Below are 71,695 nucleotides of genomic sequence, written 5' to 3' on the forward strand. Positions count from 1 at the left end.
GATTTGCATGTTCTCCCTGTGTCGTCGTGGGGTTTCCTCCGGATGCTGCGCTTTCCCCCCATGGTCCAAAGACATGCTGACATTAACTGGAGTTGTTAAATTGCCCCTAGGTGAGAATGTGTGTGTGCCCTGCGATGGGTTGGTGGCTCATTTTTGGTCATTAGGCTCCGAACCCCCATGACCCTGAATGGGAGAAGTGGGCACAGTAAACAGATGGATGGATGGATGGATGATTGGGAGCCAACGGGCTGAACAAATAGTCGGATGCAGTTCTTGTCGTGGTAGGTGACCCCGCCGATAACCAAACAGATTAAGTGCCACGTTAATTTTTAATATTTCTCTTTCATTAAATCCTTCCAGCACATAATCTGCAGAGGTTGATTTTTATAGTCAGAAACTGGGTTACGTTTTAAAACAAGCGATCTGTTCACCCAATACTAAGACATGAACGCACTTAAATCTACTTATTGGACACAGGCAAACACTGTCACTCACACACAGATGTTAGCTAGGACTCCTGACTTTGGTTATATCAGACTGTTGTCACTACAGCTCCAGACTAATGAGCAAAGGAGCCAGAGGTCATGGAAATTAAACATATAATTTCTGAAGGTTATGTAACAGAGAGGGGATTACACAACTTCCTGTCGTCTCTGCAATATGATAGAGAGCGAAAGAGGAAAACAGAGAGGATGAAAGGTGATAGAATAAGACAGATAGGGTATTAGTAGAAGTAGACAGGAAGGTTGAACAGTTATTAATATACACTTATTACTTTGTGGTCTCATGGTGACACCAAATAGTTTAACAGACACACAGGCTGATAAAGCAGAGAAAAACACAGAAAGATGGACAGGCAGAGAATCTGACACTGCTCTGTCGTGTACCCATTCAGCTCTCTGAGGCTCGACCGACAGCCACCTCCCTGCTTCTCTCTCGCTCTCCTTCTCTCTCTCCGGACCTGCAGCATTCACTCTTTATCTGCATGGCTTTACTGTAAACATGGTAATGAATTTAGAACTGTGGAAGAAATCAGGGGTATGAGGAAGACAAAGAAAGGGAGAGTGGAAAATTCTGTTCAGAAAACAACTGGAAAAAATGACTGAAATCTGTTCCCACGTCATTGGGAGAGGAAGAGAGACGAAGCAAGCGAAGGAGGATGAAGTGGACATTTCTCTCTGTTACCACGTTAACAGTCACATTCCTGGTGCCTGTCAGTGAGTGGTCAAAGGGTCATGACCTTGGGGAGGTAATGGTGGTAGGACATCGCTTGTTCCTTATGTGAGCAATTCCACACCAAATAAAGTTTCATTGACTGTTTCGCTGTGAAATTAGAAGCTGATTTAAATTCAATTCATGTTACCCTTGGAGTTGAAATGATTGACAGCTCTAACCTTTCTGACCTTTCTAACATGTGAACTCAACAAAGCACACAACATGACAACACCACACCCTGGAAGTCTGAAAGTGAACTAGATACGCAAAAAGAGGTAACCTGCAGATAAGGCAGCAGGGGCTGTTGGACATGGGCTTTTAACCTGGTAACTAACTGAGTAAAAGAGGTGGGATGTGCTGTAATTCCCCCAAAGGAAAAGGAATCTTTTACCACAAAAGCGCAAAGAGTTCTCCAATATCCTGCAGGTGAAATGTTATGAGTGATGGATATTAACGTCTATTTACATCTGTGTTAATATGTGGGTGTGTTTGTTGATTTATCCTTCCCCAGTTTTGTGAGGACACATGAGAAATTCAGACGCCCTCACAAAACGGCTTTCTTAACTGGAAGTGCCAGTTGTCATCTGTTTTTGAGGGTTTTATTTTTTAAAAATTGACTTATACACACACACACACATGCACACACACACACACACGCACATGTAGGGTAAACATACCCTTATGGGGACTGCTCATTTATTTCAATGGGAAAAATGCTAACGCTAACTATGACAACCTTAACCCCTACCCTGCCCTAACCATAACCATAAGTAACCAAACAAAATACAAGAGTTTTTGCATTTTTAGTTTTTATAGCAGTCAACGATTAATATAAAATAGAGTTTTCCCTTATGGGGACTGGTCCTGGAAAAAAACGGATATTTATCACGTTATGGGGACATTGTGTCCCCATAAGGATAGGTATACCTGCTCGCACACACACACACGCACGCGCACACATACACGTACACACACACACACAAACATATATATAAACACGAGATTTAGTTGGAAGTCCCATGCTGACAGAAATGTACAGGTGTGTGTGGGTGTGTTTGTGTCTGAACAGGAGAGCATTTGTGACAGATTGTTTGTGCATTTTTGCCAGGTTTTCGGAGGTACTGATAGCTGAGAGCATCCTGAGGCAATGGGCACATAAACAGCAAGATGAGGGAGAAAAATGAGGGGTGGGACTGATGGAAGAGAGGGGGAAGGATGGATTTGGAGTAGGAGGGAGAGAGGGGAATGGATTTTGAGTGACACAGAGTGTGACAGAGAGGGAGAGAGAGAAAGAAGGGGGGGACTTACAGGCAGTGAGAGAGGGATGGAGAAGGAGAGAGAGAGAGAGAGCATGCTGCCGGTGTGGACTCTGCGATTCGTTATCGGCGGCTGCATGGATGATGATGGAGCCACGCGCTCGCTCAAACACACGCGCGCACACACGCGCACACACGCGCACACACGCGCGCACACGCATGCGGACTGCACTCTGCTTCTGCTGAAGGGGACTGCTGGCGCGCCGTAGCAGTGTGCGTTTGCGTGTGTGTGAGCTTACAGCCCGTGACCTGCTGCACTCCACCGTCCATTCATCCCCTCTGTCTCTCCCCCCCCTCCCTCCCTCCCTCTCTCTCTCTCTCTCTCTCCCTCTCTCTCTCACTCTGCTGCCCCGCGTCTGAAGGACAAGCACATAAAGGCTGGGATGCCGCGCTGCCCTGTGGAGCTGGAGCCCCTGTTCCTTGAAGCCCCCACTCCGAGGCACTGAGGACTGAATCAGGGTAGACAGCCACCCCCTCCCCTCCAGGGAGTCTGAATGTCACCTTCTGTCTCTGGCCACCGCTGGGACTTTCCACAAGCACCCAATCCAGCCATCCTGCCTTCTCTCTCTCCTTTTTTTCTTCTTGTTCCTTTTTCTTCTTCCTTTTACGAGGGAAGTTGGAGATCGGGGGCAAGGCGCCGTGTCCGTCCGCCGCTGGCGTCTTGTCACCCTGGGCAGTTACTCCTTTAAGCGGCAGTGGGGTTTGGAGATGAAAAGAGGGACCTGCTTCATCTGAGGAGCTGCATCCTGGGCCATTTCTCCAGCATTGGACCAAACTTGTTGGAGTAGCGACGTACCTGGGGAGCAGCGGGGGAGCAGCGGGGGCCCACATGCCTCGCTCCTCTTTCTCTCCTCACTTTTCTCTGACTATGTAACCTGTTGGCTTTGGAGCTTTTGCTCAGTTTCCCTCGCAAACTTCTCCGGACCCCCGGCGCTGCCCGTCTCACGGAGGGGCGGCTCTCCTCTCGGCTCTCCCTCTCCGCTCCTCTGGGGGGCCGGGCCAAGGAGGGTAGCCGAGTCTCCGGGGGGAGGCCCCCGCCGGTAAGGGGAAGATGGCGGCGCTCGCTAGCTCCCTGATCCGACAGAAGCGCGCGGTGAAGGATGAGCAAGCGAACCGGCCCGTCAGCAGCAAACGCCGGCCCTGCCCCAAGAGCAACAAGTCGCTGTGCCAGAAGCAGATCCTGGTGCTCATCTCCAAGGTGCGGCTGTGCAGCGGCCACAGGGGGCGCACCCAGAAACGGCCCGGTGAGTCTCCTCATCTGCTAAACACCCGGGTGTGACTGATGGCTCTATGGTGGCTGGATTTACAGCCTGTTTCATGGCTGCAGATCAAAACCCCAAGAGAGTTGTTATAAAATATTACAAAAAAAAAAAACTCATGAAAAATGTCAATTAAATTAACTTAATGTCTGATGGGTCCATTGTAGGAGTGTACAAAATCAATAGCATAGCACTGAAAGTTGCTGTACATAGTGAATAATTATGTCCACGCCATATCATCCATCAACTTGCTATATGCAATTGGCATACTGTAAAAATGAATAATGGTAGTGACATTGTCGACAGTGAGACACAAAAGTCTTAGACAACAGTTCACTGTATTACAGGGCTAAAGCAATGTGTTAATCGTCTAAATCATCACTAAAGCTGTTTGGGGTGGACCCTTATATATTTCGTGGGGGTGCGGTATGGTTTTGCATGGTGCATTTGGTGTTGTTCAACCTCCCCCAGGGGTACTTTTGTTTACTTAACCAAGCCGGATATTGGTGCACTGGAAAAGAGTATTTATAAATATGTATTTATAAGTACAAAGGACACAGTATTGTGAGTACATGCAAATCTAATCAGCATGTGACGCTGGTTATTGGATTAAATAAGCAGCACAGAGTGCTCAAAAATACAAGAGAAGAAGTGTGGAGAGTAACTACGACTTATAATTACACTGGAGTCAGCAGAGAAAAAGGAGTAAATGAATAACTATTAGCGTGAGCACAGAAAATTTGGGAAAATACTATTGGAATTATGTTGCAGCTGAAAAAAAACATCAGTCACTTTGAATCACACAGCATTTCCAATGTTTTGTGCATGAAAATGCATGTGAGAGAGTTGCTGTCAGCCTTGATAACAAACTGCAAATCAGCGAGGAGCAGCTGAAAATCCCTAGCAGCTACACGGAGCAGATAAACATGACAAACATCCCGACAAATGAAAGTCCTGCTTTCAGGATTTTCATCTGCAAACCTAGTTCTTTAGTTCCTATCTTCATTTCCCGCAGAGATTTGGTGGCCGATCGATGGCCTCTCCTGGCATTATGCTTTCCTGCTTTTGTTTTGCTTATTGACAGCGAAGTAAGTCACAGAAACACAGTGAGTGAGTAGTGAGTGAGTAGTCCTATTCAGAGAAGTCCTTAACCTGGCCATGTTGGCGGCAGGCCATCGTTACTCTCCAATGCTGGGGTTGTTTCTAAAAGTGAAGGTATATTTGGCAACACAAATATGCTGTAAGGTGGTGACAAAAAGAGAGACACACAACTGGGGTCACACACCCACAAACGAGCAAAAGCCCACAGAGAATCACACGCACTTACACAAACACACACAATCAGACACATTCACCCAAACCATAGGCTAAGTGAAAAGCATGTCATTAGTGAGCAGGCAGATCAAGGTGCAGGGATGGGTCACACGACATCCCATGCCTCACCTGAACAGGTGACCACGCCTCCCTTATGTTCCAGTGCTCCAAGGACTTGATCATCCTCTGGAGTCCTGCAGCTATGATGATCCACCTCTTGTCAAGGTTGTTCTGTCCACCGGGGAATAAAGAGAAGCAAGAGATGGAAACCTCATTTTCTGTCACACATTGAAAGGAGCTGCTAGTTTAGCAGAATCCAGGTCGCCGAGGGGGTGGGGCGGCTGGTGGTGGTGGGGGGGGGGGGGTCATACTTTAAACTTCATTTTGCGTAGTGTTCCTCACAGCAAGACTGGCATGAGCGAGCTTCCAGTCTGTGCCACCCGTTAATGTGTGGGATATGAGGCCTGTTTTGGGCTAGCCAAATCGCAAACACGCTATCAGAACCAAACCAAAACGCTGACACAGCCATTGTTATGCCGACTGTGTTACAATAACAAGATACTGACCAAAATGGTGCAGTCTTGCTGTAGCCACCAAACCAATATACTGACCTAATGAGAGCATGACTTTGTTACTATCCCACCAAAAACACCCCCAGACAGTCCATGTTTCTGCTCCATACCAGCTCCCAATAGCAAAAATGAGGACTATCTGGCTGGGAGCTGGGTGGGAGTGAAAACACAGACCGTCTGGAGGTCCCTGAGGGTCGAGGTGAAAGACACTGCCAAAGAGTGCAGATAAAGTTAAATCAGCTGATGTTGGATAAATGATAGTTGGTCCATGTCAAGTGCACTGTGGTGTCCTTTTTGGGCCTGGTTTAATCCTGCACTGGGGTTAGACATTCTCTGAGGGGTCTCTGAGGGGTCACCAAATGGCCAAGTCTGCCAACAAGTTCTCTGCAGAACCGTCAGAGTAGTCAGTAAGTGACTACTTTGGCCAGACATCATCCCATTATAGAAAGATCTTAAAAATCCTACAAGGCTTACATAGTGTCTAGGAGTCTGTAAAGAGATTCAAATGCCTGCAGAGTGCTTTGTATTTCCACTATCATTATTGTGCAGTATTTCAGTCTTATATCTCGTCGCAGATTGTTTTGTTGATCAACAGGCAATCAGGGTGAGAGTGCTACAGATCTTATATTGCGAGGCAACACAGTGACAGGCCCAAGCAGATTAGAAAGGGCATCTGATGCTGGGGTAGAGACTGTAAAGGATGGGATGTCAAGAACTAGTGATGTTACCACCATGTATGATCTGTCATTGTATGTATTCAGCTATTTTGTGTTTGGTCCTTGGGGCCTGGAGAAGAAATATGACGACGAAAGGCGACAGAAATCCTTTTTACATTCATAGTATTCACCCAACCCCGGGGAGGTACTTAGCCATCCCTGAGGTCCTGGCTGTTTTCTTCGTCTTAATAAATAAATCCTTCACACTCCCTGCCTGGTACCGCCACCGTTTACCCCCCCACCCCCCTTGCTCAGGGACACCTGAAGTGTACTGTGAGGGAGTAACTGCCGTAGGTGGAAGGTTCGGGTTCAGAAAGTACAAATCCAGACCAAGATTTTGTTTCAAACAGCCAGTTGAGTACTCTGTCAGTGTGACTCTTTATATTCAACTGGTTGGTTGAAACGAAACCTTGGTCTGGATTTGTACTTTCTGAACCTGAATTTTCCACCTCTGGTAATTGCTTCTGAAACCATATATGGCTCTGACAGATGCTCTAAATTGTCCTATAGCCTCTCTCCTTTGACTTACCATGTCTTCATTCCATGTGTTCAAAACTCCACCTTTGTCATAAGTATGGAAAGCTAAAGGCCGGATGCTAGATTTCTGATATGGATATGTATGCTCTGAATTTGCACGTACTCAAGGTGCATTTTGGATCCCCAGTCCACAATATGCAAAATTTAAGTAGACAAAATATTACGTCTACTTGACCTGAAGCAAGCAAACTGCTGCTTTAACTCTCAACCTAAATTATTTCAGTAAAAACAACCAGATGAATGAGCCAAGCAGTGCAAAAAGCTATTTCCAGCAGGTGGAACAAATGAATAATGCAAATATCTTCTCCTTCATTAGTCTTCCTTGAACTGGTGAACCATACCAACCATTTTCACTGTCTTATCTGAATGGAGAAATGGCTCAGAATGAACATTAACTTTTAGGCGATCAGGAGGTCAATGATTGCCGTCTTTTGAAACAGCAAGGCTTTCAAGGGTTAACATTTGCTCACAGCTGATTGGCTCTGGGAAAGGGTCATAACGCCCCTGCCTTCAGTTTCTGATTTGTCTTGCTCAGCCTTTGCAATTGACACTTGTCACTGCAGTAAATATCTAAAGCACATACACAGCCCATTGTATAGCTGTGGCAGGAGAGATGTGTGCGTGGAGTATTAATATGGGGACATTTGTTAGGTTAAGAAGCAGAGGCAGAAAGGAGGGAAGGGGCCCTCACATGCTCTAGTAACACCTCAGCACTCATCTGTCGGCTGTATTGACTGAGTGACAGAAAGTGCTGTGTGCCGTGAATCTTAAATGGACTGCAGGTATGTGAGGAGGTCATCGGGAGACGCTGCGGAAGGGTGACTGTCAGGTCCACACCTCCGCTTGCTGACTCCATAACATCTGATCAGACGCGTGGTGTAGTGTGGCTCCTGCAGGGAAGGCGGGGCCCCAGCCTGACTCCTCCAGCTGGGTGAGAGCCCATCAGGGGCACCCAGCGCCACCTCCCAGACTGTAGCTGAGGACTGAAGGGAGGATGCTGCAGAAAAGGACGGCTAGCTGTACTACTGGAGAGCTTGCGCAACACAGGCCATGACAGCTAGCATTAGATAGCTAGCCCTGTAAGAGGAGAGCTAGCCCTGCTACTGCATAGCTTGCCCTGCCACTGCACAGCTTGCCCTACCACTGGATAGTAAGCCCTATCACTGGAGAGTTAGCCTAGTTAAGGCCATGAAAGCTAGGCCTACCACTGGACATCTAGCCCTATCACAGGAGAGCTAGCCCTGCCACTGGACAGCTAGCCCTATCATTGGAGAGTTAGCCTAGTTCAGGCCATGAAAGACAGGCCTACCACTTGATATCTAGCCCTATCACTGGAGAGCCAGCCCTGCAACTGGACAGCTAGCCCTGCCACTGAAGAGCTAGCCCAGCTCAGGCTGTAACAACTAGCCCTATCACTGGAGAGCTAGCCCAGCTCAGTACATGACAGCTAGCCAGCTAGCTTTATTACTGGAGAGTCGGCCTAACCTGTGGCCAGAAAAGCTAAAGCTAGCCCTATCATTGGAGAGTTAGCCAGCTTGGAAAATCAAAACTACTGGGACGGCTGAATAGAAATGAAGAACGAAATCCTGCACACTTAGCTTTCTTAATGGCTTTCCGTCCACTGATAGTGTAAGAAAATACGTTTATGTGAGTGAGCTAAAGCAAAGCTATGATTTCACATTTTTATGTGAAAAACTCAGCATGTTTCCTAAGTACAGTAATTGTGTTTCCTCCTTTAATTACACTAACAGCACAATAAAGCGAATAGCTTGTTATGTTGACCTAGCTTCCGCAATGCCAAGGCTGGACTTACACATGCCGTAAGGGGGCTGTAGGGGGGGCCCAAAACGTTTTTCTCTGGTTGTTACAGAAGTGTTTCATTCTGTAGGTAGGACCCAACAATGAGTTTAGCCCAGGGGCCCCCACCCCCCTAAATTTGGCCCTGCCCATCATATTCACACACAGCCACGGCCCAGGTTATGCCATGCAAGACTGCAGCCTCTGTGCTCTTGATATTTCTTGGTCAGTAGAGAGGAAATTCAAACATGAGACAACAAACTCAAAACAGTAAAAATTATGATGACGAAGCAAAGGCTTGTTTTGCAACTTCAAAGTACTTGGCCAAGCAAATTCTTGTCCTCACGTGTTGTTCTTACTCAGTGTACTTGTACAACAATATCACGTAGTTTCTAACACAGTATGGTGACTTTGTATCTAATAGAGTATTGTCATGCAGTATCTCACATAGTATCTGACTCGCATGAGAATCTGATGCAGTATTTTCACCAAATATACTCATGCAGTATTTTTAACACAGTATTCTTGACACACTATTCTTGACACAGTATTCTTGACACAGTATTTTTAACACAGTATTCTTGACACACTATTCTTGACACAGTATTCTTGACACAGTATTTTTAACACACTATTCTTGACACAGTATTTTTAACACACTTCTTGACACAGTATTTTTGACACGCTATTCTTGACATAGTATTCTTGACACAGTAATCTTGACACAGTATTCTTGACACAGTATTCTCAAACCATGTTCTCCAATTAGACTTTAACCAAAAAGTCAGGTCACCTTGGAGACTTTATCTCCGTCTGTCGAGGACATCGATGTGATGGACGCTGGAATACATGTGTCCCCGTTTTCAATTAAATCTTCGGTGCAGGTTCTGCTTGATAATGCTCCCTGATAGGAGCATGGCTTAGATGCAGCTTATGCCATTATGTAATGAAAAAAAAGAGATTGGACTCACTTTGTAATCTCTTAAGAATTACCTCCGAAAAAAACAAACAATTAGAGAGAGGACATTGGTGTGCGGCGGCGTTTCTCATTCCGAGGGCTGGATAGGAAGAAGGCTGACATAAACCTCAGGACACGCTTTCAAAGAAAAAAGAACAAATTTCAGATGACATATAATTACCCCTAAACTAAAATCAGAGGCGACATGACCTTTGGCAGACATGCGGTGGCCTCATTGCTGTATAGAGCTGCAACTAGATGTCTCAATTATTTCACAGGCCAACACAGCAGAGCTTTGGGCTGGTCCATTCCACAGCAGACCACACATCCTTACAGTATGTTGCTGCAACTGGGCTCCTTATCATGACCTTGGTCATATTAATACTTAGAGCAGAGGCACTGTGTTAATGTGACATGCACACCTGCGTTTGGCCCTCTGTGACACAGTGCTCTGCATGTAGATGACTGTTTAAACTAACTTCTCATGGTCCACAGCTGAAATGGAATTAGTGCGTATTTTGATTAGACCCGGCAAGGACACATTTGGCACAACCTCTACGGGGCAGGAAATAAACCAGGGAGAGGGAACAGGGGAGGAAATGGGATCCCATTGTATGAATTATACGAGACAAATAAGCATACGGTTATGAAGATAGTCTTAGCTGGAAAAGATTATGTTCATTGTGTGCGAATCTAAATCTGAGTGTTTGCGTGCTGTGTGTGTGAGAGTGTGTGAGAGCTTGCAGTGTAAGTTTGGTGAGCTCCATTCTGGGTAACTTATCAGTTAACCCATATTGGGCAGGAAGAGAGTGAACACACAGTTCATCCTCTCAGCGCTGTGATTCAGACACTGTGCAGAAGATGCTGTTAGAAAGACGCTGAAGTCAGCAGTCTGAGATAGACGCCGTGGAGGAGATGCTGTTATGAAGGTACTGGATTCAGAACTGTGAAGATGACGCTGTGGAGGAGGATTCCATGATGAAGACCCTGGATGGGCTGCTCGCACTGTTAGCACTGTGAGGAAGACTCCAGACAAGCCGTTTGTCCCGCTAACACTGTGAAGAAGAGTCAGGGTGGAGTAGTGCTGAGTGGGGGAATCGGAGCACTGGATCCTCACTGCAGCACGCAGCTCAGGTGCCGTTTGTTCTCTTTGTGTTTGGCCTCTGTGGTGGCACTGGGGGAGGGGGGCACCGCTGCCCTGCTTTGTCAGCAGAACCATCCACATTTCAGTGGGAAACAAACCCTCGCTACTGTCCACCTGAAGCCTGAACCAAACAAATCGGTCCTATGTTAGCCGCTGCGCTAACCCCAGCATTCGCCAGTTTGTCTCTCAGACCTCGGACACGTGTTACATCATTTACCCAGAAGTCTCTGGTTAACTCTGTTATTGCAAATAAAAGGCACCCCTGTGCTAACTGGGCATTCCTGGTACATAAAGTATATCACCTGACTCAGCATCCCACAGTTTAAATGGGGGTTAAGAGGAAAACTAACAAACATACCTGTACCCTAAAAGTCACAAAAACCACTTAGCTTTCACTTTAACTTTTTTGGCCCGTGTGAGAAGTCCTTAATCAGCAGCATCTTTAATGACTCCACACCTGAGAAACAAACCCAGACACAAGGTTATTGTGTGCAAGAAAACCCACCCATCTAATCCCATCCATCCAAAGCCATAGTCAAGCAAGTTGCTGCTCATTGGCTCAGCCTTTTGCACTTCCTGTTGTTCATCTCAGCTTCCTGATGCTCATAGGTTTAGCAACTACTGCTGATTGTTCATTGGAGTACCTACAAGGGCACCATTCTTTTGTACAGCAAAGATTTCTCCTGTCATAATTAGACTTCCCATTGGCAGGGCAGGTTGTGGCGTTATGGATGGTGGAAGTCAGTCAGAAAAGTGGAAGACTGTGGGATCGGGAGAGATCCAGGGCTTCACCATCTAGCCTCAATCACCACATTTACTCTAACTCAGTCTTACTCATTTCTTCTTCTGCTGATCCATCAGAGGGGTGGTGTGCAGCTCCGTCACTTATGGGTGTGTGTCCGTATCTGCAAAGCTGTGAGTTCAAATGACATGGCCGGTAATGTCACCACTGGACCTTCAGTGAGGCCCTTAACATGAAGCCCTCCAGGAACACTGATAGATCCGGCTCTTTTATTCTCACTTGTATGTTACTTTGGATAAAAAACATCTACTGTACTACAGGGGTGTCAAACTGCAGCCCTGGGGGGGCCGCAGCCCTCTTTAGCATAGTTCTTTCCCTGTTCCACCACAAACGATTCAGCTCAACAGCTATGTGGTAATTAGCACATGAAGTTCAATCAAGTGTGTTAAACGAGGGGAAACCAAAAAATGTGCAGGGCTCCGGCCCCCCAGGACTGGAGTCTGAGACCTGTGATCTACTAGATCGGGTAGAAGAAACTGGCCTCTTTGCTCGTTATCAGCACCTGCATGCCTCAATCACTGCATCATTCCTGCGCAGTGACTCTCAACAGTGGGTGTAATTAGAGAAAGCGTAATGCTTAAAAAACACCTCCTCCTCAAGGCTAATTTATGGCTGAAAAAAACACAGGAAGAGCCACGAGCTAAAGAGACTAATTACAGGGTACCGATGTGTGAGATTACTGATGAGCAGAGTCCCCCTCCTTATGGCCAACAAAGGGTTAAGAGCCAGAATTTTGCAGGAGAATTGTTTCTGGCATACAGTAAATAATTAGGGATGTCTGGGTGTAACAGAATGTAACATGTAGCAAGTGCAATCGTTTGCAGATCATGCGCATTGAGGTGAGCAATACGTGATGACAAGCTTTGGATTAAACGCAATGTCACATTATCGGTAAACAGGCTCCCAACATCACACTAATAAACTCTATTTAGCTACAGTAACAGAGGAGCTCCTCCAATCAGAGAGGGGGAAACGATAAAAGGAGAGAAATAAAACAGCCTTATTTCTCCTTGGCTTTCCGTCAAATTTCTGTTGATTACATTTTTCTTTTCTTATAGGATGAGAGATCTTTCTGGAATGCTCTAATTATCATTAGGACCAATGTGTCACTGCTGAAGGAGAGTGAAGGAAAGGAGCAGAGAGACTGGGTAATAGAGAAGGAGAGAGAGAAAAACATAGAGGAGACAAATGAAAGTGAGAAGAAAGGGAACGAGAGAGAGAGAGAGAGAGAGGGCCAGCTCAGCACTTCAGTGCTGAGGCAGTGAGGGACACCCAGCAGCCCAGCGGCTCAGAGCCCCTCAGAAACGGCACATTTTTGTGCTTCACTGCTCGGCACCCCAGGTATAAAGCTGAACTCCCTGGGACTGCCTTAGAAGGACAGTGCTTACATACACAGGTCATATGCTTCCCGCCAGAATTATTGCCACCCTTGGCAAAAATGACAAAAAGAGGAAAATGTCTCTATTGTCCAATAGCCTGCTCTTGCACTCATATTATGAGAGAAATCTAACCTTTCACTGAGGTAAATGTAAATATAAGAAAACAAATCCTATTTTTTATTATCAAAACATATAATTGTAATGTCACAATTACTGGCACCTTGAAACATTCCCATGAACAAATTTTAATTAATAAAAATATATTATACTTTTTACAAGCACGTCTGTATTTTTATGAAATCTTAGGCGGTGATGTACGACTTCCTGTTCCCCTGGGGTATAAATATGAGGTGCAGGCCAGACCCCTTTAGTCATCTATCAACATGGGTAAGACTGCAGAATACATAAATGAAATTAGACCAAAGGTTGTTGACCTACATAAATCTGGCAAAGGCTATAAAAATAGCTGCACACTTCGAGAATCCTCATTTCCACTATTAAAGTAATAATTAACAGGTCTCGAACATCTGCAGCTGTGATTAATCTGCCTGGAAGTGAACACAAGCCTGTTTTGCCTTCATGCGCAGTGAGAAGGATGGTTCAAGAGGCAAAACTGTTTTCAAGGAACACAGCTGGACAATTGTAGCACTTGATTTCATTCTGAGGTTATCAAATCTCCAAAATATCAAACCACACAACTGGCTGGGGTTTGCCAAATTTTATTGAGTTTTGTGACGAGATGAAACAACACTAATTTTTTTTTTGCGACAGAGGTTCATTGAACACAGAATTAATGGCCATTCCAATCACCTGATCTAAATCCCATTGTAACTGTGAGGGGCGAGCTGAAGAGGAGAATTGACAAGTGAAGTCAAAGAACTCCAAAACATCTAGAGAGATTTTTATGAGGGCGTGGTTTCTGATCCATTCTGTTCTTCCATCTCATCCAGCAGACTGGAGCAGAGTGCTGTTATCGTGGCGAGTGGGTCCTACAAATTGCTACGTCCATCCATCCATCCATCCTTTGGTGGCAATAATTCTCTCTAATACAGTGTTTCTCAATCCAGTCCTCAGGGACCCACAGACAGTCTATATTTTTGCTCCCAACTGGGAGCTGGGAGGGAGCAAAAATGTGAACTGTCTGGCAGGAAGCTTGGAGGGGAGCAAAAACATGAACCGACTGTGGGTCCCTGAGGACTGGGTTGGGAAACACTGCTCTAATATGTTGAGATCAAGATTGACAGATACAAGAAGAGAGAGTTGGGTGAATACAGACAATAAGGTGCAGACATTACTCACACACACAAAGTGAGTTTACAGAAAAAAATCATTACAGAAACAGGAAGTGGGGAGCGGACACCGATTGTGTTAATGAATTTGGCAGAGAGGTATAAATTCATTGCATATTTGAGTAGCGGTTATCTTTTTATTTGATGTGTGGGGGTGTGAGAGAGAGAGGAAGCTCAGTGGAGCTCAGTTTCATCATCCCCTGGCCTTAGATGGGTGTAAATGAAGGGCAGGAGCAGTGCAAACTGATCTGCCCTCTGTGTGCAGCCCAGACGCCTTGCAGGGTTATGACTCCATGAGCAAATGAATTACGTTCTTCCCTTTATCCGCCCTCTCTTTTGCTCTGCTTTTTTCTCCCAACCTGTCCTCTTTACTTCCTTTTTCTGATCTACCCTCTGCGTTCAGACTTGATCCCTTGTGTAGATACGACAAAGAGAATGAATAAATCATGCTCTTTCCTTTATTGCCCTCTCCAGTTTTTTTCTCATCCCATCTTCTTTCATTCCTTTACATCCCATCCTGTCCTCCTTCATTACTTTTTATCCCGTACTGTCCTCTCTCATACTCCTTCTCATAGCTTGGATCGGAAGCATAAATACTCCCTTAGTTTGTCTCTCCATCTCTTTCTCAGCACAAATCTTACCAATTTTCCTCCGCTTTGATTTTTCTCTCTCCGCCTTTCCCACATTCCCAGTCTTCTTCTTAAACATGAATGAATGTTACGTTTATGTAAGACACCAAAAGCACTTTACAGGACCAATGAGGAGCCACTTCAACCACGACTGTGTAGCCCCCACCTGGATGATGTGGCAGCTGCCATTCGGCAGCAGTACGCTCACCACACAGCAGCCAAGATGGTGATGGGGCAGGAGAGAATACACCAGTTAGATATAGGACATGATTAGGAGGCTGGATTTGAAAGAGCCACCTCATTTCAACCAGGGCATCGGGGTACCACCTCTACTCCTTCAACAGATTTCCAGGGGTCTTTTATGACCTCAGAGAGTCCGGACCTTTACGTCTCATCCGAAGGACGGCACTATTTTTACAGCACAGTGTCCAGAGCACTGCACTGGGGCACTGAGACCTACACAGACGACAGGATGGTGCCCCCTGTTGGCCAAACCAGCACCTCTTCCAGCAGCTACCCAGTTCTGGCCTCCATTTCGATAGTATATACGTTTTTCAATATACTGCAAGCAAGAGCATGCGTGCGTGACTGTGGGGGAGTATATTCATATGTGCACTCACTAGCTAGGAGCTCTCAGGGTTCCTGTAATGAAATATTTGGAGCTCCGTTCACCCAGAATGCCCCTCTCCTTCAGGAATGTGCACATTTGAATGTGAGCTTAGAAAAATGATGCATGTTGGAGATTCGGCCGCCGAGATCAATTTGTTGATTTTCTGCTGCGTGTCTCAGTGCTGCCCGTGACAGGAGTTCAAGAACATTTAGTCAAGACTTTGAAAAAGGTGGTGATGGGCAGGAGGGAGGGGGGGGGGGTGGGGCGCATGTATCAAATGAGGCCTAAATAAGGCCAAGGTCGATACACATCTCTCACCTCCCAGGAAAACACCCAGAGTCACATCTAAGCAGCCTGGGGAGGAAGTACATACTCGTGTATGTCAAGTCAACACTGACTGCACATCCTTAAACTGATACTACAAACTGCACTGACAGATGATACTAGAAGCAGAAACTACTGACAGCAAGCACAAGCTACTCTTGACCATTGATGCTGGTACAGACAGAGTCTAAGCAGGGGTCTTACAGGAGTCAAAGGAGTATTTCTCTCTGTTGTACTTAGCAGACTCCTGAGCAGAATCCTGATGCTCGATCCCGATTCATCCTTAAACTTGATAGTGTCCCTACAGTGACAGCATCTCTGACAATCCTCCCAGTCTTTATCATGTTCCTCCTCCACGATAAGTGTCCTGTTCGTAGCTGGCCCTGGACGTGAGCTAGCCCTGTGGGTTTCTCCTGCCACCTTGAACAAAATTTATGTGTCCTTAGACCAGGGACACAAACTCCAGGGAACTCATATTAACAGCTTTTTGGCTGCTGAGTAAACAAAAGACATTCTCTAAATGAATGAAGCTGGCAAGCAGAACCCTATTCATAAAACATTCAAACTTCTTTTTGCTCCTCCTGCATACTGTGGGTAACCCTGGGAGGCTTTGCTCACCATATATCTGTCAAGATTACAGCCCTGTTGGCCGACAGAATTCCTGTCTTTCGATTTCTCTGGCTACAATGACATTGATGATAGCACCAATCAGTGGTGAGGAACTGCTGGAGGATTGCTTCACTTACAATGGGGCAACTATGAGCTGGGATATCTTCAGAAGCAACGTTTTTAACTGATGCCCTTCCTTCTCCAGAACCCCAGCTCAAAGGCATCGTGACTCGTCTCTACTGCCAGTATGGCTTTTACCTCCAGATGCTACCTGATGGCACGATGGATGGCACACGGGACGAGAGTAGCTGCTTCTGTAAGTCTGTTTCCCTGCTTGTCTGTGGGTGTTTTTCAATATGCATACTTGACTGTACTTGAATTCTCATGTACCCATTTTGCATCATATTCAATTGCTGAAGTACAATTCCAACACTCAAAAACAGAAGTACAGAGGACAATAAAAAATCCCCGAATATTGTTCTTACCCAGGCTCAAATATCAAGGATACATTGGTTGCATCCTAACCAAAAGAGACCAATCCCATGCTCCTCAAGTTTATTATATGGAGGCAAGTCAGCAAGACTGGTCTTGTCAAGATCAAAGTATGGTCTTTACATGCTTGGAAAGACCCAGTGTCTCAGGCTGTCAGTTTGTCCATATGTCTGCCTCTCTCAGGGTCAATACTCTTTAAAACAGATATACAGGCACTAAATGGGCACCCAACTGGAGATATATCAACAAGGCAGTGAATGATCGTAAGAGATTATTTCTGTAATGGTGCAGTTAAATGCAGTACTAAGAAAGACATTTATCATTGTCTGTTATGGGTATAATATACTGTATTGTACTGTAATATAATTTACTGTAATTGTGGATTGTGTGTTTTGAGACCTAAATACTTTTAGTTTTTATACATTTATCTAACAGAATGGAGCACAGATATGGAGAGTCTTAAGCTACTAGCTAGTTCCATATTATGTCATCTACTGCTAGATCACAACCATTTTGGGCATGACAGTGTGTGATGCCCCCTTCATATTTATGCCCGTGTAAAGCTTTAAATATGTGTTTGCCATTGTCCCACTAATTACCTTAAAGCTGGGTGACAAATGGGCCTCTCTGTGTCTGTCTGTCCATGTTTCTCTCTCTCTGTCTCAAAGTCCCCTTCAAATCAGTTTAATTCAGTTCAGTTCAACAGTGTTGAAGGCAGAGAGTGGCACCAAACTGTATTCAGAGGTGTTCTGCACTAATAAGCTCCATAATACAAAGAGAGGCAGTAAAAACAGAGGCCTCTTAATCCAGCCAAATCAACCCCTGTGTCATGACAGGCAATTAGATCAATCAAATATTTGTTCTCAGACCTGTAGTCCAAAGATCAACATAATACATACTGCATACTACATAATACATACTGCATACTACATGCTACATAATACATGCTGCATGCTACGTACTACATAACACATACTACATACTTCTTGCTTTCTGGCTTTCTTTTTCTTCTTGGCAGCACAGTTCAACGTGATTCCTGTGGGCCTGAGGATTGTGGCCATCCAGGGTACCAAGACAGGACTGTACCTGGCTATGAATGGTGAAGGCTACCTCTACACCTCAGTAAGTCCCCAAGCAGGGGTGTACCTGCCCATGAACAGTGAGGACTAGCTATCCCAGCTGGTGAACCATGTGATCATCTGAACTGGGGGCAGACAGACACAGTCAAACTTAAAGCTGTCTGATACCAAAATGTCCTCAAGCGGTTCAACATCACTGCAGTCTGCTTACAACAGTATTCACACACAAGGGTACTGCACATGCATACTTAGCACCTGTACAAAAAAACTAAACACTAGACACCTTAAGGGTCAGTGGGCATGATCCCTGGGGAGATTTTTTTCCCCATTTAAGGCAGGTGTATGCACTTTTTTTCAAGCCAGTTCAGCTAACAGAATGACTAATAATCTGTAAATCATTTCTGAAAAACATACAGAAGTGAGGACACACAACATCATTATTATTATTATTATTTTTATCTTGAAATCACAACTTATTTTATTCTTTTATTGATCTCAACATTATAAAAGTTATCTGGAGATCACAAGAAAATGAATTCATGATATCGTGATAACAAAAGGTGTTATCTCAAGATCGCAACAATTTTTATATTGAGGTCATGTGAGAAATACACTCACCTAAAGGATTATTAGGAACACCTGTTCAATTTCTCATTAATGCAATTATCTAATCCACCAATCACATGGCAGTTGCTTCAATGCATTTAGGGGTGTGGTCCTGGTCAAGACAATCTCCTGAACTCCAAACTGAATGTCAGAATGGGAAAGAAAGGTGATTTAAGCAATTTTGAGCGTGGCATGGTTGTTGGTGCCTGACGGGCCGGTCTGAGTATTTCACAATCTGCTGGGAGGATTGCTTCACTTACAATGGGGCAACTATTTCTAGGGTTTACAAAGAATGGTTTGCAAAGGGAAAAACATCCAGTATGCGGCAGTCCTGTGGGCGAAAATGCCTTGTTGATGCTAGAGGTCAGAGGAGAATGGGCCGACTGATTCAAGCTGATAGAAGAGCAATTTTGACTGAAATAACCACTCGTTACAACCGAGGTATGCAGCAAAGCATTTGTGAAGCCACAACACGCACAACCTTGAGGCGGATGGGCTACAACAGCAGAAGACCCCACCGGGTACCACTCATCTCCACTACAAATAGGAAAAAGAGGCTACAATTTGCACGAGCTCACCAAAATTGGACAGTTGAAGACTGGAAAAATGTTGCCTGGTCTGATGAGTCTCGATTTCTGTTGAGACATTCAAATGGTAGAGTCAGAATTTGGCGTAAACAGAATGAGAACATGGATCCATCATGCCTTGTTACCACTGTGCAGGCTGGTGGTGGTGGTGTAATGGTGTGGTGGATGTTTTCTTGGCACACTTTAGGCCCCTTAGTGCCAATTGGGCATCGTTTAAATGCCACGGCCTACCTGAGCATTGTTTCTGACCATGTCCATCCCATTATGACCACCATGTACCCATCCTCTGATGGCTACTTCCAGCAGGATAATGCACCATGTCACAAAGCTCGAATCATTTCAAATTGGTTTCTTGAACATGACAATGAGTTCACTGTACTAAAATGGCCCCCACAGTCACCAGATCTCAACCCAATAGAGCATCTTTGGGATGTGGTGGAACGGGAGCTTCGTGCCCTGGATGTGCATCCCACAAATGTCCATCAACTGCAAGATGCTATCCTATCAATATGGGCCAACATTTCTAAAGAATGCTTTCAGCACCTTGTTGAATTAATGCCACGTAGAATTAAGGCAGTTCTGAAGGCGAAAGGGGGTCAAACACCGTATTAGTATGGTGTTCCTAATAATCCTTTAGGTGAGTGTACGTTGTGATCTCAAGATAACGGGAAGAAAAAGACAATGAAGTGTGACCGCTCTGGACTTCCTTAAAAACATGATTGTTGAGCTTATTTTAAAAGGCACTAACACATATGCACACCCAACACCTGCACAACAAACACATTTTGTATCACAAAGTGGGGAAAAAGCTCTTCACCCCAATCTGCTGACCAGGATGGGGGGACAGAGAGAAGGAGAACAATGACAGACAAGTATAAGGTTTTGGAGGAGAGGAACCGAGGCCTTAAACCTGCAAAATTAAGTGTGACTTGAATAAAGCTATTTTGGACTAAATTAAGCTGCTGTTTATACTTAAATTTCACCTGCTGTGACACATATGAGTAACACCATTTATGTAATCCCGAATGGAATGGAAATGCGAGAGGAAGACAGATTAAAATGTAAGGGTTTTTCTCCCTGCAATTAGGAATATTTGTGGTTCTGTAGTTTAGTGTACGCAACTTTTATGCATTCCTCACTATCAAGTTGCCGAGCTCCAATTTAACTTCATATCTCGAAACCCTCTGCCAGGTGGCTTTCCGCAAACTCCAGGTGTGACTTACCCAGAAGATCTGTGCGGTACAGAAGATAAGATTGTTCTCTGGAGTGTTTCCCATTTTAGCTAATGAGCCTCCAAACCATGTTGTGACCTCTTTGCAAATATCATTGATGAATATCCATTTGCTCATTTTGTAGGATGGTCTAATCTTGGCAGTGTCGTGAATGTGTGACCCTTTTCCATTTCCATTGCACTTCTGGAAGGGCTTATAGCTTTCAAAGGTTATAACCTTCTCCCATCCTTCTGATGAACACTTTATTTCAAAATTCCCGAAAGCAATCAGTGGGCTTTGCAATGGCTTTGTGGGCAACTTGCATGTTCTACCTGTGTCACGCGTGTTTCCTCTCTGTGCTCCAAATTCCTTCTGCAGTCCAAAGACGTGCAGTTATGCGAAGTGACATCTAAATTCTCTAAATTCCCATGGTGTGTGAATGCGCGTGATATCTCATCCAGAATGGTCTCCTGCCTTGTACTTGTATTACATAAGCAGCTGGAAAATGCATGGATGGGTGAACTGATTACAGTGACTCTGTACTGAATAAAAGGTTATCAAAGACGGATGTATGTACAGATAGATGGATGTTTTAAGTTGTAAGACCTTAAACATTCAATAACATTTATTCTCCATTCATGCACCGAAACTCAGGTGATGCCATTTCGGTGCCATATCTCACGATATTGTAAGACACATGGCACAGTTCAGGTTCATACAGATTATTATTCTCAATATATTTTTTAAAAATGTAAATATTTTGATTTCACCTTGCCTTTAAATATAAGATACTTTGAATTAGCTGCATAGTACACCACACTGTAGGGGACTGCATCTACTCACCATCCAGTGCAGAAATGTGGTCATTCTGAATCACTAATGGTCATCAGGGCATCATAAGATACACCTACAGTAATTCGTTTTTGGACTGAGGGAAGAAAGCACTCTATAGACAAAAAACCAGAGATGGGAAAGAAATCCAGAACACTGTGAGTGTGAGGTTACAGTGCCGTCCCATCACACCACCCTTGGTCAACTCAAGTCTTTTACTCATAAGCAAGGGCTGTAAAGGGGAGGGAAAGTCAAGATGATTCCATGGGCCCTGAGTGACAAAGGCCTTGAAAAGTTCAGAACAAAATGTGATTAGTCTGGGTTGGGGGCCGAATATGATACGCTTTCATTGGGGCCCAAAATCTCTAGCGGCATCCCTGCCAATAAGTTCCCCCAAAGCCAGCTCTCCCAGAGAACAGCCAGCTCACCCAACAAACAGGTACCTCACGTCACATGTTTCGGACAACCTCATTGGTGCATATTAAACCGAACGTGACGGTAAACAAAGCGCTGTCGCAAATGTGATTTGTCGCGTCACAGGGAAGGGCAAGTGTGGTGCGGTCTGGCTATCTACGAGCAGGCTGCGAATGTGGCTCTGTGTTAAAAATAGGGCCAGGCCCATTCTGACCCAGTTTATATGACTGAGTGCTGTGTGGAAACCCCCTTGTGGGAAGTGTGTGTGTGTGTGTGTGGGGGGGGAGACAGTGAACACAGCAGGACCGCTGTTTAGTCATTTACCACAGAGCAAGGCAGACTTGACTCCTGTTTAATTGTTTTTTTAACCTACATTCGTGGTCATTCTGTGCATCTCACTGTCACAGTGAAGAATAAGTGTGATCAACAGAAATGGAAACAGAGAGGATAAAGACCAGACATTCATCCAGGAAATGATCATAGACATTATGGTTTACTGCTGTGGCACTGTTATTACATTCCTCTCTGCTTATTATTTCGGTAATATCACGGCACCTTTGATATTATGACTGTAGTCTTTTAACCTTTGCTGGTCAACATCCGCTAGCTTTTGCACACACATACATTTCCACAGCAGCTGCCAGCAGAAGAAGCTACATACTGAAGTTAAACTAGCCAGGAGAAAGGGCCCTACAAATATGGGGTGTATGACAGTATGAAGAAGATGGAGGTTTAGGTCTGACATCATTGACAGGTCTAGGTGTGAGAGCATTGTGTTTCCTATCCACAATTTAAAAAAATAATAATTCTTCACCCTTTCTCACTGCGACTATGTGATGGATGAAGATAGAAATGGTGTTACCAAAATTACAGTCACCTGATGACATTCAAAAGTGGCTCTCATAGATGGAGGACCTGTCATGTTATGGAGTTAGCAAAGGCATAACGTACGAGTGCAGAGATAGATGGCGTCATTACTGAGGCCCTACACGCCCATGCATGCATGCTACCATTTCAACAACGGGCATAAAAGCTGGTTTAGCAGCATGTTTCCTGACTTTCGTCTTGTTTAAATAAGACTGAGCACTTTAGCTACTTTACTGACTGTGAACGACTGACTAACACATGAAGTAATCCATGTTTACAGGTATAAGCCACACGTCCCACACCTGAAGTGCAAAACCAAATTCTGCATATGCATGTGTTCTCCAACCTAAAAGATCTTTCAGCTATTTGATTCACTTCAATTCTATTTAATAAAATCTAATTAAACACCCTTCCCCAGGGCACTTCTCACATACAGTGGATGCAAAAATTTTTACACACCCTCATTGGAATCGCAGGCTTTCGTGATGAAGAGCCAGAAATTAAGACAAATGATGTAATTTTTCCATTTTCCAACCTTAATGTGTCCTAGCATTGAACAAAATTTAAAAAAATATATTATAGCACCCTGGTTGCATAATTATGCACCCCCAGATAATACAGGTGGAAACATCTTTGCCATTTATAGTGCATAAAATTTTAAAAGAAGGATGGCATAATTTTGCAAAGTGTAGGTGTGTAAACTCATCAATGTGCATGTACGACCACCACAAACACGCGAGGTACCACTCAGATTTTGCACCCTGTGAATGGCTATCGTACTGGGCCCCCAACCAGACCAATCCAGTTCTGTTCCAAGCCTCCATTTTGTCATTCTGCTCCACAGCCCAGATGTGCACAATGTAGGAGATTGTTGTCACGTACAAGGAGTAACCACAGCCTTCCAGAAATTCCTGCAACTCCTCTAATGCTGCCGTAGGCCACTGTGCTCCTTGTCTTGCCACCAACTTTGGCAGGTTGTTCTAGTCTTGGAAACGTTTCTATGATGCCCCGTTTTTCTCCACTTATTGAAGACAGTCTTCACTGAACTCCATGGTCCATCCACTGCCTTTGACATTCCTTTGCACCCCTTTCAACAGTAAGATCCTGTAGCTCTGTTCTCCATGGTTATCCCAGTAGGATGCGATTACAGAAAAAAAATCAAGGAAGCCATACAGAAACAGCTGATGTATTTTTTTTTAAATCAGAATTTCATTGATGGTAGGTTCATGCTACTTGCCATAGGAGATTATTCTTTGATTTATGGCTTTATACAACAAAAATGCTGTATGTATCAAGCATCGTACAATATGCAAACAGTATGGCTGCCTTTGTGCTTGCAAAATTATTCTGCGGCATTTGAGTTTGGCCTCTTTTCTCTGGATCTCTGAACCAGAACCACATATGCCCCATTTTCTTACAGTGGCCAGCCAACATTGAGGGGTGATTCGACACACTGACCCAACAACACACTGAGAAAACGTGTGTGACACACTGACTGAACAGCAGACTGGATCAAAGGGAGGCATATTTTACCATAAGGCCTGTGCAATCACAGACACAACCTACAGTCACTCGTTACTCATTACAGAAGTCATTACTCAAACACTACAGCTACAAGTACATGAACACAAACATGCCTTGATTTGGTATTTCTTCTCATATTTGTTATGAGCCTGCAATTTATAATTTTAAGATACAGGAATAAGATCTGACGAGGACTGATGGGGTTGCCATTGCAATAACTGACAGTCATTCTGAATGCAGGTTATAGGTGAGGGGTGGCACGGTGGTGTAGCGGTTAGCACTGTTGCCTCAGGACCAAGGTGAGTCTATAGCTGCCACCTAGGGTGCCTTCCCAGCATGCTTCACTCCTGCCCTGCTGGTGTGAGTCCCATGTAAAGCAGGGTTCCCCACCTGCTCAGACACACCTACTAAGCCTGACATTTGGCAGGTGTTTGAGCAGGGAAATCTGCAAACTGTCTTGCAGACTGGCTGTCCTGGACCAGAATTGGGGAACCCTGACATAAAGGATTAGGGTGCTAATGAGCTTCATGGCTTCATGCAATTCTGTAGGACTATGACATGCTCTAATACTGCAAGGCAGTGCAGAAATTCTGTGGAGTGCTATAACATTGTAAAGTATAAAAATAGCAACATTATAGTAGAGTTCTCTAACAGAATTCTCTTACACTGCGGGGCAGTAGAGCACTGTAATACTATGGCATCAGGTCAAACTCACCTTAACAGTCTCCATGGAACATTTAAGTTCCTGCTTTTTGCTGCAGTTATTTCATTGGGTAAAATGTTGCAGACTGAAATGGAAGGAAGGACCTTCCTGTTGCTACTTCTTTCAGTATGTTTTAAACTCAGGTATGGTGACTCATATTAAGTTATGCTAAGTAATAGATCTGAACATTAGAAAGGGTTGAGACATTTATCCTATCAAGGGGAAGATATGAGGAGAAGGGTGGTCCAGTGAGATCCGCATGACAAACAGTTCTCAATCGCTTCAGGATTCTGAACACGATAGCTGCAAATTGCTTCTTCCTCCTTTTGTGGGAATTAATTTTGGCGGCTCGGCACATAGGGCAAATTGTCAGGCCTTGGCCAATGAGTCTTAAGTAACAGGAAGCCAGAGGTTTTTTTTATAAAGTCTCTTTGGCTTTTAGACGTAAAGAACAATCTTATAGCTAGCTTACTTTCTGTATATCATCATAGAATTGTGCTATTCGTATCTCTATATCTAACACAGAGTATACCGCTGCCATACTGTCTGTGTTTTTATTGCCGCGTACTTCTGGTCTGCGTTCTGTATATCTATAACCATAGTCTACATCTGTCTGTAAATCGCCATAGCGAATTTCCCCAGTAGGCTGGTCTTGTGAGGGCCAAATGCCCCCCCCCCCCCCCAATGCATTAAATAGCCCATGGCACTATATAGCCCGTATATTCATGATTGGTAAAATATACCAAGGAAGACCTCACCCCCTCCCCCAGTTTGCTGCAAAATATAAAATTGGGGCCACTTGACAGCAAATTCCCAGGCTGCTTTTTGTAGCCCCCTGACTGCCCTACTTTCTCTATAACCATCGCCATAGTATCTAACCACAATAGTGTACTGCTGGCCTGCTGTTTGAATGTTTGTATATTAAACATACAGCATTAATGAACAAGACACATGATCCTGGAGGTCATGGTGAGCATAGGCTCTGTGGTATTTGAAGGGAGTAATTCAGGTCCAGAGAATAAATGTCCAGACCAAGATTTTGTTTCAACCAACCAGTTGAGTATAAAGAGTCCCAGTTACACAGTATTCAACTAGTTGGTTGAAATAAGATCTTGGTCTGGACTTTTACTCTCTGGACCTGGACTACCTACCTCTGTTCAACCCTGATTTGATCCTAAATATGGGTTGGCGTTAGAGGAATTGAATTTCTCATACATGTGTTTTTTGTGTGTGTCTCTGCCAGGAACACTTCACATCTGAGTGCAAGTTCAAGGAGAGTGTGTTTGAGAACTACTACATCACCTACTCATCAATGCTGTATCGTCAGACCCAGTCTGGCCGGGCCTGGTATATCGGCATCAACAAGGACGGCCAGGTCATGAAAGGAAATCGGGTCAAAAAGTCCAAGCGTGCCGGCCATTTTGTCCCCAAAGTCATTGATGGTATGTCCTGTATTGAATCCTAACCCAGCCCACATCAAATATCTCTACTGCACCTCTGTATATAACCACTGACGTTCTCCATAGAGGGTACTTAAACTGTAATGTCTTCCAATATTGCAATTATACATATATAACTATTGTTTATTGCTTCAGTAAATTTCCAGCTGTATTAAGGTAAAGTAATGACACATTTTCACTGTCAGCTGCTTGAGCCGTACCCGAGCCATATCCATGCTGAACATGGCCGAAAGCCTGACCAAACCAAGCTGGTTGTGTCACCACCATCAAAATGGTTGAAATCATGCTCTATATATTATTCATTATTAGGAGTATCGCAAAAATAAATTTATGCATTCCCAGTGACTTGAAACTTTCCTACTTCAAAAATTACTATAGAACACCTGAATGGAGTGCCATGCAAATTTATGCAAGCGAATGCTAATGACGCTATCATTTGATGCTAACATAACTCGGCGATTCTCTCGGATGTGCTAGTGGAAATTAGCACATAGTAAATCATGATGTGCACTGTCTGAACAATAAATAACCGCCTCTTTGGTTTTATACCACCAAGCCTACCCTTCTGCAGTGGAAAATCAAAGAGAGCTGGAACCGTGCTGTAACTAGTTTCTTTTTGTGGTGCAGGTCAGACAGGGCCTGGTTCCTATGCCAGTGGAAAAGCACCATTATTCAGTGGCAGTGGAGGAAAGAATAAGAAGTCAACAAATAACTTAAGGTTCCTCTCCCCTCCTTCCCCTACAGTGGCAATGTACAATGAACCCTCACTACATGAACTGCCTGAGCAGTGCCCCCCCGGTAAGACAGCCAAGACCCTGGACTCCTCTGCCCCGAACGGCAGGAGAGAGCCCCCCATCGCTGATGCCTCTTAGCCCCAGAAGCTCTAGGTTGGAGGCCCTAACCAGGAACACCTCACGGTCACAGTAACTCTGGGAGCTGTCAGTGTCCCAGCATGCTCTGAAGGGTCCTAGTCCAGTGACCACGCAGAGGAGCAGAAGGAGGAACTGGGACAGAATCCACAAGCCTGCAAAAAATACAAGAGGCTGTCATGATCCAGCCAGCTGGCCAGGTGACCATAGATTCAGCAGTTGATTTCATTTTTTTTTATCATCATACTACCCTATAGCACCTTCAAATCTAACCAACACACTCTGAATTTGTTCATTACTCTTCGCAACATAAAAACCAGTCAAAGAGATTCCCCCTCTCTAGTCCTTGGTGCTAACTGGGTATTTTACCAACCTTTTTGTATTAAGAGGTTGTATTTATCTCAGCTGATACTACCTTTCATTCGTGTTTTATTTAATCTTTTCTCTTGCCAGCAAACAATATGTCAAGTCATTGAGGTGGCATAGCTGGCATCACTCTGGTTTCATGCCCCGAAGAGGGGTCTAAGCCTCTAGGAATTGCATCATCTGGGTCATTACATTCGCCTGGACTAGCTGAATGGGGCCCAGGTTCAGCATGCAGGTGAGACCTGCAACAGGCCAGTTTAAGGTCGGAGATTCACTCGCAAGTGCGAAAAGCCCAATACGCCGGGTAAAAGGAGCAGGCATGTACCCAGTGCCCACTGAAGCCTGGGGAGGTCTTCGAAAACCAAAGTGATAATTGGGGTTAGCAATTATCGCATGAGGCAGCTGTGCTCTCGCCTCACAGCTTTTCTTTTTCAATGGAAGTAATGCAATAATTCAGCTTTCTTACAGAAATGGGCTAGTATTCTGAGCCGGTGACTTTTCTAAAACATAGAACACCCCCCCACCCCTCCCCGGAGTCTGATCTGGGGATTGGCTCAACCTGCCTGAGGGTTAGCCACTGATGGACCTAGATATGCAGAGCCGTCTGTCTTCCAGCGTGAATGGGCAGGCTGATCTGAAGGCTGCTCTGAGGGAGCCAGATACACGGGACCCCTCTGTCCTCCATGGCAACTGGTCGCTCAGATCTGAAGAAATCCTGCATGGGAATGGGTTTGCTGGTGCAATTCTGTATAAGGACAGCTCTTCCTTTTTATAGGTACATTGTCTGACCCTGGATCAGTAGATCATGGTGATTAAGTTTGGATTGAGTCAATATAATCTGATGCTTAAATGAGGTACTAAAGCAAGATTATAGCTATGACATTGTAAGGATTCACAGGCCTCTTTCCTTCTTATTGTCTTATGGTTTGTTTTTTTTATAATTCTGTCCTTCTCTTTTGCACTCTAAATATTCTTTTTACTTCCCGGTGTCCCCATTTGTAGTGTTTTGTCAGTTGACTTAAACCATAACGTCCCATTTATCAACATGACAGGAAATATCAGGTCTTGCCAAAACATATTCATTTATTAAAAACCCATATATTCCTTTTATATTTTATTAATCACATTATACTACATTACATATTATTTATACTTATCTCTCTCTTTCTCTCATACACACACGCACACACACACAGAAACATGACTTTATGACCTTCATTCATTTTCATTTGTGACATTTTACTGACATCACATAGTAGGAATTGAATGGCACAGCAATAAGACGTGTTTATAACGACAGGGCAGAACGTTTTTTTAAAAATCAAGGAACAATAAAAAAGTAGGAATTTATATGTGAGAAAAGGAAGCCATTAATAAAGGGGATGAAAGCCATATTTATTCAAGGAGAAAAGGCATGATGATGACGATGATGATGATGATGATGATGACGATGATGACGATGACGATGACGACGATGATGATGATGATGATGATGATGATGATGATGATGATGACGATGATGATGACGTCGACAATAGTAATTCTCCATGGCTTAGTGGGTAGCACCAGCTCCATTTTCCTCCCACAGGCCGAAGACATGCAGTTAAGTGAACTGGAATCTCTAAACTGCTCTTAATTTGTGCGTGTGTGTGCGCGTGTGTTTGTGTCTGTCGGTCCTCCACTGGACAAGCATCCCATCCATGGCTGCCCCTGCCTCATTTTTACTAATAGCGACTCCCAGCTCACTGTGACCCAGCACCCAATGGAAAATGCTCTTCACTCCTTCACTCTGCCTTTTCTCACTCTCCCTTCCTGTCCATCTCCATCTCTGCAGGCCGCACAGAGACACACACTGTATACGTCCATTTCAGCTGCTGATCACCACGGCTAATGTGTGTTTCATAATCGTTACATTTTACATTCAAGATTATAATCTATATATCAATACATGTAACACATATGAAAATACTACAGTTACTGACACTTTTAAAATAATCATCTAACACAATGTAGAATATAAACAAAATGCCACATTTGCACTGCCACAATATGTAATTATTACATGAAACTGACAAAAATGCGTGTATTTTCAGTGTTAGACATTTGTTGACAGTTTCAGAACTGTATTACTTCATATACAATTTAATTTATATCATTAATTTTACTTCATCCATCTTTACTGGACTTCTGCTGATTTCTCAGAAGAGATCATGAGGACCATCCAAATCTGATTCCAAGTCTGTGATGTGAAGCAAATATGGCATAAACTGTCATTCACACCAGATTCTGACTGAAGCGGATTAAGTTGTCCCAAACTGTTCAGAGGAATGGAACTATTTATACTACAAAGACAAAAAGGGGTTCACTGACTCATTGACAAGCCTGATTGTACGCTCCCACTCCCTGATCCAGTCATTTTTCTGTAATGTACAATGATAGACTCCATTTTCAATGACACGTTTGAGACTCTCATCCTCTTGATCTAATCCGAACCCTCATGAAAAATGACCTGGTGTCGTCACAGCGACGCACCCCTTGGTGTCCGGCACTGGAAAGTAAGTCCTTGCTGCTGGGTGCCCAGGGATGAACTGCTGGCTTTCAGAGAACATCACTGGGGCGCAATCTAATATTGAGGTCTGCCATTCCAGTGGGCTGTTTGTTATTCTAAAAATATTTGCTGCTTATTTATTCATTCAGGGAATCTCGATCACTGATGCGCTGATGGTTAACTCAGTTGCCATATCTGAGGAACACGAAGCATTGGCTGCTGGCAGTTGCCAACCTTTTTTTTTACTGTGTTTAGGAATTGATCAGAAACACTGGATAATGGTCCATGTTCAGAACTTCATCCAGCATCGTCCATCATGCTTGTTAACCTTTCAATGTGTTTGCTGGTATGTGTCCATAGGAGACCATGCATGAGAGAAAAGGTCAGTGTGATAGTGTGTGTTTGTGTTTGTGCCAATAAAAGCAGTAGTCCATCAATGAGACTACATAATCATTAGTAACAGCAATAGTGTACAGACCAATGGCAGTGTCAAGAGCAATAGCGCAGCACCGAGTCTGCAGAATGACTACAAAGAGCAATAATGCAGCCAAAACAAAATGCTAACAGCAATAATTATATACAGAAACAGCAACGATAACGAATGTCTGTGTGAGTGATAATTAAAATACAAATATGTCTAACAAGAGTTACATAGGGCTTTGTAAGGATGTGCCGGCCATGTAGAATTGTGTAGAGGTGAATAAAATTGTACGATATGCCCCTTCTGATCACCAGAGCTAGGCTGCTCAAATAAGTCCTGGAGGTGAGCCTAGTGCAAATATTCTGAAATGACCTGATCCACTCCTTAAAAAAGAAAACTCTGACATCACCATAAATACATGGGTTTGGGTTTGATACAACATCCTGGCATTAATCCAGACTTTGTTTCTTTTCCTGAAATTTGGCATCAGTTCAACTAACATGATTCTTTTTTTAAAAAATTATATATAATTTAATATACAGTAACACACAAAAGTTTGGACACGCCAAGCCACCTACAAAGGAGAGGGATAGTGTCGCATCACGTGACCTGGTCACCTGACCTAAACACAGTAGAAATAGTTTTGGAGGAGTCTGACCAGAGAGTGAAGGAAAAGCAGTCAATGAGAGCTCAGCATATGTGTGGAACCTCCTTCAGGACGGCTGGAAAAGCATCCCAGGAGGCCACCTCACGGAACTGGGATAGAGGAGACAGTCGGGTCAACCAGTCCCTGGAGCAATTGGGGTTAAGTGCCTTGCTCAAGGGCCCAGTGGTGGGATCACTGTGCAGACCCAGGGATTTCAACCAGCAACCTTCTGAGTCCCAACCCACAGAGCTGCCCTGCCCCAACAAATAATTTTTTTATATATTTTTCATTAGCGCATAATTCCATACATGTTATTCATAGTTTTGATGTCTTTATAATTATTCTGAAATGTAGAGAATAGTACAAAAAAACCTTTCCATGAGTAGGTGTGCCCAAACTTTTGATTGGTATTGTACATGTTTCTACTTTCGCATGGAGTCTGTATTTTATCTGTTCAAATGTAGCATTCTGGTATCTGCTGGCTTTATTTTAATTATCTCAAATCAGCTGATGAATCCAGCCCTCTAGTTTTTTTTTTCTTTGGGAGCCTTTTGCATTATAGTTGATTGTGACCTAATCAGGGCTCCTCTGGTTCAATAGAAATATTGAATTGTACCTTTGTGTTTATGCATTGTCACTGATGCCATATGCTCATGGTATATCTTTGTTGAAATGTACTGCTTCACATCATAGGTTACTAATGTAAGGTGGTCTTTCTCAGAAGGAAATGTTCATGGTGGAATGGTTTGATTTGTAATAACTGCTGGAAAGAAACTCAGGATTTTTGCTCCATGTGTTTTTTGAAGAACCAATGAAAACCTTTTCCTGTGTTCTAATTTTAAAATGATTTTGACTAAAATCTTTGATTTTGAAAAGCTGTGATTACTTTTACTCCAAGATAGACAATATATTGAGAAACATGAATACCTGCACACATATTCACAATGTGGCTCAAAGATTATCCTCATGTCCAAAGGTGGACATTTGCTGTTAGTCGCTGCTGCCCATGTTCTGTTGTTCTCATGTCAGGGTGTAACTCTTGGTTGGCATGTTGGACACCCGGAGCTGACGGTCATGTGAGAACACTACTGCTTCACAGGACAGGAAAGGCTGCTGAATGACAGGTAAATGCCACATGTGACTGGAAGAGAGACATCATCAAGTGTGACAGTCCACTTGTTCCCGGACCATCTAATTAATCCCTGCCAAATTCTGCTGAAGTTAATATGCTTTATTAGACAAAGAGAGAGTCTTTGATTTGATTGTCTGGTGTTATTCATTCCTCAAATATATAACTGACCTCAAGAAGCTATGATCACATACCTGTCTTCTAGAAACCTTTAGACACCAGTCCTCATTACATGGGCTTATTTTTACATACATTACATCCCATCATTACAAACCTGTCTTTTTCTCTTGTGTCTGGACATGAGAGGTAACCATGAGATGAACGTTTTACACAGCAATTCACTACTCCAGAAGCTCAAATGATTTCGGCTCTCATAAAACGTCTTTCAAAAACAAAGGAAAAAAAACCTTCCTTTTTATTTCACTTGCATTAAAAAAAATTAATAGAACACAAAAAAATCATATTCAAGGTGGTTTGCAGATTAAGGGAATGAGGTATTTCCTGTTATCTATAGAAAGGAATGAAGAAAGAAGGCGTAGAAGCGGGGCACAGAGCTGGGAGTGTGGGAACCAAGCAAGTAATTAGATACAGAAAGAGCAAAAGTGCTTAAATTTGTGCATTAGAGCACATGGTGTGTGAGGACTCATACAGTGAAGGAGTGATGCCAGCATTAAGCCGTAATAAATAAAACAAATATATTTGTATGATTCTAACCCCAGTAGACTGATAGATCTCTAGTCACACAAGGCTGGCTGTGTTCAGTTTTAGTTTGGTTATGTTTATTTTTACAAAGTGCACTTCCCAACATATTGGCCCCAAGGCACGTAAGACAGATTTAAAAACAACTAACAATGGATGTGAACAAAACAGCAGTTATGGCGTGATGGAAGTGAAAATCTCAGTAGAAGAATACAAAATGGAGTGTGTGTGAGTACGAGAGAGAGAGACCATGTATATATCACAATCTGATAAAACCTGATATTTTGACTTTGTGGGGACATTCTTTTGCTCCCACAAGGGGAAACTCAGTTTTATTATAAAATTTGTGAATGCAGCCAAAAAAACTAAAATAACCAAATGGCTTGTATTTTGTTTGATTACATCTGGTTAATGTTAGGGCTGGGTGGGGGTTAAGGCTGTCATTGCTGGGATTAGGATTATGCCCATAGACATTAATTGGACAATTAATGGACCACACAAAGATTTTGTGTTATGTTGTGTGTGTTGTGTGTGTGTGTGTGTGTGTGCGCGCGCATGTGTGCATCTGTGTGAGAATTAGTACCTTCAGTTAGGCAATGCAGCTTCATGCATTGTTTATGCAGCATACAATGAACAGTGGATCGTAAGGTGTAACACTGCATGTGTCTGTGTGAGTTTAGGGGTCAATAACACACAGCATCATCATCAAGTACTTCATTCTGACTGTATGTGTGTTGATGTGAGCTCTGGGGTCACTGACATACAAGGACACGCTACAGATGCTTCATTATGACTGTGTGTGTGTGTCCATGTGAACAGAGAGACACTAATCAGACCAGGTAACAGCTAGCTGGTCCTCAGCAACCACTGAGACAAGATCTCCTCCCAAAACCGGCTGTAACTGAGTTAACAGCAGATTACAGAAGTTATTCTAACTGCTGGCGTGGTAAACTATCTTCAGGCTAAACTCAACTTCTCAATGCAATTAACTTTCAAATCAGGAAATATTAAACATTGGGGAGGTCATTAAAAATGTATCAAAAAGATGAATAGCAGTAATTATTTCCTCTCCCAGAGGTGCCACTTAAAGCAGAGATAAGCCTGTGATATATCCCAGTTAAATGACAGATTTTCATACTGGTTCAGCTGTGCAACATATTGACTGCTACTTTATTTTTTGCCTATTTTCTCACATTGAAGACAGACATGACCACATCTGCCGCCTTTAGCGAAACCTTTCTTTCAAAATATCTTAGAACAGTTAAAATTTCTTAAAAGAAAACAAATAGGTTTCTATAGGTTTTATCTATAACAAGTAAGCCATACTTTAAGAAAACTAGGTTCACAGACTGCTGAAATGGTGACTCAGGAGGCCCTGATTTCCGTACTAATTCAGAAACAGTGTTGTGTTAATTGTACTAACTGTACTAAGCACGTAACGTGTCTCCCTCTGCTGATGTAACCCCTCACCCTGTTCTGGCCCTGCAGATGCTGAACTGGCATAAGGCTGAGCTATTCTCTGCTAGCCTAGATTGTAAATGTGCTTAACCTTCACGGCAAGCTGAGCGGGAGCGGGGGCGGGGGTAGGGGCGGGGGGGGGGTATGGGGGGTGCTGGCTGTCTTCTCCCAAGGGACTCATTGATCAATGTCAGAGGGTGTGGCCTTGCACTCAACATTACGCTTTGAGGGAGGGGGATTCTTTGGCGAGGGGTGGTGATCTCTCCCTTTCCCTAGTACGTCCCCCACGAGTCGTCTTATGGGGACACCGTTCACGCAGACGTAACCTAGGCACGCTTGCACACACTTTCCCTAGAACATCCAATGTTATTCTGTCTCGCTGTGCCAGTCGGTGATTTGCATCATCTCACTCCGCCTTCTGCGGTGTCTTACTGATGTCCCATGCAGGGAAAGTTGATGAGGTCAGTTGTCTCTGACCCAGAACGCAAGACCCAAGACACTGTGCTGACCTTTTCTTTTCCACTGCATCATTTCTAACCGGTGTTGGGAATTTGATCTCTCAGTACAGTTTTCTCCTCAGGCACGTTATAAATTCTTCATTCTTTGATGTTAAAATTTTGTTTCAAACAGGCATTTTGAAGACTAGCACAAATACTAGGACAGTGTTTCTCAAACCAGTCCTTGGGGACCCCCAGAGGTCCACGTTTTTGCTCCAGCCCAGCTCTCTAACGGGAGCAAAAACGTGGACTGTCTAGCAGGGGGCTGGAAGGGAGCAAAAACATAGACTGTCTGGCAGGGAGCTGGAAGGGAGCAAAAACGTGGACTGTCTGGCAGAGAGCTGGAAGGGAGCAAAAACGTGGACTGTCTGGCAGGGAGCTGGAAGGAGCAAAACAAAGACCGACTGGGGGTCCCTGAGGACCGGGTTGAGAAACACTGCAATAGGACATCAGGTTGGCCCCTGGAGTGCAGATCTGACCAGCATTTCCTAAAGTCAAACTTGCATCAGAGGCTTATTTTATTAAGAAACTGGTCGTGATTAAATCTGAGCCCACAGAGGCAGGCCGAGTCACAGTGACAAGCAAAATCAAAGTAAAATTCAGAGTCACAGCAGCATGCAAAATCACATGCATAGTGGGGGTTCCCACATAATCTTAAGTGGACATTAACCAGTAAACACTTTACTTCAGGGGCCACAAATGCTTAGCAATAACTCAGTTACTACTGAAGTACAAATCATGAACAGATATTGTAGATCCTTGAGATAAAAGATGCATCATGATTCATTAATAATAAACATGAGATCAGTATTTCATTATTCAATACTTGTTCCTTCAGTAGTTCACGAAGATTTGCAGAATTAACAGATATAGTAACAAATATATAGTGACTGCTTCAGATAAAAGATGTCCCAATTCATTAATGATGAACGAACATGTGATCAGTATGTAACTAAGACTTAGTTTGTGGTTAATTAACACATAACTAAGAGCATATATTATTTGTAGCCCCTCAAATAAAGTGTTTCCCATTAACCTATAGAACACTGTAACCGAGCCTTACATTGTGAGCGAGTGATCATATGGAAATGTTTCCTACTCTGCCGTACAGTCAGATTTCCTGATAGGGAAACAGCCTCATGTTAAGACTACATGTTAACTGGGCTGTTTTGTCAGACCCGACATTAACTAAGCTGGACTGCAGCGATTCAATTCTCTGTCACAAGCTGTTACATCGGGTCTCCTTTTCCCAGAAGTGAATAGTTCAGGTCCAGAAAGTAAAAATCCAGACCAAGATTTTGTTTCAACCAACTAATTGAGTGCTACAGTATGTGAATGTGACACTTTATACTCAACTGGTTGGTTGAAATGAAATATCAGTCTGGATTTTTACTTTCTAGTCCTAAACTATCCACCTCTACCTATCTCTGTCATGTTGTGTAAGCTCTGCATTTGCACAATGTCATCAAACATCTCAATATGGTTGAATTACATAGTTAAGGATCTTATTGAGCCCTGTCAGCTTGAAGCAGCCTGCCATGTTCCTGGGCTCAAACCATCTGTTCATGACTGACAGGCCTAAGTATGACACACACCTATGAACCCCCCACCAGAGAAGCTCAAGTGATGCCAAACTATCAGTTTCCTTGCCATGATTCAATCTTCATCTTCTGTCCACACCAAAAAAAAATCCTTCCCAATTTATTTTTGTTTTTTGCCATGAAACTACTCGGTTCAACTGTACCTTTCCTTCTGAGGTCACAGGTCAGCTGTATTCACCAGAAGACAGAAATATATTATGCTATGAATGGGGAAGAGGATTACTCTCTCTGGAGAATTTCAGCCCTGTTCTCTGTGAATGCACTTGTCTGTGTAAAATCCAAAATTACACCTCTAGGCATTTTCGTTCATTTTGTATTTATGAGGCTTTTGTGGTAAGTACTCTGTCATAATTGGTATTAGCAAAGCCCCCCATCCACAAGTCAAAAAATAGCACCATGGTGCCCCCTGGTGACAGCACACAAAAAACACAACCATGTTTTACAATGGTCCTTGGCACGATTAACAGATTATTTTGTCACATGAAAAACACAACCACGTTCTACCTTAACTCACACTTAGGTCAGAGTTTGTGATTATGCTTATGTAGACAAATCAGGGCCCCAACAATAATAATAACTCAAGGTATCATGTGCTGTTACTTCATGTGGCGCCTTAGTCTCAGTTGCTGAGGCAATGCTATTCAAAGAGACCCAGCTATCAGCAACATACATTCCTATAGGAACAAGGATGGCAATATGGTACGTCTGTCAATGCTCAGTGCAAGGTGATTTGTAAATATACATAGAATGAATTAATATTCATATACAAATGGATGGATTCCATTTATTGTAGGTCCTGACATATGGCTTACTTATACTCACACAATACTTCCATTAACTTCAAATGCCCCTTGGCTGGACTCAGTCATGCAGAACAAAACAACAGGCAGTGTCAGTTATTAGCCACAAGGGGCAAAGTTATGGTTTTAACTGCATTCACACACCGAGCCCAGCACGCAGTGCATACGATACCATAAAAAACGATCACTTATCATCATCGCAAACCGATAAAATGTACAAAGCACTATGAGATGGAATACGTTTTATCTAGCAAAGCCACAATAAGAAGCCAAGGGCTGAGCTTCGAATGACATTTACAGTGTATTTCATTTCCTCTATTGGAAACCATTGTGTGTTTGCAATCAAAGCAGATCTGTGCCTAAATGTAGACAAGATGAGATGTTCAGGCTGTCAAAGGCAAACAGGACTAATGAGGCTGGACTAGGCTGACCATGCTTCTGGCTGTAGGGAAATGGGCTCTTTCACGTCAGATGAGAAAACCGTCAACTGTGTTTGGCAGTGGGTGTGATTACCTGCTCCTCTGGTCTCCCTGCCTCTTTTTTTGGTTACATGTGCATTTGTGCGTGTCAGAGAGAGAATTACAGAGAAACAGACGCAGATGCATAGCTACTGTGAAAGAGACAGAGACAATCTTTTCTTACAAGAAACTCTGTTGACATTTGAAGAAAAACATTGAAGCTTTTTAATTTGCTTCTCTGTGGGCCAGGTAAGGACAGAACTAAAGTTTATTCTCCCGCCAAAACCTGGGCCTAATAATCTTCTCTGTCAGGGAGGCTTTAGGGTTAACATAAGATACGCATGTTTTTAACCTGGACGTCGCCCATACAGTTACGCCATCAGTATGTCTTCTGCTGCACTGCACTCATTCTCTGCTTATCACCTGCAGATTTAACGTGTTGGGGGAGAAAAGGCCGAATCAGGGGAACTTCCGTTTTTTTCCAAATATCACTTCTTATATCCATTTTCATTTGACTTATTTAGATTACAAACTGTCATTTTCCCCCCTGTATCCACAGAAATGACTCGTTTGCTGCTACATTTGTAAACCAGCATTTTAAATCGATCATGTACTTAAACACAGTCTTACCTGTTGCTTATAATAAGCACCAGGTTTGGAACACATTCATGAAAACAGAGATCGAATTTATCGACAGCATCGACGGCAAAAGCCGCCGTGCCTTAGCAATTTGCCGTGCTTCCCTGAATATTTACAAGTTCTTGCCGGCAGATACTTGCAGTGCCCTCTTCCTCAGTTGCCTTTGTGCCCTATTGTGTATGTTTAGATCATAATAAAGTCAATAAACTTATGAAATCAAGAACAAGTTCTTCCGTCTTTTACTTCTCTGTCGCCATGTCCATGATATGTGGGTTGATAAGCGCATTCCATAATTTTACGTTAGTCACGCCTCCATGGTTAAATTATATCAGAGCGGCTATTCTAGCCGATGCTTACCTCAATCCGAAACATAGCAACATGTTCATAGAATAGGGAGGGTGAAAAGGTTTAGAAGTTCTTTTGAAAGTGAGGCTGTATTGTGGGTATTTTTGGCACGTGAACAATCATCGATTTACATCGACAAATACATGTTAAGGACCTGTTATAAGGCCACAAAGTTCCAATTAAAATGCCTACGAAAGATCGGGTGAAAAAAGAAAGCAGGCTGAGATGACGGCCGCTGCTTCTAAGACCCAGAAAATAACCACATTTTTTAGGTAATTTCGCTGGTTATGCATGTCTTTCCCAATCATACCGCATCTATTGTTATGGAAATTATCTGTCATTACTTGACGTTGTAATAATTTATAATAGACTGTAATAATTCATAGAAGATTGAAATTATTGATACCAGATGTGCATTGGATTTTAGTGAAAACGGAGAAGGAGTTAGAGCATAAACTGTACTGTCCTGCAGTTGCTGTCACGGGACAGTTCGTAGTGGCTCGCGGAAGTGTTGCGGGACAGTTCGTAGTGGCTCGCGGCACTGGGCGGGACAGTTCGTAGTGGCTCGCGTCACTGGGCGGGACAGTTAGCGAGTGGCTCGCGACAGTGTTTGAGTGTCTCGGGGCAGTGTTTGAGTGGCTAGGGGCAGTTGGCGAGTGTTAGTTAGTTGGCTTGAATATGGTCACTCATGCATTATTTTGAAGTTCTGTTAGTCATGTTAGTGTTCAATGTCTCAGTAAAAAAAATGTTCATTAAATTAAAGTTTTTATCACTGACAATAGCTGGTTCTGTTTTTTTTTCATAAAACACTTCGTCATTACTGAGTAGGTGAATGAAGGCAACAGCATCTTTTTTCAATACCTAGTCTAACACTATTTCACAGGGTGCTAATGCATTTATTGCCCTTGAAAATGTCAGAATGCTAAATATTTCATGCGTCCGGCTATATACCTTTTTGCCTCAGTGCCCTGGCCAGTAATTCTTGATTGCCTTGGTGCCCTCCTATATTTGAGGGGATAAAAGGCAAACATTGCTGTGCCCCCCGAACAAAGTAATTCTGCCCCTGTGAAAAGATCATTTCTTTTGGGATTTTGTGTTGAAAATGTTTTCGTTACTTCCTTGTAAATGTCCAACTTGGGTAGTCTGGGGTGACAGAAATTCTGTTCACCACGTCTTGCCTCGATTAACCCTTTTGAAGCAGCGGTGCCTGCTCTTGCTGCAGCTTAAAGTACAATTAGAAAAGAATCCTGTCCCTCTCACCTCTCAGCTTATACCTTCACTTGTACAGTTTACATGTTCCTTATTTACCAACCAGGGAGTGGTGGACAGTTGCTTCTAGATGCTCTTCATACAGTCACATGTTCACACTTCTATGTCAGCTTGGGTGTTTCATTGCTTGTAAATCACCTCATGCTGCTTTGTGATTCCTGTTCCTGTTTATACAACTGCATGTATACCAAGAACATTAGGATTCCTGGCATTCGAACCTCAGCACAGCTCCACATACACAGTGTCACTTTGTGCAGTGCCTCCTTCGACCAGCACACAACCAGAAACCGCAGCTGAGGATTTCAGGCGTTCCCTTTCAAGATTAGCTGGCTTAGATGCTGGTTTCTGGACAGTGGTTACCCCAGCTGTGACACATAAAAACCAATAGATTTTCACCGACACAGTGAGAATGGTGCATAATATCCAGAAATAAACATAGCTGCACGCCCAGACAAAACACAAGGTCTAAAGATACTTGTATGTTTGAGACAAAACAGCGCAGGGCTGAAAAATTCAAATGTTTGAAAAGAAGAATAACGGAAGAACTATATTTTCATTGCAGTGAAATTAGACTCATCTATGATAGATTTTCAGTGCGCAAGTAACTTTAATTACCCAATGAATGATGGATTAAATGCCTAAAGGTGGCTCTTTAAGGTCCTGTTCCTTTTTCCACAATGGTGAAGACAAGACAGCCATCTGAGAGCATCTGAAATGTGATTAGCACCAAGTATAAGGATACTAAAGGCCACCTCGAAAAATCTTGGCATCCCTGTTTCAATTATTTTCAACTTCATGAAGAACTTTGCTGCATGGTAGGAAGAGGGAAATTGATCAGAGAAGCCTTTGGACTGGAAAAAACACCACGTTCAACATCCACAGGCATCTGGCCTGATACTCAGGTTTTCAAACTCTGACACTCTCACGAGAAATCTATATTATGGCAAATCTATATTATTCCATTATAAACCTAATCTTAACTACATAAAAAGCGTTGGGGTAGTTTGCAAATACCGTAGACTATTTAGAAAGTCATAAAACTGTTACATGGTGTAAATGCGTGTACATATGTGTGCAGACTTCTCTCGAATTGAAAATTTCACTCCAGCCAGCTGACCAGAGTTGGCAACGCAGTGTACATGATATATAAAATTATTTAAGGATGGGAATAACGTCGACCATACTGTAAATATGTTGTTTGTTTTTTTTTTAGGGGGGGGTGGCTACGCTGGCGACGTAGAAGTTGTTTTGCTTTTGATTGGTTTGGATGCATGACAACGCATGAGATGGCAAAATGAGCTGAAAACATGGGTCTCACCGGTAAACAGTGCAATTTGACACCTCTGTGTGTATATATATGTGTATATCTTTTAGTTTAAAACTTTCGTTTAAAAGAGCAGGGATTCCAGAAGCCGTTAAAAGTCGCCTAACTTAATATTATGTTTGTGAGTCATGTACATCATGACAACCTGGCCGGTGACATCACGAAACTGTGCAAATGTGCGAGACCGGGAGAGAAACTGGACAGAAACTGCGCGCTCCCCTCCCCCTTCCGGGAGCGCTCTTAAAACGCGCTCCCGTACCACTCTCATTACGTACTCAGGTGCGGCTGGAAGGCACAGGTGCGCAGTTGGTTTAGCGTTACCTCCACGAACGGCTGTGTACTTTTCCCCAAGAAAATTTAACGTAAATTTATTGAAAAGGGTAGTGCTGTTTTTTAAATCGAACAGGTATACAGAGGTATCAGGACAAAAGGTCCTCTGTGAAGATTTGTGGGACTTTTTTTTTTGTCAAAGGGAACTTTTTTTCTTTTTACGCTTCTTCAGTCGTCTAGTTTAAATCGCTCCTAGAGCTTTTCTGAAGGTCCGTCAAGACTTGAAGTAACACTAAACGTGTTTCTGGAGTGAAGGAGTAAAAATGGCCAACTCGGGGCTGCAGCTCTTGGGTTTCGCTCTAGCGCTTCTTGGCGTTATCGGCCTTATTATCGGGACCATTCTGCCTCAGTGGAAGATGTCCGCCTACGTTGGGGACAATATCATCACGGCCGTGGCCATGTACCAGGGATTGTGGATGTCCTGTGCCTTCCAAAGCACCGGGCAGATGCAGTGCAAAGTGTACGACTCCATGCTACAACTTGATGGTAAGTGATTTTAACTCTTAATGTATTTTATTTATTTTTGAAATGGTGCGGTGAATTGACGTTTAACATGATGTAATGTGGAGTTTGGCTTTTCAAAAGTGAAAATCATTTGCGTTACCTGACCGGGGTCATCCTGCTTGTGCATAAACGAGGGGTGTGGTGAGGGAGGAGCTTTTCTCTTCGTCGGGCAGCCGTTCTCACCTAGTTAGGTGTCCACTGCAGAACTATAGTTACCTGGTTAGAGAACCGAAAGAGTATCCTCAGTCAGCCACGACTGTCAATTAATTTGTGTCCCCTTTCCAATCCATCAACTGGGTCCATGATCTCGGTGAGACTGATGAACAATGGCTCACCTTGCGTGTCCGCACCTTTTCGGCCACTGTGTGCTAATGCGCATGCGTACGTTTTTCTTTGTAACCGGTTTGCTCTCATTCTCAGTTTGCCTTTTATTTGGAAACCGTTGTTTGGACATGACTATCTTTTCAGAAACTGAAGCAGTTATACTGCTGTTTAACTTGATCTGTTATTATGAAATGAGGTTTGGTGAGTAGTTCTGGGAATTTCCACAGCAGGCCTGGCTACCTGGAGAGAGCATGTGTGTTATGGCATCATCGTCCGCCATGGTTACCCCTCCCCTCCCTGGGATTAGTGATTCCCCAAAGTCTCTGCTTGTTTTTGTACTTTGAATAAATCTGAAGGTCTTGTTTGAAATTGGTATTTCCCCAGTGAAGTGAAATGTTGTCTTTGTGCTGTGGTTTTAAAATGTCATTCTTGGCTCCAAGGTTTTGAGCTTTGCTCCATTATGCATGATTACTTTTTCAAAGTGGCACATCTGCAGGTGTCAGGGGCTGACTATAAAAGGTAAACGTAGACGCACTGTAGATGACCTGTGTACTATTATGTAGACTAGTGTGCATGTGGACCTGTGTACTATTATGGTGAGGAGTTACAGTTCTGCGTTACTACATTTGGGTGCGGTATTTCATAAGAGAAACATGCCAGGAAAACATGATCATATTTTATTCCCAGCAGTTTTTTTTTTTCTTACAAGTTCCATGTAACAAGTGACTCCCATGATGTGTGTGTGGACCATTGGGTGCGGTCTGTTTGCTGCGGCACTGCTAAATTTTGCATGAATGCCTATGCAACAGTGGGGTAGCCTCATCCTTGACTCCTGAGACTTCCTTGGGTACTTTTGGCTTTTACCTTCTGTTCTGATATAAACAAACCAGACCAGTAGTAGATAAAGCTGTTTGACTTGTGCAGCAAAGTATGTTATCGTGGTTTTATCTCTATGCATATATGAGTTTTGTGAGCCAAGCCTGATAGCAACATTATAATTGTGTACATACATCAGTCCAAGAGGGGGTTATTATAATTTACTGAACTGCTTCGCCTGCTGAGTTGTCCCTGTTGAATATGCAGATATTTTGAGTCATTCAGAGGAACATAGACTTGAGGAACAGTGTCTGGCCATTTCTATGTACTGACAAACTTTTCCAGTACTTGGTGAATTGTCAATGATCTCAAGGTTACTTGGGGGGGGGGGAGGGGGGGTGGTCAAGGTCTCCATGGAGAACCAGGCAGGGGATCAGAAACTACAACCCAGACTGTGTAGCACCTTCTAGAATGAATGTGTGTGAAATAAAGCTTCTTGGTTTTAGTGGGGGAGGTCTAATTACATTAGGTGGATCTCCACATGCACTATGAAAAATCCATGGATACTGGGTGGGCAGAATGGTTCCTGCATACTTTAAAAAAAAAAAAAAAAAAAAAAGTCACCACCTGATCCATCTACAATGGCTGCTGCTTCCGGAACCTGCCCCCATCCTTCCGATAAAGACCTCTTGCCCATCCCAGTCTTCTCAGGAAGGACAAAACAGGTTCTCCTTTTTGATGCTAGTGAAACATGATCCTTTAGCTCCTACAACGTCCCTTTACCGGTCTGACCGGTTCCATTCACTGGGGGAAGAAGGGGAGTATTCACTCATGCAGAGGAGTGTCTAGCTAGAACCAGTTTGTGGGCCAGTAAGTGGAAGTGATATCGTGATTTGCATGGCATGTGGTTTGAGACGTCCGCAAACCCAGGAGTCATAGACGATCAGTATTTACGTAAACCCCAGTTTAAAAAAATAATAATTCTAAGCCTCTTAAACTGTGTGTGTACTGTATAAATAGCTGGAACAAATTACGACTGAAGAATGCGAGAACTTACCGTCATTATTACCAAGCCAAATGCCCCCCCCCCCCCCCCCCATGTCTTGGAATGTGACATAAGGGTTTTGATGCAACTTTTCTTCCCCCCGGGTGGCTGTTAATCTTGACGACGACATGATTTCCCTCCCCAGGAGCCCTGCAGGCCACCCGTGCCCTAATGGTTGTGGGCATCCTCTTGTCCGTTGTGGGTCTGGGAGCAGCCGCAATGGGCATGAAGTGCACAAACTGTGGAGGGGATGACAAAATTCGCAAGGGACGCATCGCCATGACGGGTGGTATCATCATCCTCTTGGGGGGTAAGTTTCAGAACTAAGGAGCCCAGTTTACTACTTTGCAACTTGCACCCAACACAAATGTTTACCCGCTGGCATTTTTAATGGAGTGTCGCTCCTGCTCTCCCCCCCCTGCTTTAGCTTTAGCCGCTGTAGTGGCCTGTTCATGGTTTGCAAACAACATCATCAAAGATTTCTACAACCCTTTCACCCCAGTTAACACAAAGTAAGTATCATGACCTTTTGGACATTTCATTTCTGAATTAAAATTGCAAAATGTTGCATTTTCATTTTTCTTGATAATGGGTTTCCGGATTCCTTTGACGTTGCCTCTTGCATTCCTTTTGCAGATATGAGTTTGGAGCTGCCATCTTTGTTGCTTGGGCTGGGGCCTTCCTGGACCTGCTGGGGGGTGGCATGCTGGCTGCCTCCTGTCCCAGGGGGCGGCCCAAACAATCCAAATATCCTGTGAAATCTACCCGCCCCCCCAGTAGCAGCAAAGAGTATGTGTGAATACCTGCAAGTTGCTATATGTGGAATCCACAGTTGTCCTTCAGTCTCATTTAGCCTGTGTATAATTCCCCCCCTCCCCCCATCAGTTGTTTCCCCCTCTTTTTTGACTTCGCTGGATCTCTGGGGCACTTTTTGAAAGGACAAATGCCCAATGTCCTTTCACAACAGACTAAAGTGGTCTTAACCACTGAGGGGCCTTCTTGTTTTAGTGAATCACGGCACCTCGGGTGTCTCGCACACCAGTACTCCTTTCGTACAGGGCCACTGAGCTTCTGAACCACTTTTGTGCTTAATGCATAACTATGCCACAATCATTTACTAATGGTAAATCCCTCACCTCTCACTGCAGGAGTGAGTCTACTTCAATATCCCTCAGCCAAAGCTTATTTCTGACAGTTTCTTTGTTTACTCCATCCTACTTCCCATTGTGACTTTTTAGTGTCTAGTAAGTGCTATTTCATACCCTTGTGGCATTTTATTGTATAGTTCCAAAAAACAAAAAATGCTGGTCACCATTGGATTGGTTTGAGTCCCCCACAAGTTTCCCTTCCTGTCCCTGTATGGCTGCACTCCGACATGCTTAAGGCACCTGAGCAATACCAAGATGAGTGCTGACCCAGCACTCTTATCTTGCTGGGTTGTCCGATGCAGCTGTGCCAGCTGGGAGACCATTTTACCCATTATCTCCAGTATGTTTTTATGGGGATTATGCCATTTTATTTTTTTTTTAATTATTGTGAAGTTTTAAATAAAAGTTTTAATGCACTGATCAAGTCTGAATTGCTTGTTGGTTTTGCCCTGTGTGTTTCTATGGGGGTGGAAATAAAAACATGCTTTTCAGGGTTTGTTTTATGGTGATCAAACCTGGTCAGTGTCAATGTATAACCACTGATTTGGTTGAATGAAGGAGCATGTTCTCAAGAGAAGCTTATCACACCAGTTTCATTTATCCGTGCCTTAAAACAAGGCACGTCCAATACAGTGTGTATGAAGGGTGAATGAAACCTTTTTAAAATGATTAAATACAATCGACACAATGGTACACGAGACTGGACAAAACGTAAATATTTTGGCTCAAATTCACTGAACTGCTGCCATCTGGTGACTATTTGAGGTACTGCGCTTGGCATAATATTAGAAAAATTAAAATGAGTGGTATTGTAAGCTTACAGTGGATGAAAGCATTTGCTTCTAGAATTATGTAATTACAATAGTGTACATGCACAGACATTTTAGTGTGCGACTAGCATGAAATGTGCAAACTTACCTAAACTTATGGCAACGTGTACGAGTGCATAATATAGTGCATTGCAACAGTGCATATCTGGAAGAAGTGCTTAATTTTAAATGTTGCCATGCAGTAGAAGGGAGTTTAGTCCTTTTTCTTGACATAAGACACAAATGTGTTTCGAATTGGACTGCTGTTAGCGGCTGTGTCCAACATTCTGTTGACTCAGTGCTTGATCTGCAATCTAAGATATTTTACTCATCTGCACTACGTGGGTTTAAACAATGTGATTCTCTATAGATGTATGACCACTTCTAAGGTGAACTCCTCTCTTTCGTCTTTGGGGTCACCCCACACGGGCACAGGCTGTGCTGTTGAAAGTGACCTCATGCTGCCATCTGTGGTGTTCCTTTCCATGCCTGCTTTGCTTGTTTCAGAACAATACTTCTCTGAAAATAGAATTCTGACGGGAGGCAGACAGGGGGCCGGCTGGTGTTTTGAGGGGCCCCAAACCGCCCAACCCATCCAGAAGTGCGCTAAGCTACAGGTACCGCGCATGCGAAGATCATGCAAGGACGGTCCGTTTAACAGGCTCTGCTTGGCCTCTGCCATCTTCAGTCCACCAGTCAGACTACAGGTGAGAGGTTAAACAACGACTGGAAGTGATCCGTTATTGTTCATGATGTCATCCAAGTCCTCATCTTCTATGACCACTGAAAACAGATATGCCAAAAAAAACACTGTACCTCCTCTCTGGTTTACCAGCCTTACTGTATTATACCAAATAAATCAGAACTTTGTTAAATTGTAGATGACTTAACAAACGTCTCAGGTTCAACTTTAATTGCCATTTGCTATTGTGTGTGTGTCACCTCTACATGTGTGTCACCTCTACTATGTATGCTGGGACAAGCGCACTCACCTCTCTTGGACCGTCCAATTTGCCCCAGCTTGGGGGCCCTCTGGCCTAGTCTTCGCTGGGGAGAATCGAAACTCTGGGAGTTGCCACTGAATCCGACGCCCATCGTTTGCACTCGAGCCGGGTCCAGACGGCCAGGACTGGGATGGGAGGGAGCAGTAGCCGGTAGCAGCTCCGGTATGCCCGACAAGCCGTGCAGCTCTCGCGCGGCTCGTGCACTTCCTCCGTCCTTGTCTCGCGCTTCTTCCTCCTCGCTTTTCATGAGAGCCCCTAAGCTCGCGCTCTCCTTCTCCTCTTTACTTCCGCAGCAGTAAAGCATGCAGCAGGCTGTCTTGTTTTTTCGCACCGAAAGACGAGGAGGGCTTTCGTGCTGCACAAAAATATATGCGCAAGCATTGCAGAACAGACGACCAATAGAGTTTATGCATAAAAAATTAGCGTAGAAATCACCTAAACAACCTCTTCGATTACTACGACAATTTTTCTTAGTGAAGTATTCGAACTATGATGACTATCATTATATAAGAAACTATCTAGTAACCACAAATATTGTAAAGAGATTCATATGCGGTAATGAAATAATCGCATCGCGCAGGTCTCTTACTTGAACGACTTGTTCAAGCAACCGCTTAATGCGGTGCTCAACCTGCTCTGGCGAGCTTCTCAGTTGCCATAGCAATTTAGGTTTACAGCTGCCCTCCAGTATGATATCATGTAAATTGTTTCTAACCTGTAATGAAAGCTGTCGTCTTCGGCGTGTTCTGCTCTATAACAGCCCTTTCATTCGGGTTGCTGTCGAGTTGATTTTAACAGCGCACATCTAGCCCCCTCCTCGCCTCCCCCCCTTCACTCTTAAAGGAGAAGGGTTACCTCTCTACCTCTCTTAGCTATGACTAGGGGATTTCCCTCGCGCCTTTCTTCTGCAAGTATGTGCATTGACAGACATATAAATAAATGAAGACGTACCAACTAATCTAACAACTATATATATATATATATATATGGGTAGGGGCTCGAAGCCATGAAGGAGCCTCTGTTTTTCATGGCATTGATTCCTATGAAATCCTACTCCATGGTGACATGAATGCATCATGCAGTTTCAGCAAATTTGTCAGCTGCACATCCATGCTGTGAATCTCCAGTTCTACCACATCCCAATGGTGTGCTATTGGATTCAGACCTGGTTACCGAGAAGGACATTGAAGATCACTGACCTCATTGTCATGTTCATGAAACCAGTTTGAGATGACTTTTGCTTTGTAATGTGCTGGATCATCATGTTGGAAGCAGACACTGGTCAGCAACAACCCTCAAATAGGCTGTGGAATTCAAGCGATGATCGATTGGTATTAACAGGCCCAAAGTATGCCAAGAAGACATTCCCCTCACCATTACACCACCAGCAGCCTGGGCTGCAGGCGCAAGGCAGGTTGGGTCCATGGATTCATGCTGCTGATGTCAAATTCTAACCCTACCATCTGTGTGCCTCAACAGAAATCGAGATTCATCAGACGTTTTTCCAGTCTTCAACTGTCCAGTTTTGGTGAGCCTTTGCTCACTACAACCTTAGATTTCTGTTTTTGACTGGAAGGAGTGGAACCCAGCATTGGTCTTCTGCTGTTGTAGCCCATCCCCATAAAACTTCAACATGTTGTGCATTCTGAGATGCTTTTCTGCTCACCACAGTTGTACAGAGTGGTCATCTGAGTTACAAAAGCCATCCTGCTTGGCAATTCTCCTCTGACCAGCATGTCATTTCCATCCACAGAACTACATATAACAGAATTCATTTTAATTGCCAGGTACACCAGTATGTATTAGAAATGTGTTTTGGCAGTATTGTTGAATAATACAAATAAAATACATTTGTGTATGGAAAAGTTTAAAGTACTGATTAGAACCAGATTCCACAAATATGCACAAATAATTAAGGTTATACAATCATATATACTATAGATGTGCAAACATAGCAGAAGCAAATATGCAAGGAATCCAGGAATGTGCAGATAGTGTGCTGGCAGAGCTTCGGAGCAGTGCAAATATTATGGGAATGAAGTGTAGTGTTCAAGTCCATTTGGGTCAAGACTAATTCTTGCAGGGTGAATTCCAGCAGGGTGAGTCCAAGACGAGACTGAATCCATTACTGGAACTTAACTAATTCCAACTCTAAATCTGGAAAAAAATCACAATTTCAATTCTAGACCAAGAATCTGAATTCAAAAAATATACATGGCAGACTAAACAAAAAAGCTCAATTTTTTTCTCCATTTTAAATAATTTATATGAAATGGCCATGAAATAAGAAATCATTTTCGTCTAAGAAAGAAATGATTTATCAAACACAAATGTAACAAACACCTCTGTAGTAATTATTAATTATTATTTAATTGTAATATAACTGTATCCTGCTGAACACATTTAAAATTAGTTTTGGAACAAAATAATACGCATAGAATAATACAAAGTATTTTACATAATAAACTTTTTATTAAATATATTGTAATTTTCTTAAAAGTATACACAATATATATAATGATAAAGTACACACATAATGTTCAGTGGCAGATCCACAGTGTAACACGTTATGTATTATGATTGGGATTCTCCACACTACTTCCTTGCTCAGAAATGTTGGCCAGGATGTAGTCTTTGGAATTGATGATTGCTTGGGTGGGAAGGATCCATAGTGATCTTTGCTGTGCGCTTCCTTACTCTGCACTCATTCAGGACTTGGTTAAGTGACAGGCTGCAGCTAATGATTTTTTTAAATGATCTGATGTTGTTCTGCAGTTTGTCTTTGGCCTGGGCATAGGCAGCACCAAACCAGACGATAACATTCATATCACAAAAAAATATCATTTTAATGATAATGTACTGTATAATCACACTGATCATTTCCATGTGAAACCAAAAAGTGTGGTTGTTCAAAGAATGTCTGACAGTATTCTGCAAAACAGCACCACCCTTAGGTTAACAAAAGGAACTTCAGGGATATGAAACATTTTCTGCTTCATTGTGGGTGGAGTGGTGGCTCTAGGGCTAGCGATCTGTACCAGCACTCAGAAGGTGGTTGGTGTGAATGACTGGAGGGAATATACTCCATTGGGCCCTTGACCTGCAACTGCTTTGTCCTGGGTATGATGTTAATCTACACGCAGTCCTGCAAGCAGGTCCTCCAACGTACAGGGAAAATTTGGTGGTTGGTGGCAAGACTGGCACTGCAGCCACTGGGGGAAAAAAAATTGTGTGGTGCTGAGGTGTCACTTACCGCATGGCTGTACTCAAGTTCGCATCCCTGAGGTGGTTTGCCGTGTGGTGAGTGCAGCAACACGCTATAATCAGTGCGCGCTCCTTACACGCTGTAATCTGTGCACGCTCCTTACCACCACCACTTAGGTTAATTCTTGCATTGCTGGGAGTTGGCATTTACGAGACATGATAAGAGTGAAAACTCTAACAACAAAGGAAACTATAGGTAGTTCACTGATTTGCTGTCTAAATACGTTGATATTTTGGCTTTTGTTGCTAGCTGTGTGTGTGTTGTATATGTAATAAAGAGCATAAGAGCAATGTAAGCTCTGTAGCCTAGTCAAATCTTGTGAGTAATTTTACTCGTACAGTGGTACCTCGGTTCTCGAACTTCCGGACTCCGGATCGAATCCTAAAAAGTTCGAGTTCTGATCGAACTTTTCTCATAAGAAATAATGGAAAACCAATTAATTGGTTCCTGCCCCCCCCCCCCCCCCAAAATTACACCTAAATATGTTTTTTTTTTTTAGCATTTAAACACAAAATGAACAGGATATAACAAGAAGAGCATTCTTTTCTTAATGGCTTCCAAAATGATAAAGATCTTATCCCAACATCACCCCTGTCATGCCCCGATCGTCCGCTCCATCACCCCTGCCATGCCCCCTCGTTAACCTCGTGTGGGATCCCCATGTGATCAGCTGTTTCTGGTTGTTGTCATTAGTCCTCTGTATTAATGGTGCGTTCGTTTTTCTCTCGGAACTCGGAAATTCCGAGTTGAGTGACATCACGTCCGACAATCTCCCGTTCGAGCTACCCACATCTCGGAACAAACATGGCTGCCTCCATGAACACGTTGCTGTGTGTTGTTGCTTTATATTTTAGCAGATTTGGAGTTTTCTAAATGGAGAAATGGAGAATTTTCCGAGAGACAAACAAGTAACACGAACTAGTCAAACCACATTAAAAGCTTTATAAAATATTTTAGTACATTCATAGCGATATTCTTTTTTCGAACGGTAAACAAACTACAAACAAACCAAGTCGCCATGTTGAAATTTCGTCACAGGGGCAACTCGGACAACAAAATCTTGTCCAACTTCAACGTCATAAAAGAGGCGTGTTTCCGACGGGAAGTGACATTTTTCGTGACGTTTTCATCCGAGTTCCGACTTGGAGAGAACGGTCCAGCTGCAGACACCTGTAGAGTGGAGCTCCACCGGAAATACGTCACCTCCACAGGAAACACGTGGAGCTCCACTCTACAGGCGTCTGCAGCTAGACCCTCTTGGACTTGGAGAGAAATAATCGAATGCACCATAAGTCCGCGTTTCAGTTTGTTTTCACAGTGCGGTCATTGGGTGCGTCCGACTTGCTTACAGCGCTGGCTTAAAGCAACGTATTCTGATCCTGACGCGATGCATTAAGGTTAGATGCATTGCGACCTCTCACCCAGCTGCACAAACTGGAACCGCTTCCGTGACGACACACCTTTGCACTTATTGGCTGAAGAGTTTAGTTACACGCATGACGTTTGTATCCCAGGCAGTTCCTTTTCTGACTTTCAAGAAATCGTTAAAACATCATATTTGTCAGCCTCATCTTCTAGGCCTCAGCTCACCAGGTTAATAGCCACACAATCGAGGGCTCTGGAAACAGGCTAAATAGGCCTACATTTGATGGAAATTAAAAAGAATATTTCAATTTTTGTCTTATTTATAGCTCTGCAGTTATACAGGTATGTGCATGAAGGAGACATGCATGTATATGATTCTCTATTGTTTTTCTGTATTGATATAAATTTTTTTCGAAGGGCCAAACTGAGCCTTGTGTTCTATAGATAAAGGGGGACGGATAGATAGTGTTAGTTAGCGAAGATAAACCCAGCTTACCATATAAGCGGATACTTCCCAAAAACAGTTCAGAAAGCCAAATATATTTTTAAATTTCTACAAAATTTGTCGTCAGGAAAGCTGATCGTAGGCTATATATAAATGTCTGTGGTTCACTGGTCCTTTGGGAAGTTTAAGGGATCCCTGTCGAATCCAGTTGCTTTTACTTCAAGCAGATACTTAGTCCGTCGGAGGGGGCGTGTCCAGATACTGAGTCCGTCGGAGGGGGCGTGTCCGGATACTGAGTCCGTCGGAGGGGGCGTGTCCCGGCAGGAAGCGAAAAAACAAAAGCAACAAGGGATAAACAAGATGGAAAAACCAATACAGAAAAAAATCAAAACAATAGGTGGAAAGTAATTTTTAAAAAGCATTTGTTCTCATTCTTTTATTTGTTTGCATTTATTTTATTTTATTTTCCTACTCAACATTTATTTCCTTATTCTTTTACATGCAGATTTATGCTTTTTTATGGTATTCCTATGACTCCATATGAAGTACCTGTAATATATTCTAAATCTAACGTTAAAGTTGTTTCATAGAGCTTCGATTATATTGCAGCAGATAATTAAATCACTTTTCTCTTGAATCTAGCTATAATCACATTCAACATGTAATCATCAGATTTCCGACTGTTTGCTCATCATGAATTTTAATCTCAGCAATCCGTGTTAAATTGATCCAAGACCAGCTGCTAAAGCACCATAGTGTATGTTAAATTCCAGCAGAATTCTGTACGGCAAATACTGCACAGTAGATGGCAGCAGTGACTGCCTCTACGAACCAGCTATGCCATCTATGAAAGATTTCCGACATTCGTCGTTACAGCAAGACTAACTTCCGACTCATAATTTTCTTGTGAAATTCCTGTAAAGACTCACGAGATATTTGACTTTTGATTTTTTTTTTATTCGTTTTAGCTAGGCCTATTAAATACGTCCTTTAAATGATTATTTAAATTAGAATTTAAGTTGCCATTTAAGTGATGTTTAATAGATGTGTTCTGCCCTGGCGGTGAGAGACTACATAAACTTCCTAACTTTCAGATCCAATTTTAAATTATAATTTAAATAATCATTTAAATAGCATTTGTTTGCGAGTGAGGGAGGAAGGTAGCTTGAGATCGACAGACGGATCGGTGCAGCGTCGGTGGTAATGCAGCTTACTGCACCGTTCTGTCCAGAGGGGGAAGAAATACTTAGTAGTAACTCAGTTACGACTGAAGTATAAATCATGAACAAATATAGTAACGGCTTGGCATAATGATGAACAAACATGATTAGTATTTCACTTGTTTTTTTCATTACTTGTTCCTTCAGTAGTTCCTACAATAGTTCACAAATGTGTACAGAATGAACAGATATAGTAACAAATATAGTAATTGCTTGAGATAAAAGATGTGTCCCAATTCACTGATAATGAACTAACATAAGATCAAGATGTAACTAAGACTTATTTTGCGGTTACGTAATGGCATGATACTACATTATTTGAGCACCCTCAAGTAAAGTGTTACTAGAGGGGAACTGAGCCAGAAGGCAAAGCTATCGATTTACCGGTCGATCTACAATCCTACCCTCACTTGGCCAGCTTTGGACAGTGACCGAAAGAATGAGATCGTGCATACAAGCAGCAGAAATGAGTTTCCTCCGCAGGGTGTCTGGGCTAGAGACAGGGTGAAGAGGTCAGACATCCGGGAGGAGCGCAAAACTTCGAAAGTGTTACGGTCAGGTTTTTTTTCTTTCTCTTTTGGCTCTGTCGTGGAACGACAAGCCAGTTAAAAAGCAATGATGATTTTCGTGTGTTCTGTGCCTGATTGGCTGATCCTCCTTAATTTGCACCTGATTTGAATTCTCCACAGACTACAGGTGAAATAAAAGGAAGACCAGAGGAAAAGCGGGAGAGAAATGCAGTATTGTGTGTTGTAGCAGAACCTGTTTGGTGCTTTTTCTATCAAGCTGCCCCTTGGACGGCTCCCAGGGTAGGTGCTTCAGGTATGTCTAACCGGGAGATCCGGGACAGACCCAGGACACGCTGGAGGGAGTAGCCTATATCTCTCGGCTGGATTGGAAAACGAATGAATGACGTCTATTGGATATTGTCACCAAGCACCCTCCATTGTCCATGAGAAGTCAGTCACTGCGGTAAAGTTAGCTGCATATTCGATATTCAGTCTTCCAGCTGTAATATTTTGCAAAAAGCAAGCCAGGCAGTTCTATGTCCGCAGGCAGAGACGCATACCGATCATTTCTGTTTCGAGTCCTTTTGTGTGCCATATCCTGAAGAGTAAGAAAAGAGGCGACCTCTGCTAGAACGAAATACAGTATAAGTCCACTAATTATATATGCACCATGGCTGACTGGTCAAGTGTTATGTTTGTGCATTTAGCCTAGAAGATTAGTACATTAATGCATATAAAACATTCCGCGCACTGTGCGTACAGATTAACCACACATTCTTCTTTGCCACCCCAGTTAAAATCCCTAGAACCGACTGCTGGCCAGTTTAAAACGTTTGTTACAGAAGTAATATAGTAAGTTACATTACTCTGATAAATTAATCCAAGTATTTATATTTTATTACATTTTAACAGGGAAACTAGCTATCTATAGCATATTACATTTCAAAAGAAACTTTCCCAACGCTGCCGGCTGGTATCGGTTGTGTTTGGCTTCAGGTTTCGTTTTTTTTTTCTTTTTTTTTTTTCTTGTGTTTGCTTCCCAGATTCCTACCTCGAGGTGATGTCTCATGTTTTCGACATTTCCCGTGATACAATCAGAATGCATTGTTTACGTAGAATACCACAGGAAACGCCGTAAATCCCTTTCGATAAAGAAAAAAAACCATTTTGGTCCATTTAGCACAGATAGATTTAAAACGCCAATGACCCTGGGGAGCCTACCTGTTCTAACCATGAACATTTCCGAAACGGCAGCCGGATTTAGTTTTTTAATTGACCTTTATTATGTTAAACTTTATGCTGACTCATTTCCATAAATTGTTAATTGTCACTTCATTTATTTAAGTGGTTGTTTATTAGGAGTCCAAGCATATCGTAGCTGCTGGATCCCTATTGATTTTTTTAACTTAATTCCAGAAGCAGATAGAATCGACAATAGCATAAAATGTGGATTCACTTAACGATAAAGCACGGCTTGTATGTTTTCACTACTTACGCGTCTAGTTATATTTTGATAGTTTCCAGCGTCCCGATCATCCCTCCGCAGCTAACCGCGCTCCTTCCTGCACCGTTACACAGCGCTTAAATGTTACTTTTTGATTAGCCTTGGAGCACAATAAGAGGGGGAAAGGACCAAAGAAAGTGCCGCTGTTTATGACGATTAGTATCGGCCTACATGGAAACCTGTAGGTCAAGTGAGACGCTAACGCAACTCCAGCAGCACGCTAAGAGGACAGGTCCGACTAGATGTTCCACTTGGTACATAGCTTAAATACATCACCCCATTTTTTCTTTCTCTCATTTCGAATAAAACGCCACCGTTCCAGTTTGGGGTTTCATTTTTCTTAATCACTACGCTTCCCTTTTCAGGATCACTACCACACGGATAAGATTGGCTTTTCGCTTGTTTCAAGATAGGCCTAAAGCAAGGTACAATAACTATTATTTATGAACTCGATCTTTATTTCTCATGAAAATAAACGTTAAGTGTAAATGTTAGATTTCATTTATATCTAATAGGCTAGGAATAAAATCTTTTATATTCAAAATTCATTTTACATAAGGTGATATGAATACGCTTGTCAATTTTGCCGATCACTATTTGCCACTGTCGTCATCCAGCGGTTTTCAGCATTTTCAGTATAAGGATTTCCTTCTAGGCATTAGTGTTCAATTCGTGTTCTCTTGTGATTTCATGATCATGTTTTTACAGTATAACGTAGCTAAATATGAAATGTTGGATAATACAGATGCAGTAAAACCATCTAAATTCCATTTTGCTCTTGCTGGCAAATATACTTTGTAGTTTGCCTGTATATTAGTAACTATGGCAACGAAGATCGTCTTTGAGCAGCCCCAGCCGGCCATGGAAAGATTTGACTCCCCTGATTGGAGCTCGGGGATCTGTGACTGCTGTCAGGACAAGGCTGATTGTAAGTGCATTTAAAGGCACGCCATGTATGTTGGTGTGTTCCTGTGAGTGGCCTGAGATGAAAGTCTGTGTGTGTGTGGGCATGTCTCATCCAATGCCTGTATGTGGTCCCTAGGCTGTTTTGCTTTCTGGTGCCTGCCCTGCTATGCCTGCCGGACTTCCAGGGCCCACGGCGAGTGTCTGTGCTTGCCGTTACTCGATGTCTGCGGCATAGTGCCTCCCATCACCTATGCAATGCGGGTCTCTGTGCGACGGCACTATGGCATCAGGGTAGGAACACACACAGTTCTAATCAGTCTACCGGTTCTATTATTAGATAGGAATGTTGACTTGGATGGATGGCCAAGCTGAGAGGTGGTGTTGTGGTACTCGAAGTAACTTCTTGTATTAGGACACCATGTGTAATAACATGGATTTTATTTGTAATTGCTGTCTCTGAAATAGGACACCATATGTAATGACCAGCTCTCTCGCTGTTTTAGGACAACATATGTAATGACTGTCTCTGTTTTAGGACACCATGTGTGATCACTGTCTCTGTTTTAGGGCACCATGTGTGATGACTGTCTCTGTTTTAGGACACCATGTGTGATGACTGTCTCTGTTTTAGGGCACCATGTGTGATCACTGTCTCTGTTTTAGGACACCATGTGTAATGACTGTCTCTGTTTTAGGACACCATGTGTAATGACTGCTTATATGCCACTTTCTGTGGTCCCTGCACCTGGTGCCAGATATCAAGAGAGATGAAAGCGCGATTCCGACCAATCACCCTCATCAACGCCAGAGTTAAAGAATGAACCCTTTAACTGTCATCAATCCTCCGTGGTCAGTTTTGAATAGCTCACCTTCACCGCAGTCAGCCTCTGGCCCAAAACAGCCCTCTGCCTGTTTAGCCTGAAGTCACCATTTAAACAAACTGGTAAAAAAAATATGTGAGGGGCTTCCAGGCCCCTAGTGCCACGTCTCACAAGTACAGGAAAATCAATATGTTGATATTGTCATTAGCTGCTATGAGTACCTCTAACACTGCTAAATGCAACTAAATAAAATTTTTCCCCTTAAAATTTTGCAAATCTTAGAAATATTGCAAATATTGTGCTAACTTTACATATGTTCATATATGCAGTGTAAGGAGGTGTTGGGGGAGTTTGGGAAATAGAACAATGTGATACAATGATTCCCTAATAGACTATGGAGTTTTCTTTGGGATGTTCCCATTTTAAGAGATGGATGGGAGGGGGATAAGCGCTTCAGATAACAATTGTGAAATGGCAGTATTGGTGGGAGAGAAGTTAAAAAAGAGGAACACTGTTCAGAGAACTCTTCACTGCCTGGGTGTTCAGATACTCAGGAGTGGGGCTACAATGTGTAACTCAATGAGAATCACACACACATACACACCACCCGATACGTTAGTGTTTTTCAACTGTTGGGAAGTGTGACCATTTCCAGTGGTTTAAAAACATTTTCGGCAGCGAACTGAGCAGACATTGCAAAAAACTACCACTATATGTGATGTCCCACTAACACCTCGCACTGTAGGGATAAAGAGTGTGGGGGGGGGGGGACAGGTTAAAAAAATAAATAAAATATATATATATAGGTAAATATGGACAAACAGAAGTTTTTATTTTCTTTCAGTTATATTCTAAGTAATTCGACAGGAGAGAGATGAAATAACGTGGAGAAAACGCTTTTTTTCCCATTTGCTTACAAACGCAGCACTTAAAACGCATACATAGAAATACAGGCACTTTACCACAACAGCATATTTTTGGGGAAATAAATTACCACAAAATAACCTATTTGCCATAAATTTGGTAGCACATAAAATAGAATAGAAAAATTAAATGGTTTTTTTTGTTTTGTTATTTCTTCAACATGCCGCTTAAAGTGCAATGGAAATTAACGTAATTCTATGCCGTGAATGTCAACGTTTGGAACTATTCACTGTCCCCACGACCCGGACATTTGTCGGAAATTTCTCCGCCTTTTTTACAATGGGTCCCTATGGGAGTGTCGCCACTCGGTTTTTTTCTACCGCTCTGCTACACTTAATCCATACTAATCCATTACTGTGCGACAGTAATAATCCTCCGTGGGAGGATCGCACGGTGATCACGGAGCAGTAAATAGTCTTGTGGAGTAAATGAAGCAAAGAATATGCATCGAGGACGTCTTGTAATCGAGTTATTAAAGTTACTTGATGAATCATTGCAGCCCAAATCTGCATTCTTCAAATAGCAAACAGACAAGTGGGCCTGACATTATGCCCCCACCCCCCCCCCCCCCAATTCAGATGTCTTCCACGGTCCATGGGGCTTGGAGAATCTCAGAATTGCATGCAACTTCACAAATAGCTAAATGTACTTTTTGTATCATCTCAAATGATATACAAATAGTTTTACTCACAGATCTTTACAAGGCAATAAACAGCGTATCGTTGCCCTGTCGACAAATTTCTGTCATGATTTGCTGACCAAGGAATTATGTGGGTCATGAGGCTAGACCAGTTGAGGATGAGGTTTCACCAGCCATTCTTTCCCTGAGGGCCAAATTCCATGAACAAGAAGAAGTCCACTTCTGACTGGGGAAGTCCCCTGACCAGCTCACCAATCAGCTGTGGCGCCTTTCACATATTCAGGTTTCCTGTTTGTGAGGTTTCCCCCCTTGGAGTACACTATCAGTAAACTGGAATATTGCTTTATTTTGTTTCTGTTTATGAATTGAGACTTGAATGTGAACTTGTGTTAGAGAATGTAGTTGACATTGTTCCACATGTTTAATATCAGTTGCTTGTGTGATGGTGTGTGTGTATAACTGTTTTATGTGTCATCTTGGTCATATGTGACTGTGTTGTTGGTTGTGTTTGTATGAGTATATGACAGTGGCGTTGCCACGTCTGTGAAATAGGGTGGGCCACTATTTTATACTCTCAAATTCCACAGTGAACAGTTATTCCCCCATTTTCTTCCATTTTTATTATTCTATTAATTTACGAAACCTCCGGCATCTAATTGCATGAATGAGACGATAATTGACAACAATTTACTTTGCAAAGAAATAAACACCAGTATTTTGTACAACTAAAAATGAGAGAGAGAGAGAGAGATAGAGAGAGAGGGGAGGAAAGGAGTCGGTGAGAGAAATGCATAGCCTTAATGGGGGGGGGGGGGGGGAATGCATAGCCAACACTATTGGGAAAGATGAGGAAATGGGGATAGTCTATAACCAGCCTGCATTACATAGCTGTAAAAATATGAGTTAGCTTTTTATAAAAACCCTGTAACTGACCAACAGAGCTTATATGATCCCATCATGGATTACATTTCAGAAACTATGAACATAATACCCTACCTGTGTTATGTTGTCTGTACTTCCAGAAATACAGCACAAGATGTAACCTTTTAATGACAACATGCAACTTTCGATTGGGTGGGCCAGGACCTTATTTGGCTTTGCCACTAGTAATATTTATATATTTCTGTTTCATTTGTCTGCCACCGGGTGTGTGAGAGCGTTTGCCTGTGATTATGTCTCGTGTGTGTCTTCTGTTGTCTACGCGTGTGACAGTGTTCCATGTTCCTTCAGTCTGTGTAATCAGGCTTCCTATTCTTTTCTGAGTGATTTTACCTCAGCTGCATCTTGAGACCTGTCCTGACCCCGTCTTTCTCACCTTCCCCCATCTTTCCTCAACAGCTGCCACACTAAAGACAAACCCGAAAGCAGTAATGACCTTCTTCACCAGCAGATGGCCACAGCTGTAATTACACCACATAACTGAGTACAGCCATATCACTTTCTTACAATCCGGGGAACAGATTGGAAAACTTTACACATTTTTTGAGTTAATGAACTTTGAAGAAACTTCTTACTTGTCCAGTGGAAGGAAGTCCTGCTTCACTTACGGGAAGGATTTACTATTTTTTTTTTTTTTAATAGTAGAAGACAAGAAAGATGGAGTGGTTTGATAGATTATGTTGGACAACATGTTTGTTACTTTTCAGCTAAAATTTTGGTTTTGGGTTGTATTTACAGATTTTGTTCATGTCTTCAGTTGAGTACACATCTGTGCATTTGTACTTGTTTGCATGACTTTTGTTTGTTCACCTTTAGTTCACACATGGTGCAGATGCTAGGTGTAAAATTATGTGCATTTGAGCTAGAATATTCAACAGTACCTGTGCTTTGTTTTATATGTCCATGGCACTGTACCCCCAGACATACTAGGGGATTAGTAGGGTGACCACCTAATCCATGTCAGGAGGGGCACTTTGAGCTACGACAGGGTTTGTAAACTACCATTTCAACCATTTCAATCAAAAGGCCTGGATTAAGCCCTGAGTTCTTGCTGCGTGCGGATTGGTCAGTCTCCTATAATCATGCATGTATCACTATTGTTAATGTGAAACAGCTGGATGAATCAATCAAGGAAACAACCCCATTAAAACTACAAGACAAACCAAACAATTTAGCTGAGCACGGGAGCCTTTTAAAGTAGCTGGCAAAACCTGAAGCAGCTCATAGTGTCCCTTCTGACATGGATTAGGTGGTCACCCTGCATACAAGGAACACCACACAGCTCACATAGCCACTTGCCGTTTCACCCACATTCACTTTTTACTTTAACTGTTTCTACCTGAACACAACACTTATCGCTGAGAAAACAACAACATTGTAGCCACTGTCACAGAACTGTGTGGAATGCTGTTGTCTGTTGTGACAAAATTATTTATATGCACGTAAGTAAATGTGAGCAGGAAGGGTGGATGTGTAATACTGAAATGTGGATGAATGCTACGGCCTGCTATGTAGTGCTCAGGCCTCTGCTATGTGGAATTCACGTGATCAACTAGAAAAATATTCCAGTTGAACTACATTCCTTCACATATGTGTACATTAGTTATTAACAAAACAGACCTTTATATCCTGTACTTTGGTGTCTGTTACTCATCTTCTGGGACAAATCGCCTGGACCTTGTGCTGTGTCACTTTGTCAGTAAAAAAAACTGAACATGAACAATAAGTACCCACCTATGTCACCAACACCCCTACAAACTATAAATAAGTATTTTTGTGGCTTATTTTAGTAGGATCATTTTCTGTTCATGGAGCCTTAGCAGGCCTAATCACAGCTGTCGATCCAGTCCAACCAGTGGGGCAGAGGTATTTGTGAGAGCCTAGTGTTTGTGTACAGTGCATTTCCTCTTAACAAACCACGTCGCAGTCACACGTTCAGGTTGATTCTGGTGAAATAAAAAGCATGTACTGTATTCGCAACGTTCGTGTGTTAATGCTGAATTATATGATTGGTAATTTAACATTAAGATTAAAACATGATTTCTACGCAGAGTTTTCCTGTAGAATGCAAATATTTCCTAGAAGAGATCACAGGTCAGCAGCCCCTATGTTACAATTCAGCTGGACAGCTGGTTATATCTGTATGCAAGGGTGTCACGGGAGGTGGGGGGGGGGGATCCAATAAGAGCCTTGCACGTTATCCTGTATGGCCTAGTATGTTTACCTCTGTCAGAGGTGGAAAGTAACAAACTACAACTACTTCGTTACTGTACTGAAATACATTTTTGTCACATATCTGTATGTTATGCAAGTAGGTTTTTTAAATCGGATCACGACAGATCCGATTTAAAGACAGATTTCCGTGCTTTTCTTGTCAAAGTTCCGCGGCACAAAGCGGGAGTGGAGAGTTTGTAGCCCCAGAGGTTTGAAATCCTGTCAGCTCTTAGCAACTTACAGTACAAAAGCAAGATGAAAGCTTTGGGCATCGTTTTCTTCAGTTTAAGAGAGAGAGATTGTTTGCGATTCAGTTAGTACCACACACAGCTCCTTTGATACATTATGGAAAGAGGCCCTGGAAATGGCAAGAGGCGATCCTCGGATGAATGTGACCTTATTGGTGAATTGTGAATAGTATGTTGGTAAAATCATGACAAAGGTGTTAAAATCTGCATCCTGTGGCCGTTAGCTGGTAAGTTTCACTTAATAACACACACACATATAGGGCTTTGTGCTATGACCAAAATCTGACCCCGATAGCGTTACATATCACGATATTGCACATTTTCTGCAAATTCAATGAATAAATGGTTTATATAAATCACCACAAGGAAAGACCTATATATTACCTTTTTAATTATTTACTCGACAAATAAAAGGCACATATTTTTTTCCTTTTTTTCCCTTCATTTGTGCACATTTCCAATTAATCATAAAATATAAGATATCAATGTATCAATTATAAAAGGTAAATGGAAAACTGCCAACTGTTGAAGCATGTACGGTGAAGATAAGGCCTCTGTGAAATGTTGCGCAGTTTCCGCAACATTGTATGCATTCATTTGTATCCATTCATTTATGCAATGTAACTGATACCGTGGGCTGAAACATTTTTTTCCCTCAGTCAATATGTTACACGAGAACCAAATTCTCCAGACAAGTAGAAGCAAAACCCTGGAAAATATTGGGTGAGACAAACACCACTATTTTGAATATTGGGTGGAATGTGCCCCCATGAGTAACACCTATGTCTCCATGGAAACAGGTTGCCTTAATTTCAGTAGCATATGAACTGCTGGCCTCCGGTAGCTACGGTGCGCCCCCTAGTGTCATAATCTGATAACCAGCTTACTGAATGCACCTACAGTACGGTACTGCATGTCTGTGGAATGTAGTTAATGCTCAAGCGATAATAAAATACAAGGGCATCTGTTTGTTCTCAAGATTTGCTCAGTTGTACAAATGCTCAGATGATTTAATGAAGTAATTTGTATAAATAATTATTAAATGAAGTAGCTTGGTGTGGTGGCTGACTGTAGCCTCAGCTCCAGGGATGCGGGTTTCGCCTTAGTTCTCTTTGTGAGGTTCCATGTTCTTCCCATGCGTGTGCAGGTTCTCCCCAGGTACTCTCATATCATCATGCTGAATAAATACGCACTGCATTCAGCATGGTATTGTACCCTGTCTTGTACCTTACCTAGATAAGCACTATAGAAAAGGAATAGATGGATTCAATAAGATAGAGAAATGATTATAAACTTATTGATTTGAAAAGGTCTAGTTTCAAAGTATATACAGTGTTACCTCAGTCCTCGAACTCACTAGAACTCGAATTTCTTGAAAGTCGAACAAACCAGTTTGACCTAGAACTCGATCTGAATATCAGAAGTCGAACCGTGAACGCTGACCTAATATAAATTGTACGCGCCAGGAAATGAGGCACATGGCATGTCTCTGAGCCAGCGCTGTAAGCAAGTCGAACGCACCCAATGACCGGACTGGGGAAACAAACTGAAACGCGTACTTAATACAGAGAACTAATGACAACAACCAGAAACAGCTGATCACATGGGGATCCCACAGGAGGTTAACGAGGGGGCGTGGCACACAGAAGGAGCGGACGATTGGGGCAGGACAGGGGTAATGTTGGGATAAGATCTTTATCGTTTTGGAACCCATTAAGAAAAAAATGCTCTTCTTGTTTTATCCTGTTCATTTTGTGTGATGCTAAAAAAAATGTAGGTGTAATTCTGGGGGGCCGGGAACCAATTAATTGGTTTTCCATCATTTCTTATGGGAAAAATTCGATCAGAACTCAAACTTTTTAGGATTCGATCCGGAGTCCGGAACGGATTAAGTTCGAGAACCGAGGTACCACTGTATAGAACAGGCACGTGTAGAGGGGGGGGGCGGAGGGTACTTGAGCACCCGCCCCTTTCCTCCAGGATGCCTCAAGTGCCCTTTTCTTGGGGTTTTTTTTTTTGTTGTTGTTTTTTTTTATGTGTATGTGCGTATGGAGCCCTGTCTTTGCCCCTCAACAATAAAATGTAACTATTAATCTCAATTTTGCTAAATAAAAGGATCTGGCTTGCATCAGTCACATGACTGCCATTAACCAATGCTCGCCCTTGAGGGCAGAGCGCGCTCGTTACGAGCCGGGTACGAGCTCGCAAAGTGCACGCGCATTTTCTGCAGGCTGGGAGGTGCGGAGCTGGAGGAGAAGCAGGCAAATTAATTGGAAGGTGCTGACTGCAACAAAACAGTAAATAATAGGGTGTACAGCTAGGGACGGATTACGGACCGGGCCAGCGGGGCCGCTGCCCAGGGGCCCTTGGGGTGCAGGGGGCCCGTGGGGCCCCTAGCCCAAAACAATTTGCAACGCTTATCAACAATGTATTTTCGTTTGTCTATTTTAGAGGGCCTACATTCTTTGATCCTCTGCCTACAAGGGCCCCTGACCCTATAGGGCCTTTGATGGAAACATGGAGGGAGGGCATATGGCTGCCAAGGGCCCTTGAATTGTGGTGGTTGTGGTGGTGGTGGTGGGGGGGCCCTCGCGAACATTTTGCCCAGGGGCCCACACAACCCATAATCCGTCCCTGTGTACAGCGCACACTATAGTCTATAACAACAAATGAATTTAAATAAATGAGCGTGTTGTCTGTGCAACAGCGCGACAAGCATTACCTGTCCTTTTATGAACTGCACAAGTAGTGGTGGTCATTAACTGCTATAGCTAACTGGGTAAGGGTGTTACAAGGGGGTTTGTAGCTCTGTCCACCGTTTTAGGGAACATGTTTTGTTTTAAAGTAAGTTACAGGACTTTTCCCTTCTTTTCTGGAGGGCTTTTATTTCACTAAAAACGATCTAATATGGATATCCACATAATTCCATATTAGATTCGTCATGAATGTGAGTTGTTGTTATTCAGCCTGTTCTATCTTTTTTAACTTTGAGCACCCCACCCCTTTAAACGTCTCTGCACGGCCCTGGTATAGAATATACTGTATATAAAACATCTACATAAGTTGATGCATCCATTTTCTGTATCTGCTTGTTTTATTCAGGGGTTGGGGGGACCTAGAGCCAAAGCAGGCAGAGAATAACCCAGAATGGGAGGGGGAGAGAATAACTCATTGCAGGGCACACACACACACTCTCATTCACCTTAGCCTGTGTTTGGACTGTGGGGGGGGGGGCATCCCATGATGACACAAGGAGGATATGCAAATGCCACACACATGGAGCCATGGCAAAGACTCAAACCCTGGTCCTAGAGGTGTGAGACAACAGTGCTAACCACTGCACCACCATACCACCCCTGGCGTATTGTATATTTTGCAAAATTGTTCTTTGTTTTGTTACTCTGACTAGGTATCCAGGTTCATGAACAACTTTCTACTGGCTTTTTACTGCGTTGTACTGTGATGTCCTCTATCAGGAGTACAGCTGTACAGCTGAGTATATGATACTCATAAATGTCTGCTAAGCCTACTGTATGTACTGTATGCACTGTAACTGTAGGCACTGTAAATAAACATTCTGCAGTTGCTGCTCCCAATACATCTAGTCAATATCCTACTAGGTCTGGGTAATATCTGTCACTGTTGTGTTGCCATTAACCCAGATGCTACATCAATCACTGTACAGCTATTACCTCATGATTCTTATCTTACAGGAGTTACTGTTATCAGGGATTTGAAGGAATTGTATAATCTGGTAAAGCACAAGACTGAAACTATTCTATTTAAATGATAAACCATATTAACAGCTGACTGTGTATCCAGACATTTTCCATAACTGCTTATGCACTACAGGGTTCACATGAGTGGGGGATGTGTATGAGGGGGGGATTCCAGCAAGAATAATGGAATAATATAGATTTGGCGTAAGATTTCTAGCGAGAGTGTGGGAGTCACTCCAGATGCATGAGAGCTGGCAGCACGGGTGGTGTGTTTACAATCCTCCCCCCACCGATGGTGTTCGATGTGTGCTGGTGGCTTCTCCTGTCCGTGCCACTGCTCGTGCACTCTGGCAGTCGCACACAATAAACGCGCTGTCTGTCATCTGTGCTTCTGCGTATCCACTAAAGCAGAATTCACTGCGCTGACATTGCACCATACCTACTGAAGAATGCTGACCTGTATCAGACAAACATTGTATCGTATTCAACAGTTATTTTTTTTCACGGTTTTTGTGAAACTGTACCCTTAACAGTGTTAGTCTTATTTTAAATGGTGAAATCTTTACAATTATTTTGAAATCTTTCTTATATTGCATCCTTTCACAGCGGGACTATTGCATGTGTGCTTATTACCATTTACGTTGCACCCGCCACCCCCACCAGGCCCAGTTCGGTCCTCTCCCAAGTTCCTCCCACGCCGCTGCATGTAACAAATTATCTTTTGCTTGCACTTTGTGTTGAAAAGGCTGAGTGCCACCAAAGACGTGGTATTTTTGGTTTCACACGGAAGTGAAGTTTGTGGATCATTAACATGAAGGTACTTGCTGTCATGTTTCGACTGAATTTCTCTCACAGCTGAAGCAAAGAAACGAACAGCTTCACTTAGCTTCAGCAGTTGCAATAGCAATGGAAGTAGCCTTACAGGAGGCCAGGATATAGGCCGCCCTGTCCGAGCAGTGGAGCACAGGTGTCTTTAATGTGTGTGATCACATGAAATCCTGTGTGTCTCTGCCTGTGTCAACCAATCAACTGTCCATCGTGGTCAGTTATGTCAGATAAAGCATCATGTCAAGTCAATCTATTTGAAGCATTATTTTGTGTATTATATTGTTCAGAGGGATGCTAAATATATTAGTATAGTATATGTCTGGCAGGCGTCACTTGTTGTTGAGAGAATTTTCTTAAAGCACCCATAATACACTGCCTGTCCAAAAAAAGCTGTGCAGTTTAATATTCCGTTGCACCGCCTTTAGCTTTGACTATGGTGCACACTCGTCAATGCATTGTTTCCACATGCTTATGCGACATCTCAACATGTTTTTTTTCCAACATCCGGATTTCACTCATTTCTCGTCGAGATCTTGATGAGAGATGAGTTAAAGAACTCAGAAAAGTCTTCTACAGCACATTTCAAAGTCTTTCGCTGGTTTAAGGTCAAGACTCTGTGACATCACCAATCACCATCTATCCATTTTGCCTAGCCGCTCCCCCCCCCCCCACATGAGTCTGTTGCTCAGCCTGCTGTTCTGAATGCATCTCCCGGTCCCCTGGCCAATTTTCACACAGCAATGTCGACTCCTGTGAAGGACTTTGGTCACTAATTTATAATTGTCATCTGAAGCATTAGAATAATTAGTCACAATGTCAACAATTCTACAATGACAAGTTTGACTGCTACCCCAGACCAGCTAAAAAGGACTTACATACATACGTCCATTTCAACCACGTTGATCTGAACTTCTTTAAAGATGATCATGTTTCAGCTCAGTCAATTCAAGCATGGTACCGTGATAGGATGCCACCTGTGCAATATGTCCATTTGTGAAAATTCCTTACTACTAAATATTCACGGTCAAATGTTAGTGGTATTATAACAAAGTGGAAGCAATAGGGAACAACAGTAACTCAGCCACGGAGTGGTAGGCAATGTAAAGTCACAGAGCAGGGACAATGCATGCTGAGGTGCCAACTGTCAGCAGAGTCAAGACCTCTGCAGCTGCAGACCTCCAAACTTCATGTGGCCTTCAGATTAGCTGAACAGTGTGCAGAAGGCTTAATGGAATGGGTTTCCATGGCCGAGCAGCTGCATCCAAGCCTTAAATCACAAGGACAATGCAAAGCGTCAGATGCAGTGGTGTAAAGCACACTGCCACTGGACTCTAGAGCAGTGGAGACGTGTTCTCTGAAGTGACAGATCACGCTTCTCTGTCTGGCAATCCAATGGACAAGTCTGGGTTTGGCGGTTGCCAGGAGAACAGTACTTCCCTGACTGCATTGTGCCAAGTGCAAAGTTTGGTGGAGGGGGGATTATGGTGTGGGATGTTTTCAGGGGTTGGTCTTGGTCCCTTAATTCCAGTGAAAGGAACTCTTAAAGCTGCAGCATTCAAAGCTATTTTGGGCAATTTCATGCTCCCAACTTTGTGGGAACAGTTTGGGGATGGCCCCTTCCTGTTCCAACATGACTGCATACAAGTGCACAAAGCAAGGTCCATAAGGACATGAATGAGCAAGTCTGGTTTGGAGGAACTTATCCTACACAGAACCCCAAGCTGAACCCTCACATCCAACATCAGTGACTGACCTTCCAAATGCTCTCCTGGAAGAATGGTCAAAAATTCCCATAAATACACTCCTAAACCTTGTGGACAGCCTTCCCAGTAGAGTTGAAGCTTTTATAGCTACAAAGGGTGGGCCAACTCCATATTAAAGGCTATGTATTAAATATGGGATGGCATTAAAGTTCAGGCTGTACCCATAAATATAATTCAAGAAGCCTCATGCTGTACAGATACTTTTTAGAATTGTATTTCTCAGGGTTGTCAACTTTGGTCAGCTGCTTGGAGTGAGATTATCAATTGAAGTCTGCACACTGATTCACACGCATTTACATGCATGTACTGTATGTAAAACATTTACTCTTTTGTAAATAGTCTGTAGATTTTGCAAACTACGCTTATCTACGCTTTTGCTGTAGATAATTTTAGGTTAATGATGCAATAATACAGATTTGCCGTAATATTTCTTCTATGAGCGTGAGAGAGAATAAGCATGAGCATTACGCCAGATGCACCAGAACTGGCAACCCTGATATGTATTATCCATTTATCCATCTTCCATAACTATCACCAAAAGCCTTACTCCAAACATGCTAAATTTTATCAGATCTTAACAACATTTTTACCAGTTTAACACTTTTTTTTATCAGTTTGACACTTTTTTTAAAAATCAGTATAGCAGTTGTTTAGTTCTGCTGATATATCAGAATTGAAATTGTGTTTGATGTGACTGTTTAAAAAGTTAAAATCTTCCTGTTTTCGTGCTTTCTTGTCAGAAGATTCTGCTTAGAACTAGGACTTAATAATGAATAAAAACCGGATATATTAACAAATACACACCCTAATCCTAACCAATGCACACATTCTGATCGCAGGCACAGAGGCCTAACCTTCCGAGCCAAACTCGGAGGCTTCTGCACACTGTGCACCTCAGCATGTAATGAAAGTACTTCCAATACTGTTTCACTGTGTGTATCATCCAGATTCCATTCGCCCTGATTTTGTTATATGTGTCATGATCCGCTCCGTCCGCTCCTGATGTGTGCCACGCCCACCTCGTTACCTCATGTTCAACCCTAATTGTGATCGCCTGTGTCCTGTTAAGTCTAGCTTGTCTTTTGTATTTAGTCCTTGTCAGAGTCAGTCATCCCCAGATCAGTCATTGTTGTGTTGCATTGTCTGTCGATGTCCGTACCTGTCAGTCCGTTCGTGCAATTAAACCCAGTTTCCCTGACTTCCTGGCTCCGATCGCCTATTTCCCTGCTCGCCCGAGCCCGAACGTGACAGAATGACTGATCTCCTAAACAAGCTCAGCGCTACTGGGGAAGGTATCCCCATGGAAGACGAGTTAATCCAGTGGACGAACTACCTCGAACTCCAGGAGGATCCAGTAGCTCGTCCCTTGATTGACAGGTGTTGGGACCTCCTGCTGGGGAGGTTTCACTCCGGTGAGCAACAGCCGCTAGTTGAGGTCGGCAGAAACCTCCTGCTACTGAGGGAGAGCGGCAGTTTGGCTGGCCCCCCTGGGGTATGCCGACTTGGAACCGCCCCCCGGCTCACCACCTGCCTTCATCCCGGTCTTCCACAAGACGGCAAAGGCTTCCGCCACCCGGCGAAAGACGACCTCCCCCGAGCGCATGACTGAGCTTAACGCGGCTTCTGCCACTCAAACCCTGCTTCCTCCTACAGCTTCCGGGCGGCGCAAAAAGAAGAGGCAAAGGGGAAAGGTGGAAGAAGCCGCCCCGACTCTCTTCTTGGGAGCGTGCTCCCTTCTCCCCGCCTTGGAGGACGCCTGTGTGACAGGTGAGCCCCATGACGAGGAGGACCTGCCTCCTTTGGAGACTGGGGATGACTGGCCAGAGCGCTGTTCCGGGAGAGGGATCAGCACTGTCAGAGACGCCAGTCCCCGGGTCCCTAAAGCGCAGAAAGGGAGGGCGCCTACGCGCTCAGCACCCTTTCTGCCCGATCCGGACCTGCCGGCTGCGCTGCCTGCTGCCTCCGCCGATCTGCCCGCAGCTGCGCTGCCTGCAGCTGCCGCCGATCTGCCCGCGGCACCACCTGTTGCAGCTGCCGCCGATCTGCCTGCGGCACCGCCTGTCCTGCCTGACCCGCCTGTCCTGCCTGACCTGCCTGCAGTCCCTGCAGCTGCCACCGCTCTGCCTGCGGCACTGCCCGCGGTGACCGCTGCGGCGCCCCCTGCTGGCCGCGTGATGGCGGCGCGTGATGGCGGCGCCCCCTGCTGGCCCGAGGTGCCCTCCGAGGCGCCCCTTGCTGGCCACGTGACGGCAGCACCCGTCCTGCCGGCACCTGAACTGCCTGTCTCGCCCCTCCTGCCGGCACCCGAACTGCCTGTCTCGCCCCTCCTGCCGGCACCCGAACTGCCTGTCTCGCCCGTCCTGCCGGGTCCTGAACTACCTGTCCTGCCGGCTCCTGAACTGCCTGAGGTGGCCGCGGTTGCGCCCCCTGCTGGCCGTGTGCTGGCAGCGCCCGCTGTGGTGCTCCCTACTGGTCGCGTGCTGGTGGCGCCCGCCGAGGTGCCCCCTGTTGACCGGACGCCCGAGCCGCCTGCCCAGGCGGCCCCTGCTGGTCGCACGCCTGCAGCTGCCTCCGCTCTGCCTGAGGTGCCCGCCGAGGCGCCTCCTGCTGGCCACACGCCCGCGGCCCCGTCTGAGGCCGCCTCTCCCGTCCTGCCCGCGGCCCTGCCTGAGGCCGCCTCTCCCGTCCTGCCCGCAGCCCTGCCTGAGGCCGCCTCTCCAGTCCTGCCCGCGGCTCTGGCTGCCCCGCCTGCGGCCACGCCCGCGGCTCTGGCTGCCCCGCCTGCGGCCACGCCCGCGGCTCTGGCTGCCCCGCCTGCGGCCACGCCCGCGGCTCCGGCTGCCCCGCCTGTTGCCTCCTTAGAGGCCCTGACTCCCTCGCCCTTACCCCGGCAAGGCCAACGCCCCCCAGGACCCCGCCTGTCGGTGTCCCGTAAGGGACGGGGACATAGGCGTTGGGCCCGGGTCCCGCCCGCCCTGCCCCCTGGCTCGCCCGTTCTGCCCCTGGCGGTGGCTCGGTGGCTGCCTGCGGGTCCTCCGGCTCGGGGTCGGCGGTCCCCTCCGGGTCCCCCCCTGGATCCTCGGTGCCGGTCC

General features: G+C 43.7%; 3 protein-coding genes across 9 annotated transcripts; all 3 read left to right on the top strand.

Annotated features, from left to right (window-relative positions):
* Positions 1-2,894: 2,894 nt before the first annotated feature.
* LOC111852908 (fibroblast growth factor 11-like) lies at positions 2,895-31,967 on the top strand. The gene is made up of 5 exons (XM_023829282.2): positions 2,895-3,775; positions 16,676-16,786; positions 17,981-18,084; positions 26,028-26,226; positions 26,989-31,967. The coding sequence occupies exons 1-5, from the start codon at positions 3,583-3,585 to the stop codon at positions 27,114-27,116; spliced, it is 735 nt and encodes a 244-aa protein (XP_023685050.1). The 5' UTR covers positions 2,895-3,582; the 3' UTR covers positions 27,117-31,967.
* Positions 31,968-41,561: 9,594 nt separating this feature from the next.
* cldn7b (claudin 7b) lies at positions 41,562-45,900 on the top strand. The gene is made up of 4 exons (XM_023829337.1): positions 41,562-42,129; positions 44,478-44,642; positions 44,760-44,844; positions 44,969-45,900. The coding sequence occupies exons 1-4, from the start codon at positions 41,907-41,909 to the stop codon at positions 45,129-45,131; spliced, it is 636 nt and encodes a 211-aa protein (XP_023685105.1). The 5' UTR covers positions 41,562-41,906; the 3' UTR covers positions 45,132-45,900.
* An 8,125-nt stretch (positions 45,901-54,025) lies between these two features.
* LOC111852902 (cornifelin homolog B-like) lies at positions 54,026-61,883 on the top strand. Of its 7 annotated transcripts, XM_072702297.1 has the most exons (7): positions 54,026-54,142; positions 54,278-54,410; positions 55,967-56,026; positions 56,403-56,529; positions 56,644-56,798; positions 57,203-57,356; positions 60,231-61,883. In XM_072702297.1, exons 4-6 carry the CDS (start codon positions 56,424-56,426, stop codon positions 57,326-57,328), a joined length of 387 nt encoding a protein of 128 aa, XP_072558398.1. In that variant the 5' UTR covers positions 54,026-54,142; positions 54,278-54,410; positions 55,967-56,026; positions 56,403-56,423; the 3' UTR covers positions 57,329-57,356; positions 60,231-61,883. The 7 variants fall into 7 exon arrangements, with proteins under 7 accessions (XP_072558398.1, XP_072558401.1, XP_072558402.1 ...); XM_072702300.1 differs by lacking the exon at positions 60,231-61,883 and having other exon boundaries at positions 55,967-55,981; positions 56,402-56,529; positions 57,203-57,720; XM_023829271.2 differs by lacking the exon at positions 60,231-61,883 and having other exon boundaries at positions 54,028-54,142; positions 57,203-57,720.
* Positions 61,884-71,695: the final 9,812 nt, after the last annotated feature.

Source organism: Paramormyrops kingsleyae, chromosome 18 (assembly GCF_048594095.1).
Source record: "Paramormyrops kingsleyae isolate MSU_618 chromosome 18, PKINGS_0.4, whole genome shotgun sequence".
Taxonomy (NCBI): domain Eukaryota; kingdom Metazoa; phylum Chordata; class Actinopteri; order Osteoglossiformes; family Mormyridae; genus Paramormyrops; species Paramormyrops kingsleyae.

What these genes read in the sequence shown, in the direction of transcription:
- LOC111852908 (XM_023829282.2), top strand. Translation starts at nt 3,583, where the DNA reads ATGGCGGCGCTCGCTAGCTCCCTGATCCGACAGAAGCGCGCGGTGAAG. An exon ending in GCGCACCCAGAAACGGCCCG is followed by an intron (nt 3,776 to 16,675) that starts GTGAGTCTCCTC and finishes TTCCTTCTCCAG; the next exon opens with AACCCCAGCTCAAAGGCATC. An exon ending in AAGGCTACCTCTACACCTCA is followed by an intron (nt 18,085 to 26,027) that starts GTAAGTCCCCAA and finishes TGTCTCTGCCAG; the next exon opens with GAACACTTCACATCTGAGTG.
- cldn7b (XM_023829337.1), top strand. Translation starts at nt 41,907, where the DNA reads ATGGCCAACTCGGGGCTGCAGCTCTTGGGTTTCGCTCTAGCGCTTCTT. An exon ending in CTCCATGCTACAACTTGATG is followed by an intron (nt 42,130 to 44,477) that starts GTAAGTGATTTT and finishes TTCCCTCCCCAG; the next exon opens with GAGCCCTGCAGGCCACCCGT. An exon ending in TTCACCCCAGTTAACACAAA is followed by an intron (nt 44,845 to 44,968) that starts GTAAGTATCATG and finishes TTCCTTTTGCAG; the next exon opens with ATATGAGTTTGGAGCTGCCA.
- LOC111852902 (XM_072702297.1), top strand. Translation starts at nt 56,424, where the DNA reads ATGGCAACGAAGATCGTCTTTGAGCAGCCCCAGCCGGCCATGGAAAGA. An exon ending in CTGTCAGGACAAGGCTGATT is followed by an intron (nt 56,530 to 56,643) that starts GTAAGTGCATTT and finishes TGTGGTCCCTAG; the next exon opens with GCTGTTTTGCTTTCTGGTGC. An exon ending in GACGGCACTATGGCATCAGG is followed by an intron (nt 56,799 to 57,202) that starts GTAGGAACACAC and finishes TCTCTGTTTTAG; the next exon opens with GACACCATGTGTAATGACTG.